Below are 72,089 nucleotides of genomic sequence, written 5' to 3'. Positions count from 1 at the left end.
TCGGTCTCACCGAGATGGGATTGCAAACTCTCTGTTTCCCTTTCTTAACTTTTCGGTCTCACCGAAAGAGCGAATTGGTCCCACCGAGATTGCAATGTAAACTCAGTGTTTCCCCTTTGTAACTTTTCGGTCTCACCGAGTTCCACTCGGTCTCACCGAAAGAGCAAATCGGTCCCACCGAGTTTGCCTGACCAACTCTCTGGTTAGCTAATTACCAAATTCGGTCTCACCGAGTTTGTGTAATCGGTCTCACCGAGATTACGTTATGCCCAAACCCTAACCATATCGGTCCTACCGAGTTACATGTCAGTCCCATTGAAAATCACTAACGGTCACTAGGTTTACATTTTCGGTCCGACTGAGCTTATTGATTCGGTCCCACCGAGATTGGAAAACTGTGTAACAGTTGGATTTTGTGTGGAGGCTATATATACCCCTCCACCTCCTTCTCATTCTGAGAGAGAGCCATCAGAACACACACACCATTCCAACTCATATGTTCTGAGAGAGAACCACCTACTCGTGTGTTGAGACCAAGATATTCCATTCCTACCATATGAATCTTGATCTCTAGCCTTCCCAAGTTGCTTTCCACTCAAATCTTCTTTCCACAAAATCCAAATCCTATGAGAGAGAGTTGAGTGTTGGGGAGACTATCATTTGAAGCACAAGAGCAAGGAGTTCATTACCTACACATCATTTGTTACTTCTTGGAGAGTGGTGGCTCCTAGATTGGCTAGGTGTCACTTGGGAGCCTCCAACAAGATTGTGGAGTTGAACCAAGGAGTTTGTAAGGGCAAGGAGATCGCCTACTTCGTGAAGATCTACCGCTAGTGAGGCAAGTCCTGTGTGGGCGATGGCCATGGTGGGATAGACAAGGTTGCTTCTTCGTGGACCCTTTGTGGGTGGTTGCTTCTTCGTGGACCGTTCGTGGGTGGAGCCCTGTGTGGACTCGCGCAACCGTTACCCTTGGGTGGAGCCCTGTGTGGACTCGCGCAACCGTTACCCTTCGTGGGTTGAAGTCTCCATCAACGTGGATGTAGGATAGCACCACCTATCCGAACCACGGGAAAAACATCCGTGTCTCCAATTGCGTTTGAATTCTCCAAACCCTTCCCTTTACATTCTTGCAAGTTGCATGCTTTACTTTCCGCTGCCTCTTTGCATGCTTGCTTGAATTATGTGATGATTGCTTGACTTGTCCTAAATTAGCTAAAAACTGCCAAGAACTAAAATTGGGAAAAGGTTAAGTTTTATTTGGTCAAGTAGTCTAATCACCCCCCTTTAGACATACTTTCGATCCTACAAGTGGTATCAGATCTTTGGTCTCCATTTGCTTTGATCTCCATAGCTTTTGGTGATCATAGCCTTGGTTTCACAACCTAGGAGAGTATGGCATCTAGCGAGGGAAATTATCACCGTAGAGGTCCCTACTTTGATGGTACTAATTTTGCTAGTTGGAAGCATAAAATGAAAATGCATATTCTTGGACATAACCCCGCCGTTTGGGCTATTGTGTGTTGGCTTGCAAGGTGACTTCTTTGATGGGAGAGAACCAAACCGTGAAGCTACCGCGGATGAGTTGAAGATGTTGCAATACAATGCTCAAGCTTGTGATATTCTCTTCAACGGATTGTTCCCCGGAGAATTCAACAAAATCAGCCGTCTTGAGAATGCAAAGGAAATTTGGGACACTTTGATTGATATGCACGAAGGTACCGACTCCGTCAAGGAATCCAAGTTGGATGTGCTTCAAAGCCAACTTGACAAGTTCAAGATGAAGGATGGTGAAGGTGTCGCTGAAATGTACTCTAGGCTTGCTCTCATCACAAATGAGATTGCCGGCTTAGGAAGTGAAGAGATGACCGACAGATTCATCATCAAGAAGATTCTAAGAGCCTTGGATGGAAAATATGATACCGTCTGCACATTGATCCAAATGATGCCAAATTACAAAGATCTCAAGCCAACGAAGGTGATTGGAAGAATTGTTGCTCATGAGATGTCACTTAAGGATAAAGAGGAACTTCACAACAAATCAAGTCGTGCCTATAAAGCCTCATGTGAAGCCCCTACATCATCAAGTGAGAAACAAGACTTCAATGAATAATTGAGCTTAATGGTGAAGAACTTCAACAAGTTCTACAAGAGTAGAAGCAAAGATAGAAGCTTCAAGTCAAGGTCCTACAATGACAAAAGATCTTCTAGTCGAGAGCGAAACTGCTACAATTGTGGAAGACCCGGACACTATTCCAACGAGTGTACGGTTCCCTACAAGAGAAGAGAAGATTCTCCAAAAAGAAGAAGCAAAGAATCACCACCAAGAGAGAGAAGGAGTAGAGATGACCGTTATGAACGAAGATACTCACGGAGAAGCAAGGATTCGGAAAGGAAGGAAAAATCATCAAGGAGCTACACAAGACGAAGACATCAAGCTCATGTTGGTGAATGGGTATCCGGCTCCGACTCCGATAGCCACTCCGAGAGAAGTTATCACTCCGACCCTGAAGATACTCAAGATGAAGGTGTTGCCGGTCTAGCACTTGTGTCAACAAACTCCTACGACATATTTGACTCACCAAATGAAGGAATTGGAAGATGCTTCATGGCCAAAGGTCCTAAGGTAACACACCCCAAGTATGTTGATTTCAATAGTGATGAAGATGACTTGTTAGGTGATGATTTGCTTGTTGACAACTCTAGTGATGAATACTATGATGAAACGTCAATTAAACATACTAATCAAGATAAAACGAATAACAATGATAAGGAGAAGATTGAGGCTCTTACTAAAGAACTAAAAACTCTTAAGTTAGCTCATGACACTATCTTCGAAGATCATCGAGAACTTTTAAGAGCTCATGAGAAATTACGCTTTGAAAAGCTCAATCTTGAGCAAGAGCATGAGTTCTTAAAGGCAATCAATGATGATCTCCGCAAAGCGTTTACTCTTATCCACTTACATGCCTCAAGTCAAGTCTAGTAACAAGAACAAGAAAGATTCTTCCTCTAGCAGTAACAATGATCATGTTAAATCCAATATTGTTGCTTCTAGTAGTTCTCTTGATTCCACTAATGATTCTCTTAGCCAAGTTACACTTGAGCAAGAAAATAGCTTATTGAAGGGAATTATAGAGAAAGGAGCGTACAAAAGCCTTGCCGGGAGTAAGCAATTCGAGGAAATTGTGCGCAAGCAAGGAATGCACCGGAAGAATCAAGGTGTTGGTTTTGAACGAAAGTTCAATGCCAATGGAGTTGAGTGGGAAGAAGATCAATACCCCAAGACAAAGTTTGTTCCTCAACAAGAGAAGTATAATACTTCTTTCAAGGGGACACAAGCTCAAGATGATCTTCCACCACAAGACTACAAGCAAAAAGGCAAGGACAAGCTTCAAGAGGAAATTGATGCATTTGAAGAAGCTCCTAAGACCTTAGTCAAGTGGATTCCCAAGACTACTTCAAGTTCCACTTCATCAAGTATGACTACAACTCCAAGGATTCCCATCAAGATGATGTGGATCCAAAAGAAGAAGAACTAGAGAGTTCTTGAGGGTGACTCCGCCAACATACTTCACTCTTATCATTTTGGCAAGAACAAGTGCAATCAAATTCCACATCTTGCACTAGTTCAAGGAGTCACAAACCCTCTTGTTGGTAAGACAAGTGACAAGGTAACCTAAAAGCTTTCATGGACATCATCTTTTGTGTGCATCACTCTATGTCTATGGATATCCTTGTTTGTCCCTTGTGGGACTAACCCATGTAGGTATTGAAAGTGCAATTCACTCAAATGGATAGCTCCAAGAGATCTACATCAACATTGAGCATCCACGTCTTCAATATCTACATGAAGTCATCATCGACAAAACCCAAGGTTAGTTCATCCCTCTTAGGGGGGATATCACATCTAGGGGGAGCTTTACTCTAAGAATTGAGCTAAAGCAACTCTAAAGATGTGAACAAAACAATGCTTTGTGTAAAAGTGGTAACCCCACTTGAGCTTAAATGATGAGTATGACCTATGATCAAGTGCTCTCACTTGACTCCTAAGTCAATATACTCATATATAGATGACCTAGTCATCGCAAATTGCTTGATATATGCTAGAATTGGTTGTGCATGCCTTGTCACATATTTCATTTGCCATCTTATTGTGTGAGCATGCCGGTTGCATATTTTACTCATTCGAGGACATCCACTTGTTGTTTTGATTGTTCGGCTTTATTTCTTTTTGCCAAGTGGATGGACAAGAATGCCTAAGAACCTCCTCTAGCTATCTATGCTTTTCTCGTCTCAAACTCTATTCATGCTGCATCATAAAATTTGATCGAGTCAGATTCGAACCACTCTGTGTGAGGAGCGCTCGGAGTCCCCGATTCGTCATAGACTTAAACTTCCAAAACCTCTTTATGATTCTCGGTCTGACCGATACTCCACTTTCGGTCCTACCGAGATCATTAAGTTGATCTAGTTTTTCGATCTCGGTGCAACCGATTTGAACCTTTCGGTCACACCGAGTTTCAGTAACTGCACGCAGTTATGAATCTCGGTGCCACCGAGTTGTTCCACTCGGTCACACCGACAGGGTCGGGCTATATATAGTCACGGGCAAAATTTTGGAAATTTCTCCGAACCCCTTCGCCCGTGCGATAGCCTGCTCTGCCAATGTGGTCTCCGGATCGTCTTCTCGCCGCCATCCGCCTCCAGTAGCTGGCCTCTGTCGCTGTCAACGGGAATTCTGCCCCGCCGTTGCCGCCGTAGCAAGTCCCCGCCGAACTAGGGTATGGACTTGATCTTTGTGCTATTCTCCAATCTGATTCCTAGCACATTGTGTTCTTCATGATTCTTGCCACGATTGAAACACTCCTATACAGTCAAAACGCCCGTAGATTAGCTTTGATTCGAAAATTTTAGGGTTAGGTTTCTGCCGAAACCATCTCGGACCCACTGAGTTGAAAAACTCGGTCCCACCGATTTGGCTTATGCCATTGCACAAGTGAGACTCGGTCTGACCGAGAATTACTTATCGGTGTGACCGATTTTGGAACTCTGTGAAACCCTAGCAGTCTCGGTGCCACCGAACTGTGACTCGGTCCAACCGAGTTCACCAGTTCAGGTGCCAAAACTGCTTCGGTATCACCGAGTTTAAAAATCGGTAGATCCGAGATGATTTTAGTGGGAAACTAAAACTAAGTTTTCGGATCATTCTTTTGCAAAAATCTCTGCATTTTGTGATGCTCATCCTTTCTACCTCATCTATAATCTGTTCACAGGGTCAGCGGTCAGAGTTTGCAGCATGTCTGATCAAAGTGATAGCCAGAATGTGTCAGAACAGCAAGTGGTGATGAGTGAGGGCACTAGTCCCTCAAGTTCTTCAGATGAGGGTAGCAGGAGCACTCCTAGCAACTTGCCAAAAGCTGCCACGAGACAGAGGAAGAAGAGGACTTCTGATTCCGAAGATGAAGATTATGTGGCAGAGGAAGAGGCCACTTCCAAGAGAATTGAGCCAGCTCAAGGCACTAAGCCAGGCCTGAAAATCAAAAGGCCAGCAGGCAGGCAGCCAATGTCAAAGGCCAGAATGTCAACTGAGAAGCCCATAGAGCCAGTTGCAGCTGAGAGCGAGAAAAGAAAGGAAAGAGTGAAGAAGATTGTGGCTAGAGTGCTTGGCAAAGCTTCCATCATGGAAGAGGAAGAAGAAGAAGAGGTAGCTGCACCAGCACCCAAGGCACCCAAGCTAATGGGAGATGCCATAAAATCAGGGGGAGCTGCTTCCAAGGCCAAGCCAGCTCCAAAGCTAAAGCCAAAGAGGAACACAAGAAGCATCCCAGCTGCTGAAAAGAACAAGGCCCCAGTGCCTGAAGCTGCAGAAGAAGAGGAAGAGAATGTCCTAAGGAAGCTAAAGCCCAAGATTCCAGACCACAACGATGCTCATCCTGTGGCTGAGGATATGAAGCTCAGGAGAGATTCAGGGCTAAGGAAGTGGAGAGAAGCAGACCCGTATGCTTCAAGGAGAAGGACAGCAGTTGACTACAGGTTTCACACCAAGGAGCAGCAGGATTTTTATGAGACAGTGCTGCTAGATAAGAAGCCCATTGTCTGTGATATGCGATGGGTTGATTGGACATACATCAAGGACAATGAGGAGCACTATCCTGGAGTGCAAGACAGCTTCATAGCTTGTGGAGTAGCTGACTTTGTTGGGCAGAAGCTCACAAAGTGGAACGAGGAACTCATCATGCAGTTCTACTCCACAACTCACTTTTATCCAGATGGGAGGATCACATGGATGTCTGAGGGTACAAGGTACCAATCCACAGTTGCTGAGTGGGCACAGATCATTAATGCCCCAGAGGAGCAAGATGATGACTTGGATATCTATGCCAAGAAGAAGATGGACCACAACTCAATGTCAAATATGTACAAGGAGATCCCAAATGAAGCACTTGATACCTTCAAGTTTGGCTCAGTACATTACCTTCTGTCAGGGCTCCCGACTATCAATTGGATCTTGAGGCACACCTTATTGCCCAAGTCAGGTGATCACAAGATGATCAGAGGCCATGCTATCAACTTGCTACATGTATTTGATGTACCTCAGAAGTTCAAAGTGATGAGCCTCATAGTGGAAACAATCAAGAGGACTGCAGCAGACCAGAAGAGGAGTTGCGGATATGCCCCTCAGATTCAGGAGCTCATCAACTCCAAGATGGGCACGGGCATATATTTATTGGACAAGGAACATTTGCCCATCCGTCCAGATTTTGATAACAATGAAGTTGTGATGACTGAGAACGAGCCATCGTCTGCACAAGCTTACGCAAAGAAGGAGAAGGCGAGGAAGGAGAAAGCTGCCAAGATGCCAACTCAGGAGGAGGCATCTGAGTATTTCTTGAAGACTAAACAAGAGCAGCTTGGTTACCTAATTGCATCCACCCTGCGGATTGAGAAAGGACTAGCCACCCTAACTCAAAACCAGGCAAGTCTAGAGAGAATCATGGAACAAAAGTTCTATGACTTGGATGTCAAGGTAACAGAGATTCAGTCTGCAGTGCAGCAGCTTCAAGATGATATGCAGGAGAGGAGAGGCAGGACTACTACTCATGCCTTTGCCAGAGTGCCAAGAGGTCCGAGGTCGTCTGCCGTGCCAGTTGCTGACACAAGAGCCACCACCTCAGCACCAGCCACAGCCTCAGTTCCACCAGCTCCAGCATCTACTTCAGCTCCAACTCCAGCGTCTACTTCAGCATCTACCGAAGCCTTCGTCCTTGGAGTGATCCGGACTCCACCACCACCTGAAGATCAAGCCCGAGCGTCGATCTAGTGCTATGCATTTTCTAGGAACTTTTTGGTAACTTGTTGCCAAAGGGGGAGAAGATGTATAGATCATAGGCTTCGAGAGAGAGAGAGAGTGTTGCTTTTCTCTCTTGCTTTATTTGGTGGTTTTTCGAACTCGTTTGCTTTTGAGTGCTTGAGATACTATGCTTGTGAGACATTGATGATCATGTGTTTGATCATAAGCTACACTTAATGCTTGCTTAATGCTATTATCTTATCTATCTTATGTGATCATTCATTATTCTTGGTGATGAGTGCATGTATTTCATTCTTATCATTTTAAGCGCTCCACCAAGATGTATGTGACATGGAAGAGTAACCCTTAACTCTAACTCCTTGTGCATTTGCAGTCCAAAGCAAATTTTTTAATATGCACAAATTTAGGGGGAGCTCTTACTTATCACATACTTCTCAAAGCGACGATATATTTCATGCTTATTATCATTTGTCGAAGCTTTGATCTATATGTTGTCATCAATTACCAAAAAGGGGGAGATTGAAAGTGCAACTATCCCTAGGTGGTTTTGGTAATTCATAACAACATATAGCTCATTGAGCTAATGCTATTCCAAGATGATTATTTCAGGAAAGCTCAATGATTGGCATGGCATGGATGTGAAAGTGGAACCCTCAAAATGCTAAGGACAAAGGATTGGCTCAAGCTCAAAAGCTCAAGACTCTTCATTTTATATTTTAGTGATCCAAGATCACATTGAGTCTTTAGGAAAAGCCAATACTATCAAGGAGGGATGAGGTGTTGCTTAATGAGCCTCTTGCTTCATGTGCTTAGTGATATGCTCCAAAACCCTCAACTACTTTCCCATATCCACATATGTCCTAAACCCTAAGCCAAACTCGGTCCTACCGATTCTTCCTATCCGGCGCCACCGAGTTTTCATTTGTCATAAGCCACTGCCAAACCCTAGCAATTCGGTTCTACCGATAAGGACCTCGGTCTCACCGAGATGGGATTGCAAACTCTCTGTTTCCCTTTCATAACTTTTCGGTCTCACCGAAAGAGCGAATCGGTCCCACCGAGATTGCAATGTAAACTCAGTGTTTCCCCTTTGTAACTTTTCGGTCTCACCGAGTTCCACTCGGTCTCAGCGAAAGAGCAAATCAGTCCCACCGAGTTTGCCTGACCAACTCTCTGGTTAGCTAATTACCAAATTCGGTCTCACCGAGTTTGTGTAATCGGTCTCACCGAGATTACGTTATGCCCAAACCCTAACCATATCGGTCCTACCGAGTTGCATGTCAGTCCCATCGAAAATCACTAACGGTCACTAGGTTTACATTTTCGGTCCGACCGAGCTTATTGATTCGGTCCCACCGAGATTGGAAAACTGTGAAACGGTTGGATTTTGTGTGGAGGCTATATATACCCCTCCACCTCCTTCTCATTCTGAGAGAGAGCCATCAGAACACACACACCATTCCAACTCATATGTTCTGAGAGAGAACCACCTACTCATGTGTTGAGACCAAGATATTCCATTCCTACCATATGAATCTTGATCTCTAGCCTTCCCAAGTTGCTTTCCACTCAAATCTTCTTTCCACCAAATCCAAATCCTATGAGAGAGAGTTGAGTGTTGGGGAGACTATCATTTGAAGCACAAGAGCAAGGAGTTCATTACCTACACACCATTTGTTACTTCTTGGAGAGTGGTGACTCCTAGATTGGCTAGGTGTCACTTGGGAGCCTCTGACAAGATTGTGGAGTTGAACCAAGGAGTTTGTAAGGGCAAGGAGATCGCCTACTTCGTGAAGATCTACCGCTAGTGAGGCAAGTCCTGTGTGGGCGATGGCCATGGTGGGATAGACAAGGTTGCTTCTTCGTGGACCCTTTGTGGGTGGTTGCTTCTTCGTGGACCCTTCGTGGGTGGAGCCCTGTGTGGACTCGCGCAACCGTTACCCTTGGGTGGAGCCCTGTGTGGACTCGCGCAACCGTTACCCTTCGTGGGTTGAAGTCTCCATCAACGTGGATGTAGGATAGCACCACCTATCCGAACCACGGGAAAAACATCCGTGTCTCCAATTGCGTTTGAATTCTCCAAACCCTTCCCTTTACATTCTTGCAAGTTGCATGCTTTACTTTCCGCTACCTATATACTCTTTGCATGCTTGCTTGAATTATGTGATGATTGCTTGACTTGTCCTAAATTAGCTAAAAACTGCCAAGAACTAAAATTGGGAAAAGGTTAAGTTTTATTTGGTCAAGTAGTCTAATCACCCCCCCTCTAGACATACTTTAGATCCTACAAAGGCTTTAGGAGAAACATGATACAAGATAACTCCAACGAAGAGATTGATGAATTTAAAATACCTCATTCTTGATAGCTTGAGAAACATGAAGTACGAAGGAAAATTATCAAGAATGACATAATACCACCTCCAATGGTACGGAAGAAAGAATTGCACTCCGGATTACAAGATGAAGAAAAACTTGAGCTCCTCTAAAAAGAATCTCGATGAACACTTCGAGAAGGAATTAAATCCTTGATGAACCATCATGTAGAACCTCCATGAAGAACTCCGGTAAACAAAGGAATGATCAAAAGAAATGAAAGAGAAGTTGAAAACACAAGGTGAAGACTTGCAATGATTTAGATGAAGCTTTGCGACGAGATAGAGTGGAAACTTGGAACTCCGGAAAAGAAAGATGAGCAAAAGAAAACAAGAATTTTGATGAACCTCCGGGATAAGGGATTAATCACTTGGATGAAACAAGAATTAGAATTACATTATGATTATCCTTCACCAATTAAATTGATGACGAGAAAATGGATTGCATACAACTTATCCTCGAAGAAAGGATTAGGATAGATATGGCGCCAACTTGAGAAGGTCTTCAACGAACCACCGGTAGAATTGAAACCACGAATGAATTGATACGGAAGAGAAATCTTGAATGAACCACCGTAAGAATTAAAAATGAACAAAGAAAAGATAAGGAAGACACCGGGAAGAATTTAGTAAATGAACGAAGATGCTTGAGAGAATTTAGATACATGAGAACGAAGGGATCACGAACTGATTAGAGAACACTTGGTGCACCGGTAAGATTGGAGAATGACAACTGGAAGCTGAGAATGAATACACCTGAATTGATGGACTCCGGATAATCAAACTGAGAAGACTCTTGAATTGCTCCGGATAGGTGAAAAGAATTCTCACAATCGAAAACAACCGAGAGGATGGCAACAAGCTAGAACCACGAATCTTGAAGAGAATGGAGCAAGAAATGGAGGAAAAAACTCTTCTTCGGTCTTCAAATGCAGAGAATGACGATGAGAAACACCACCAAGAATTATTGAGGTACTCCGGAATTAAAATTGGAAAGGTTGAACCAATGATGAAAATAATTTGGAAGATCTTGGAGAAAGACATTTGACTGATGATAAATCATTCTTACGTCAAACTTCGAAAAGAAATTTGAGGATAGCTCCGGGAAAATAAGAAGAGTCAGGTAAGATCCTGGGAAAAGACCTGTGGGTTAGGGCCCACTCAAAAGATACACAGTAGAACGATTCAAAAGAGAGAAAGCACTGGTTGAATTAAATGACTTGAATGAGGGAACATCCTCGAAAGATCTTGAACGAATGCAAAGTGGAAACATGAATCTTCGAGATATTTTGAGCACTCCGAAACAATTGAAAAGCGAGAAATGAATGAATATGAGGAGCATCGGTATGAGAAGGCATTTGAAGCAAGGAAAAGAATATGGTCAACATAGAAAAAAAACTAGAATTGAAACCACCAGAGAAGAAAAGAATTAAGGAAGATGACCTTGAGGCTCCTTTAAAGTCTTCATGAGAATCACCGGATAAGAACATTAACGGAAAAGGGAATGGAGAGGCTTCCCATCAATAGAAGGATACTTGAATAAGAAATCTGAGTCCTTGAAGAAAAGGGGTGGTAAGGCAGGAAAAACAAAAACTACTTGGGGACGGATGAAACAGACAATGTTGGGAAAAAATGAGAGGTGATCTTGCGATGTTAAAATGATTGGATCCACTTGAAGAAAAGCACACCAGTTGAAAAGGATTAACATGACAATCTCGATTATCATGAAGGGTTAGTATTCACATAGAAATATGAGAACACCGCTTAGAAAAGGGATGGAATCCACATTTGTCTTCGAAGCAACTCGAATACCACAAACCAAAAGAAAAACAAAGGATTGGCTTGCAAAATAAGCCGGAACAAACATATGATAGAGATTTCGTCCGAAGTTTTCGTGGTGGGGCCTACACGGGCTCGATCGTACAGCACCATCATGTACAAGGCAATGCACATGACATATGAAGCGTCCCCGAGTCGGCATAGCCAAGGAGACTTTAAGACACAATGAGACCACTGTAAAACCAACCGTGGATAGGCGGACCACTAGACGTCGAACCCCAATTTCATATCATATATCCATCAGAAAGATATCCTAAGAGCTACTTGAATTCCCACTTATAAACTCCTGAAATTTTCCCAGTTATGCAATCAGGTGTTGGGGATACAGGGGAAGCATAATATCTCACCCAAAACTAGCAAATCCTACATCCAGCTGTATCCATCCTTCAACACATAACCAATAAACCTTCGGAAATCATCTACCTCAACCTTCGAAAAGCATCCGTTATACGAGTTATGGCAATACTCCTGAACTCCCGCCCCAGTACTGGGTGGCGTCGAGGTTATCTCACCAACAACTGCATAAAAGAAATTTTCGATGTCGGCGAAACTAAACTCAGGTATTCCAGAACTGCAACGATAAAATTGTGACGACAACACCTCGGAGCTCAACTCCCCGGGACACTACCACAACCCCTAAATGACAGGAGGCACCAAGAACAATGTTCTCGTCACAAAACCATAGAAACGATTCCAAGATACCCGCGTGATCCTAAAAAAATTTAGTGAAATTTGAGAAGAGAAGAGTCAAAACTCTACGTCAGGATGCCTTACCAGAGCGATGAGGAGACTGGGGAGTAAAAAGAATTCCTAAACTCTCCGATATATAATTCCTAAATGACTCAAAACATTTTTTTCTAGACTCAACAACGGCTGCTAAATACGATCAAGCAGTGGGGGCTCCTAAGGTCGGGGAAGGCTCTGATACCAACTTGTAACGCCCTCGATGCGGCTATAGCTCCCACGTGTCGAAGCACGACTTAGAGGCATAACCGCATTGAAAGCAATGTCGCAAGTGAGGTAATCTTCACACAACCCATGTAATACATAAGGGAAAGAGATACATAGTTGGCTTACAATCGCCACTTCACACAAATAGATGAATAAAGCATTACATCATCCAGATACAATCAAGGTCCGACTACGGAACCAAAATAAAAGAAGACTACCCCAAATGCTACACAGATCCACGATCGACCCCAACTGGGCTCCACTACTGATCAACTAGTACGAAACAACATAAAGGACAAGATCTTCAACGAGCTCCTCCTTGAGCTTGGTTGCGTCATCTGCACAGTATCATCGGCACCTGCAAACTGGTTTTGGAAGTATATGTGAGTCATGGGGACTCAGCAATCTTACACCCTCGCGATCAAGACTATTTAAGCTTATAGGTAAGGCAAAGGTATGAGGTGGAGCTGCAGCAAGCGACTACCATATATGGTGGCTAACATACGCAAATGAGAGCGAGAAGAGAAAGCAAAGCACGTTCGAGAAAGTCTGATCAAGAAGTGATCCTAAAACAACCTACGTCAAGCATAACTCCAACACCGTGTTCACTTCTCGGACTCCGCCGGAAAGAGACCATCACGGTTACACATGCGGTTGATGTATTTAAATTAAGGTCAACTTCAGGTTTTCTACAACCGGACGTTAACAAATTCCCATCTGCCCATAACCGCGGGCACGGCTTTCGAAAGTTCAAATCCCTGCTGGGGTGTCACAACTTAGCCCATGACAAGCTCTCACAGTCAACGAAGGATATACCTTCTCCCGAGACATTCCGATCAGACTCAGTATCCCGGTTCTACAAGACAACTTCGACAAGTTAAAACAAATCCAGCAACACCGCTCGAATGTGCCGACAAATCCCGATAGGAGCTGCACATATCTCGTTCTTAGGGCACACTCAGATGAGCGCTCCATACAACTAAAACCAAACCTCGAGTTTCCCCGAGGGGGCGCTGCACAGGACTCTAGTTTGGACCAACACTCAGAGGAGCACTGGCCCGGGGGTTTAAAATAAGATGACCCTTGGGCTGGCCGACCCAAGGGAAAGAAAAGGCTAGGTGGCAAATGGTAAAACCAATGTTGGGCATTGCTGGAGGAGTTTTATCCAAGGCGAACTGTCAAGGGGTTCCCATAATAGCCCAACCGCGTAAGGAACGCAAAATCCGGGAACATAACACCGATATGACGGAAACTAGGGCGGCAAGAGTGGAACAAAACACCAGGCATAAGGCCGAGCCTTCCACCCTTTACCAAGTATATAGATGCATTAATTAAATAAGAAATATTGTGATATCCCAACAAGGAACAACATCTCCATGTTCCAACAAGGAACAAACTTCAATCTTCACCTGCAACTAACAACGCTATAAGAGGGGCTGAGCAAAGCGGTAACATAGCCAAACAACGGTTTGCTAGGACAAGGTGGGTTAGAGGCTTGGTTTAACGATATGGGAGGCATGATAAGCAAGTGGTCGGTATCGCAGCATAGGCATAGCAAAAGAGCGAGCAACTAGCAAGCAAAGATAGAAGTGATTTCGAGGGTATGGTCATCTTGCCTGAAATCCCGCAAGGAAGAAGAATGAGTCCATGAAGAAGACAAACGGACGTAGCCAACGGATCCTCACAAACACAACGTTACCGGATTACCGAGAAGAAGTACACCGGAAAGAAAGCAAACAACATAGTAAACAACCATCACATAGACATGGCATGATGCACAAACAATTATGATGCATGTCCGGTTTAATGAAGCATGGCATGGCAAAGTGCACAAACAACACTACAAGTTAAGTGGAGCTCAATATGCAACGAGTTGCATATTGACGGAACACCACATGCCTTATTTAGTTCTCTCTCGTTTATGTACTCAACAAGATTAAATGTTGTTAGCATGGCAAGAGGTGAAACATGATGAAACTATCTAATCTAGGCAAGTTTAAATGAGGCCGGAACAACAAAACAACAAGTCCGGAAACTCCTCATATGCATATATTAGATTTGGTACTGTTCTGCTGTAAACATAATTTTTAGAGTTATTAAACATGCAAAGCAATGTCACCATGTTAAACTAGGCATTTTTCCACCCCATTTACATATAAAGTTTATTAAATTCGGAGCTACGGTTATTTAGTTATGAAATAAAGCATTTTAGCAAGTTATTTAAACAAATTTAAACAAACAGCATTTTAAACATTTTAAACATGGATGAAAGTTGCATATTATTAAACTAGACAAAATTCTAAGCAACTTTCATATATTAAGTTTTTTACATATGAAGCATTATTCATAAGTTATTATATGCATGAAGACTAGGGGTTTTTCTGTAAAACCATAAACTCTGGAATATTGGCAAAATTCGCAGGGCCAGGGAAAAAATATAGCGGGCCGAAACAGAGGCTGGCCCAACATGAGGAAAAAAACAAGAGGGCGCCGGAGCTGGCCTCACCATGGGCCAAGGCCCGTGAAGGCTGGCAGGCTCACAGCGGGAGCTGGGTCGGAGGAGCCTGGGAGTAGCTGGGCCGCAGCGGGAAAGGAGGTCGGCCCACGCAGCTGGCCGTCTCGGTCAACAAAGGCGCGTGCGCGAGGGAGAGCGTATCGATGGAGAGGAGGCGTAGGCAGGCAGTGACGCAGAGATGCAGAGGAAGCAGGGGCTTGGCGCAGGGCAGAGGAGGACTCGGGGCTCCAACGGGTGGAACTTGAAGCGCAGGGCACGAGGAGGCGCGGCTTCGACGAGCGTGGGTTCGGAGACCGGGGCGGGCTCCTTCGGTGGCCATCCATGGCGCTGCTGGTTCAAAGAAAGAGAGAGGGAGATGTAAGAGAGAGAGAGAGGACAAGGAGCAGGGACATGGCCTGGCTGGGGCACGACGGCCTGTGGCTCACCGACGCACATCTGCTGGATCCGCCGATGACGAGGGAGCGAGGGCGACACGGTGGCTGGCGACGGACTTGGCGCAACTCTGGCGAAAGGGATGAAACGGGGAGGTCGCGGAGGGAAAACGCAAGACGTCGGGTCAGGGCAGATCCGGCCATCTCCGGACGCGGTGGCCCACGGTCTTGGCGACGGAGCTGCAGAGGGTGGCATCCATGGCTCCATGGCTGGGTCTGCGGCGGTGTCATGGGGTCCCTGAAGACAAGAGAGAGGTGAGGGAATTGGGGAAAAAGAGAGGCCATGGGAGAAAGGAGGAAAAGGAAAGAGAGGGTTCCTGAAGGAGTCACCGACAGGAGGGCTCGTCGGAGCTGCAGAAGCTGCTCCCTGCTCATCGCCGACGGGGAGGGTTGGCTCGTTCCGCTCGGTTTTTGAGCTCCCGCGGGGCTCACGCATGGGAGGCTGCTCGGGGCCGCTGCGGGACAGCTGGATCCAAGGCCTCGGTGGGATGAACTGGGACGACGAGGGCCATTCGATTTGGATCGGAAGGTCCAGAACGACGGTGGGGAGCTGCACGGGTTGGTTGGCTGGAAATGACTGCGCGAGAGGATTGGGCAGATGGATCGGGATGGATCCCGAGGTGAAAGAGGACTGGCGGCGGCGGCTGGGAGGATGGGACAAGGGCCCTCGGTTTTAGGGTTTTGTCCAAATAGCACTAGGAGTATATATATATATAAAGAAAGAGGTAGACATTTAGGGGCTAAACCGTCCCTCCAAATAAATCGAGCAGTCGAGAAAAATAGGGTAGGAAGTCCAATTAACAAAATAGAGACATTTTGTAGATGTTTGGGGATGATCCGGACACAACGGTGGCGACAGTCCGGGTCGGGTCCGGGACAGCTTTTCGGACACGCGCGCGAGAGGTCGGTTGGAACTCGTGGGCTGTGCAGAAGGGTGTTGGGGAACGTTGCAGAAAACAAAAATTTTCCTACGGTTTCACCAAGATCCATCTAGGAGTTCATCTAGCAACGAGTGATCGGATTGCATCTACATACCTTTGTAGATCACGCGCGGAAGCGTTCAAAGAACGGGGATGAGGAAGTCGTACACAACGTGATCCAAATCACTGGAGATCCTAGCGCCGAACGGACGGCACCTCCGCGTTCAACACACGTACGGTCAGCTTGACGTCTCCTCCTTCTTGATCCAGCAAGGGGAAAGGAGAGGTTGATGAAGATCCAGCAGCACGACGGCGTGGTGGTGGAAGCAGGGCGTCACAGCAGCAGGGCTTCGCCGTATACTGCGAGAGAGAGAGGTGTAGCAGGGGAGAGGGAGGCGCCAAAGGCTCAAGGGCGTGGCTGCCCCCTCCCCCTCCCCCTCATATATATAGGCTCCCCTAGGGGGGCGCCGGCCCTAGGAGATGAGATCTCCTAGGGGGGGCGGCGGCCAGGGCTAGAGTGGCCCCCAAGGCAAGGTGGGGCGCCCCCCACCCCTAGGGTTTCAACCCTAGGCGCATGGGGTGGGCCTAGGGGGGCGCACCAGCCCACTATGGGCTGGTTCCCCTCCCCACTTTGGCCCATGGGGCCCTCCGGGATGGGTGACCCCCCCCCCCACCGGTGGACCCCCGAGACCCTTCCGGTGGTCCCGGTACAATACCGGTGACCCCGAAACTTGTCCCGATGGCCGAAATAGCACTTCCTATATATAATTCTTTACCTCCGGACTATTCCAAAACTCCTCGTGACGTCCGGGATCTCATCCGGGACTCCGAACAACATTCGGGTTACTGCATATACATATCTTCACAACCCTAGCGTCACCGAACCTTAAGTGTGTAGACCCTACGGGTTCGGGAGACATGCAGACATGACCGAGACGACTCTCCGGTCAATAACCAACAGCGGGATCTGGATACCCATGTTGTCTCCCACATGCTCCACGATGATCTCATCGGATGAACCACGATGTCGAGGATTCAAGCAACCCCGTATTCAATTCCCTTTGCCAGTCGGTATGTTACTTGCCCGAGATTCGATCGTCGGTATCCCAATACCTCGTTCAATCTCGTTACCGGCAAGTCACTTTACTCGTACCGTAATGCATGATCCCGTGACCAGACACTTGGTCACTTTGAGCTCATAATGATGATGCATTACCGAGTGGGCCCAGTGATACCTCTCCGTCATACGGAGTGACAAATCCCAGTCTTGATCCGTGTCAACCCAACAGACACTTTCAGAGATACCCGTAGTATACCTTTATAGTCACCCAGTTACGTTGTGACGTTTGGCACACCCAAAGCACTCCTATGGTATCCGGGAGTTACACGATCTCATGGTCTAAGGAAAAGATACTTGATATTGGAAAAACTCTAGCAAACGAACTATACGATCTTGTGCTATGTTTAGGATTGGGTCTTGTCCATCACATCATTCTCCCAATGATGTGATCTCATTATCAATGACATCCAATGTCCATAGTCAGGAAACCATGACTATCTGTTGATCAACGGGCTAGTCAACTAGAGGCTTACTAGGGACATGTTGGTGTCTGTTATTCACACATGTATTACGATTTCCGGATAACACAATTATAGCATGAATAAAGACAATTATCATGAACAAGGAAACATAATAATAATGCTTTTATTATTGCCTCTAGGGCATATTTCCAACAGTCTCCCACTTGCACTAGAGTCAATAATCTAGTTACATTGTGATGAATCGAACACCCATGGAATTCTGGTGTTGATCATGTTTTGCTCTAGGGAGAGGTTTAGTCAACGGATCTGCTACATTCAGGTCCGTATGTACTTTACAAATATCTATGTCTCCATCTTGAACATTTTCACGAATGGAGTTGAAGCGACGCTTGATGTGCCTGGTCTTCTTGTGAAACCTGGGCTCCTTGGCAAGTTCAATAGCTCCAGTGTTGTCACAGAAGAGTTTGATTGGCCCCGACGCATTGGGTATGACTCCTAGGTCGGTGATGAACTCCTTCACCCAAATTGCTTCATGCGCTGCCTCCGAGGCTGCCATGTACTCCGCTTCACATGTAGATCCCGCCACGACGCTCTGCTTGCAACTGCACCAGCTTACTGCCCCACCATTCAAAATATACACGTATCCGGTTTGTGACTTTGAGTCATCCAGATCTGTGTCAAAGCTAGCGTCGACGTAACCCTTTACGACGAGCTCTTCGTCACCTCCATAAACGAGAAACATTTCCTTAGTCCTTTTCAGGTACTTCAGGATATTCTTGACCGCTATCCAGTGTTCCTTGCCGGGATTACTTTGGTACCTTCCTATCAAACTTACGGCAAGGTTTACATCAGGTCTGGTACACAGCATGGCATACATAATAGAACCTATGGCTGAGGCATAGGGGATGACACTCATCTCTTCTATATCTTCTGCCGTGGTCGGACATTGAGCTGAGCTCAATTTCATACCTTGTAACACAGGTAAGAACCCCTTCTTAGACTGGTCCATATTGAACTTCTTCAATATCTTATCAAGGTATGTGCTTTGTGAAAGACCTATGAGGCGTCTCGATCTATCTCTATAGATCTTGATGCCTAATATATAAGCAGCTTCTCCAAGGTCCTTCATTGAAAAACTCTTATTCAAGTAGGCCTTAATGATGTCCAAGAGTTCTATATCATTTCCCATCAAAAGTATGTCATCTACATATAATATGAGAAATGCTACAGAGCTCCCACTCACTTTCTTGTAAACGCAGGCTTCTCCGTAAGTCTGCGTAAACCCAAACGCTTTGATCATCTCATCAAAGCGAATGTTCCAAGTCCGAGATGCTTGCACCAGCCCATAAATCGAGCGTTGGAGCTTGCACACCTTGTTAGCATTCTTAGGATCGACAAAACCTTCTGGCTGCATCATATACAATTCTTCCTTAAGGAAACCATTAAGGAATGCCGTTTTGACGTCCATTTGCCATATCTCATAATCATAGAATGCGGCAATTGCTAACATGATTCGGACGGACTTCAGCTTCGCTACTGGTGAGAAAGTCTCATCGTAGTCAACACCTTGAACTTGTCGATAACCCTTAGCGACAAGCCGAGCTTTATAGATGGTCACATTACCATCCGCGTCTGTCTTCTTCTTAAACATCCATTTATTTTCTATGGCTCACCGCTCAACGGGCAAGTCAGTCAAAGTCCATACTTCGTTTTTATACATGGATCCTATCTCGGATTTCATGGCTTCTAGCCATTTGTCGGAATCTGGGCCCGCCATCGCTTCTTCATAGTTTGAAGGTTCACCGTTGTCTAACAACATGATTTCCAAGACAGGGTTGCCGTACCACTCTGGTGCGGAACGTGTCCTTGTGGACCTACGAATTTCAGTAGGAGCTTGATCAGAAGTATCTTGATCATCATCATTAACTTCCTCTCTAGTCGGTGCAGGCACCTCAGGAACATTTTCTTGAGTTGCGCCCTTTTCCGGTTCAAGAGGTAGTACTTCATCAAGTTCTACTTTCCTCCCACTCACTTCTTTCGAGAGAAAGTCCTTCTCTAGAAAGTATCCATTCTTGGCAACAAAGATCTTGCCTTCGGACCTGAGGTAGAAGGTATACCCAATAGTTTCTTTAGGGTATCCTATGAAGACGCATTTTTCCGATTTGGGTTTGAGCTTTTCAGGTTGAAGTTTCTTGACATAAGCATCGCATCCCCAAACTTTTAGAAACGACAGCTTAGGTTTCTTCCCAAACCATAATTCATACGGTGTCGTCTCAACGGATTTCGACGGAGCCCTATTTAAAGTGAATGCGGCAGTCTCTAAAGCATAGCCCCAAAAAGATAGCGGTAAATCGGTAAGAGACATCATAGATCGCACCATATCTAATAGAGTGCGATTACGACGTTCGGACACACCATTACGCTGAGGTGTTCCAGGCGGCGTGAGTTGTGAAACTATTCCACATTTTCTTAAGTGTGCGCCAAACTCGTGACTCAAGTATTCTCCTCCACGATCTGATCGTAGGAACTTGATTTTCCTGTCACGTTGATTTTCAACCTCACTCTGAAATTCCTTGAACTTTTCAAAGGTTTCAGACTTGTGTTTCATTAAGTAGATATACCCATATCTACTCAAGTCATAAGTGAGGGTGAGAACATAACGATAGCCACTGCGAGCCTCAACACTCATTGGACCGCACACATCAGTATGTATGATTTCCAATAAGTTGGTTGCTCGCTCCATTGTTCCTGAGAACGGAGTCTTGGTCATTTTACCCATGAGGCATGGTTCGCACGTGTCAAATGATTCATAATCAAGAGACTCTAAAAGTCCATCAGCATGGAGCTTCTTCATGCGTTTGACACCTATGTGACCAAGGCAGCAGTGCCACAAGTATGTGGGACTATCATTATCAATCTTACATCTTTTGGTACTCACACTATGAACATGTGTAGCATTACGCTCGAGATTCATTAAGAATAAACCATTCACCATCGGAGCATGACCATAAAACATATCTCTCATATAAATAGAACAACCATTATTCTCGGATTTAAATGAGTAGCCATCTCGAATTAAACGAGATCCTGATACAATGTTCATGCTCAAACTTGGCACTAAATAACAATTATTGAGGTTTAAAACTAATCCCGTAGGTAAATGAAGAGGCAGCGTGCCGACGGCAATCACATCGACCTTGGAACCATTCCCGACGCGCATCGTCACCTCGTCCTTCGCCAGTCTCCGCTTATTCCGCAGCTCCTGTTTTGAGTTACAAATGTGAGCAACCGCACCGGTATCAAATACCCAGGAGCTACTACGAGTACTGGTAAGGTACACATCAATTACATGTATATCACATATACCTTTCGTTTTGCCGGCCTTCTTGTCCGCTAAGTATTTGGGGCAGTTCCGCTTCCAGTGACCACTCTCCTTGCAATAAAAGCACTCAGTCTCGGGCTTGGGTCCATTCTTTGGCTTCTTCTCGGCAGCTTGCTTGCCGGGTGCGGCAACTCCCTTGCCGTCCTTCTTGAAGGTTTTCTTACCCTTGCCTTTCTTGTACTTAGTGGTTTTATTCACCATCAACACTTGATGTTCCTTTTTGACTTCTACCTCTGCTGATTTCAGCATTGCAAATACTTCAGGAATGGTCTTTTCCATCCCCTGCATATTGAAGTTCATCATAAAGCTCTTGTAGCTTGGTGGAAGCGACTGAAGGATTCTGTCAATGACCGCGTCATCCGGGAGATTAACTCCCAGCTGAGTCAAGCGGTTATGTAACCCAGACATAGTGAGTATGTGCTCACTGACAGAACTGTTTTCCTCCATCTTACAGCTGAAGAACTTGTCGGAGACTTGATATCTCTCGACCCGGGCATGAGCTTGGAAAACCATTTTCAGCTCTTCGAACATCTCATATGCTCCGTGTCTCTCAAAACGCTTTTGGAGCCCCGGCTCTAAGCTGTAAAGCATGCCGCACTGAACAAGGGACTAGTCATCGGTACGTGCCTGCCAAGCGTTCATAACGTCTTGTTCTGCAGGGAGAACATGTGCATCACCCAGTGGTGCTTGTAGGACATAATCTTTCTTGGCAGCTATGAGGATGATCCCCAGGTTCCGGACCCAGTCCGTGTAGTTGCTGCCATCGTCTTTCAGCTTGGTTTTCTCTAGGAACGCGTTGAAGTTGAGGACTACGTTGGCCATTTGATCTACAAGACATATTGTAAATATTTTAGACTAAGTTCATGATAATTAAGTTCATCTAATCAAATTATTCAATGAACTCCCACTTAGATAGACATCCCTCCAGTCATCTAAGTATAACATGATCCGAGTTAACTAGGCCGTGTCCGATCATCACGTGAGACGGACTAGTCAACGTCGGTGAACATCTTCATGTTGATCGTATCTTCTATACGACTCATGCTCGACCTTTCGGTCTTCTGTGTTCCGAGGCCATGTCTGTACATGCTAGGCTCGTCAAGTCAACCTAAGTGTTTTGCATGTGTAAATCTGTCTTACACCCGTTGTATGTGAACGTTAGAATCTATCACACCCGATCATCACGTGGTGCTTCGAAACAACGAACTGTCGTAACGGTGCACAGTTAGGGGGAACACTTTCTTGAAATTATTATGAGGGATCATCTTATTTACTACTGCCGTTCTAAGTAAACAAGATGCAAAAACATGATAAACATCACATGCAATCAAATAATAAAAGTGACATGATATGGCCAATATCACATAGCTCCTTATCCATCTTGGGGCTCCATGATCATCTTGTCACCGGCATGACACCATGATCTCCATCATTGTGTCTCCATGAAGTTTCTCCCCAACTATTAATTCTACTACTATGGCTAACGCGTTTAGCAATAAAGTAAAGTAATTTACATGGCGTTTCTCAATGACACGCAGGTCATACAAAAAATAAAGACAACTCCTATGGCTCCTGCCGGTTGTCATACTCATCGACATGCAAGTCGTGATTCCTATTACAATAGCATGAACATCTCATACATCACATATAGATCATTCATCATTCATCACAACTTTGGCCATATCATATCACAAAGCACTTGCTGCAAAAACAAGTTAGACGTCCTCTAATTGTTGTTGCAAGTTTTACGTGGCTGAAATAGGATTCTAGCAAGAACGTTTTCTTACCTACGTGAAAGCCACAACATGATTTGTCAACTTCTATTTACCCTTCATAAGGACCCTTTTCATCGAATCCGCTCCAACTAAAGTGGGAGAGACAGACACCCGCCAGCCACCTTATGCAACTAGTGCATGTTAGTCGGTGGAACCGGTCTCACGTAATCGTACGTGTAAGGTTGGTCCGGGCCGCTTCATCCCACAATACCGTTGAAGCAAGATAAGACTAGTAGCAGCAAGAAAGTTGACAACATCAACGCCCACAACAAATTGTGTTCTACTCGTGCAAGAGAACTACGCATAGACCTAGCTCATGATGCCACTGTTGGGGAACGTTGCAGAAAACAAAAAATTTCCTACGGTTTCACCAAGATCCATCTAGGAGTTCATCTAGCAACGAGTGATCGGATTGCATCTACATACCTTTGTAGATCACACGCGGAAGCGTTCAAAGAACGGGGATGAGGAAGTCGTACACAACATGATCCAAATCACCGGAGATCCTAGCGCCGAACGTACGGCACCTCCGCGTTCAACACACGTACGGTCAGTGTGACGTCTCCTCCTTCTTGACCCTGCAAGGGGAAAGGAGAGGTTGATGAAGATCCAGCAGCACGACGGCGTGGTGGTGGATGCAGGGCGTCACAGCAGTAGGGCTTCGCCGTATACTGCGAGAGAGAGAGGTGTAGCAGGGGAGAGGGAGGCGCCAAAGGCTCAAGGGTGCGGCTGCCCCTTCCCCCCCCCTCATATATATAGGCTCCCCTAGGGGGGCGCCGGCCCTAGGGGATGAGATCTCCTAGGGGGGCGGCGGCCAGGGCTGGAGTGGCCCCCAAGGCAAGGTGGGGCGCCCCCCACCCCTAGGGTTTCAACCCTAGGCGCATGGGGTGGGCCTAGGGGGGCGCACCAGCCCACTATGGGCTGGTTCCCCTCCCCACTTTGGCCCATGGGGCCCTCCGGGATGGGTGGCCCCACCTGGTGGACCCCCGGGACCCTTCCGGTGGTCCCGGTACAATACCGGTGACCCCGAAACTTGTCACGATGGCCGAAACAGCACTTCCTATATATAATTCTTTACCTCTGGACTATTCCGAAACTCCTCGTGACGTCCGGGATCTCATCCGGGACTCCGAAAAACATTCGGGTTACTGCATATACATATCTTCACAACCCTAGCGTCACCGAACCTTAAGTGTGTAGACCCTACGGGTTCGGGAGACATGCAGACATGACCGAGACGACTCTCCGGTCAATAACCAACAGCGGGATCTGGATACCCATGTTGTCTCCCACATGCTCCACGATGATCTCATCGGATGAACCACGATGTCAAGGATTCAAGCAACCCCGTATTCAATTCCCTTTGCCAGTCGGTATGTTACTTGCCCGAGATTCGATCGTCGGTATCCCAATACCTCGTTCAATCTCGTTACCGGCAAGTCACTTTACTCGTACCGTAATGCATGATCCCGTGACCAGACACTTGGTCACTTTGAGCTCATAATGATGATGCATTACCGAGTGGGCCCAGTGATACCTCTCCGTCATACGGAGTGACAAATCCCAGTCTTGATCCGTGTCAACCCAACAGACACTTTCGGAGATACCCGTGGTATACCTTTATAGTCACCCAGTTACGTTGTGACGTTTGGCACACCCAAAGCACTCCTATGGTATCCAGGAGTTACACGATCTCATGGTCTAAGGAAAAGATACTTGATATTGGAAAAACTCTAGCAAACGAACTATACGATCTTGTGCTATGTTTAGGATTGGGTCTTGTCCATCACATCATTCTCCCAATGATGTGATCTCGTTATCAATGACATCCAATGTCCATAGTCAGGAAACCATGACTATCTGTTGATCAATGGGCTAGTCAACTAGAGGCTTACTAGGGACATGTTGGTGTCTGTTATTCACACATGTATTACGATTTCCGGATAACACAATTATAGCATGAATAAAGACAATTATCATGAACAAGGAAATATAATAATAATGCTTTTATTATTGCCTCTAGGGCATATTTCCAACAAAGTGCTCGAGCTGAGAGAAGAGAAGAGAGAGAGAGACCCGGCGACTGTTTTGGAGACCGAAACGTCCGACGATAGACCGGCTATACTGCTGCTATAGTTATCCATTGGGCTATCAAACAAACTCCAAATGCGATGAAACTTGACAGGCGGTCTATCTACACTAAAATAAGCCCGCACGTCAACTTTCATCCCATTCCGAGAACATTTTCCGGCCACTTGTAAAATAATATTTCGGACATGCCGCGGGCGCGTGCAAGTGTGTCTGGGCTCAGAACGGACAACGGACGAACTGGGGAACCCGGATGGATGCAAGTTTTAAAACATGATGATGCAATGCACATGATGACATGACAAGATGCAACACGCAAGCAAATGACATGGCAATGACGGCGAATAACTGGAAGACACCTGGCAGATCGGTCTCGGGGCGTCACACTCCTGGTCGAAAAACTCTTCTGCAACATGAGACGTTGCAGCCGTGTAGGTCAGCATTTAGAATATGCCGGCAAGTCATAGAGATAACAACAATAATAATGCTAACAATATATGCAATTTGGCTGTGGGGCTCTGAGTTTTATGTTTTTGCGAAAAAGCCAGTTTTTCCCTACAACAAAGGACTTGCTTACAATTACTACAAAATGTTGGTAGTTTTTGAGATGGTTCTGCCAACCAATGTCTCATTCCCAATTATTAATTAACCCCTCAATTAATTTATTTGTTCGGTGTTGAGATTTTTGAAATACTCCAATTTCCAGAGGTTCCTTTGTCCGTAACCGGGGACACGGCTAATCGATTAGGTTGTTACTCTGCAGAGTCTTGTGCACTTTACCCACAAGAATCGTTCCCTCCTTTATGTCCTCGCACTTCCTGGTGTTTGAAGACGGGATGAACGAAACAGGGTCTTCCGTAGAGTTTCTCTGAGCACTGCCGGTACCCATCCATGTCCTACCGTTCTTCTACATCTGCTGGCACCGTCCGTCCAGAGTCACGCCTAAGGTCAACCCAGCCAGAGCCCATAATGGCTTGCGGCTGCACAGGTAAGCTTTCGGTCAAAGGGTATCCATCCGTCTCTTCGTGGCTAGGTGAAGCTTTCCGCAAGATGTCATGGCGCTTCTCCATGCATCCCGACCATCCGCTGGTTCCTCCAGGGTGCCCGTCACCCGTCCTCCACCCAGTAGTGAATTTGAAGTCCATCTTGAGCTTGAAGTCATGGGGTTGTCATCATCTTGACTCTCACATCTCCCTTATGAATCTCTCAACCAACCCCGTCTACAAGCATAGCAAGATAAACTACATCGTCCCGGGCAATAGTAGCAAGGGGGATTGGGTTCATCCTACCTCATGATACTACTCAAGACATAACTTAAAATTCTCCTACTGCATGCATGGTGGGGAGGAATATTTCTAATGCAACAAAATCATAGGTATTGTAAAACATGATCAAATGGCTTGCCTGGCTGACGGTCTTCAAACGCTAGTGACTCGAGATAGCAAGCTTCGCACTCCAGAAATTCTATCGAGTCAAACAATAGCACAAATAAGTATTTCACTAACTAACATAACAGCAAGCTAAAGGAAAACACACAAGCACTCAAACCAAAACCAAAGAAAACTCGAGGAAAACAAAATCAAGGTTTTCAACACTTCAAGAAACAACAAAGAAATAGTTTTATCCCACTAACACTTTTATTAGCAGAACCAAAACAAGGGTTTTGCTAACTAACATAAAGGAAAACAACAAATAAAGTAGATGCAAAAGGAATCACATCAATATCTATTATAGAACTCCTGTTATACCTAAACAAAACTAATAAGAAAATAAAATAAAACTTTTTATTTTGCTGCAAATAAATGTTCACCCTCTGTAACTACAGAAACTAATCTAAAATAAAGTATAGCAGGGGTAAACTAACATCCTATAATAACTAGAACAGCAGGAAGCAGCAGCAAGCTAAATAAAACTAGAAAAGCTTGATTTTGACTAAAACTAATTTTAATACAATCTACAAATACCCCAACAAGTTCCTACTGCTAGGCTAGGTCAAAACTAAGCAGTGGCAAAAAGAATCACCTAAAAATAATAATCCTAGCTCAATTTATAGCAGAAATACTAATCTGACTAAAACTAATATAAAACTATTTTTATAAGCTTAAACATGGCCGAATCTAATTTCTACAGAAGCTACAAGAAATTTGTAAACTAATAAAAAAAGAATCAACTAAAAATAATAAATAACCTATAAGATACAGATTTTACAAGAGCAGAACTATTCTGTTTAAAAAAACAGAAACAAAGAATAAAACTAAAACAACTATGGCGCTGACGGGCCGAAACAGTGAACGCTCTAAAACTATCTAACGCGTGAGCGATTAATAAACCACTGCCTCCATGGGCTAACAGAAATAATCCGATCGGCCGGTCTAACTAAACCGCAACTAAATAAACCGATCTAAACCAAAACTAAAACCGATCTATATGAAATAAACCTAACCCTTCACGGATCTAATCTAAGCCGTAGGTTTCATGTCGAACGGCGAGGGGAGGTGGCGGCTTACTGCGGTGGTGGTCGACAGCGACAGAGGGTGGCGGAGGTCGGCGTCGAGCGGCATGGGGTCTCCGGCGATCGACGAAGGTGGCAAAGACGCCGGGCGGATGCGGCGGAGCGAGGCGGAGGTGGTGGTGGAGTTGTTGGGGCTCAGGGACGACGGAAACGGCCAGGGCGATGACGATGGCTCCCTGGTGAGCTGCAGCTCCGGCGATCGGCGGTCGAGCTCGGGGTCGTCGCTGCTGTGGGTAAGAGGGAGGCAGACCATGTCAAAACGATGCACAACATCGGGGAAAGCTCAAAGGTGGAAGGGGGAGTCGTGTTGTTGCTCACAGGAGATGGAGGCGGCGATGAACTGAGGCGGCTGCGGTGAGATCCAAAGGAGGAGGGCGCGAGCTGCGGTGGGTTTTGGGCTAGGGTTTTAGGAGGGTCGGGGGAAGGGAGCTAGGGCTATTTATAGGGCACCTTCGTGGAGCAGGGGGCGGCTCGGGATCGTGATCCCGTGGAATTCGAACGTGGCGGCGGCGTCGAACGCGCTCTGGCGCGGCATAGCGTGGGCAAGGGAAAAGAGATGAGGTGGGGCCGGCGCGTCGGTGAGAGAGGGAGAGGAGGGTTCAGTCGGGCGACCGAAGCGAGGGGATTCGGGTGCGGGCGCGGCTGGGCTGCGGCTGTGGCCCGCTGTTGGGCCGCGCCGGGTGGCTGGCTGGGCCGGTTGGCCTGGCCAGCTCGGGGATTCTTTCCTTTTTTTGAATAAGGCAGAGAGAAAAACTAACTAAGAGTAAACTATAATATTTTTATATAGGACATATATATATCAAAATTCTTAGGGGAAATAATCCTACAACGTGGACATTTTTCCAGAGGCAAAACACAAACTAAAAAAAAAATTCTGCAACTCCAAATAAAATTCAAATTTGAATTCAAACCTTTTGGCAATATTTTCTTCTGACATTTTTGGAGTGTCATGTTAGCTCCTCTCATACTTTTTCTCAAGTATTTGTCAGGGATATTGAAGTAGATTTTCAAATGCCAAGTTTGAATCCAAATTCAACCAAACTCAAATGCCTCTGAAAATTTCCAAAAGTCACTCAATTCAAACAAAATGCATAGATGCTTAACTAATATTTGTAAAACATTGCAAATTGAAAATTTGGGATGTTACACCAATGAAAGGTACTCGTTGCTTCGGTATCAAAGGGAAGCTTGCCCCTAGATACGTGGGTCCTTTCAAGATCATTGGCAAAAGATGCGACCTCGCCTATCAACTTGAGCTTCCATCCAACTTTGCAAACGTGCACGACGTGTTTCACGTGTCTCAACTCCGCAAGTGTTTCAAGACTCCTGACCGCACCATCAACTTTGAAGAGATTGATCTCCAAGAAGACATGTCTTATCATGAGCACCCCGTTGCTATTCTTGAAGAAACTGAGCGCAAGACTCGCAACAAGTCTATCAAATTCCTGAAAGTCAAGTGGTCACATCATTCCGACTGTGAAGCCACCTGGGAACGCGAGGATCACCTCCGTTCTGATTACCCGGAGTTTTTCCAGTCCTAGATCTCGGGACGAGATCCTTTCGTAGTGGTGGAGTGTTGTAACACCCCGTATGTAACTTGCCATATTTGTATTCCAACGCTTGCCTTTTTCGGCACTAAGTTATGTTATTTCCTTGTTGTCGGGTTTTTGTCTTCGTGTTGTTTTGCCTTTGTCATGCATCTCATATCATGTCATCATGTGCATTGCATTTGCATACGTGTTCGTCTCATGCATCCGAGCATTTTCCCCGTTGTCCGTTTTGCATTCCGGCGCTCCTATGTCCTCCGGTGTCCATTTCTACCTCTTTTCGTGTGCGGGTGTTAAACGTTTTCGGATTGGACCGAGACTTGCCAAGCGGCCTTGGTTTACTACCGGTAGACCACCTGTCAAGTTTCGTGCCATTTGGACTTCGTTTGATACTCCAACGGTTAACCGAGGAACCGAAAAGGCCTCGTGTGTGTTGCAGCCCAACACCCCTCCAAAGTGGCCCAAAACCCACCAAAACCCCCTCCATCATCTAGGTCGTTCGATCACGATCGCGTGGCCGAAAACCATGCTCAATTTGGAGCCTCCTAGCTCCTCCTACCTATAAAAAGGCCCTCCCCTTCCAAAGCCCGGGTCTTTTCGCACCCTAACCCTAAAATTCTGCATCTCCGCCGCCGGACACCCCGCACAGCTGCCCCACGCCAGTCACGGGCCGCCACGTGGCACCCCGCTGCCCGCCGCCGCACCGGCCCGCTCGGCCCGCAGGAGGCCCCCGGAGCCCGTCACCGCGCCCCGCCGCCTGGGAGTTTCCCCGCCGCCCGGTTCCCTCGTCGCCGCCGCCCGACCTCGCTCCGGCCGCCACCAACGCATCCGGCCTCGCCCGACGACCCGCCGGTGCCCCGCCGCCTCGTACCTCGCCGCCCCACCGCAGCCACCTCGTCGCCCGACGCCGGCGAGCTCCGGCCGGCGAGCCCCTCCTCTCCGTCGTCCCCGACTCCGGCCTCCTCCTCTCCGGCGACTCCCGCTCCGGCCACCGTGTTGAACAACTCCGGCGACGAACCTCAAAACACGTGTCGATCTGGATCTGGATCTGAGGGTTGACTTTTGCCCTAACCCTAGCATTTTTATGCATTTTTCATCATGCTATATCTCTGCATTCATGGCTCCGTTTTGGGCGTGTAGCATATCAAATTGTTCGTCTCGACGAGTACTTCATTTCATCTCATAGCATCATGTTCATTTTATCTCATCTTGATGCCCTAAATATTGTTGCAAGAATGCTAGTTCATATTAGTTTCAGACTCTTATCAGTAATTGCACTTTTGTCATTTTTGCCATGATTGTTGTGTGCCTTCTATGAACTTGAGCCCTACATGAGTTTTAAAGTATGACAGGCCATCTTTACAGGGGTGTATGCCATGTATTTTTGTGATCTTTGTGGTGACTAGCACAAGCATGCAAAGTAGCTCTTGTAATGTTGCTGATTTCAGGGACTTAGAAATATTCTAAGTCTTTGTCCTGTCAATATTTTTATGCCATGTATCCTTGTTGCTACAGAGTGATCCATGCCTCTTTTGAGCATGATCAGTAAGGATGTTTTGTAGATATTGTTGTTCTCTTTCCATCCATGTCTTTGTTTGCAATTATGGAGCACCCTAGCTTGACTCAATCGAGCTCTAGTTTTACTATAAAATGTTCCTGGCAGAATGTTTACGTGTTAAGCATTTTTGCCGAGGTTGTTGTAGTTGATCCATGCATGCTATGTTGTTGTTCTTTCCATGTTTAGCTTCTATGCCATGTCTACTTGCTGGGTGTATGCTTAGTTTGTCATGCAATGCCTTGTGGTGAGTGCATCGAGCTCGTAAACATGCCTACTTAATATCTGTTTTGCCATGTTCCAGTTTTCTACTAAGTCTGAATCTGTTAAGATAATTGCTATGTTCACATGGTTGCCATTGTATTTTCTGATCCCTTTTGGCTTATGGTCAGTAAGGGACTTTTGTTGTATGCTTTGAGTAGCTTCATGCCATGTATTTCTTTGCCATGATATGTTCCTGTAGCATGTTGTTATCATGCTCTAAACATTGCTTCCTGATGTTAAATTCCTGACATGTTGTTATTTTCACTAAGTCTGTAACCTGTTATCTTTTGCACTTTTGCCATGCTTGTTTGAACCTGCTATTGAGTGAATTAGCCGTAGCTCAGTGTTCATCTTTTGTCAAGCATCTTGAGTGAATCCCATCCATGTATTTTTTTTGTCATGTTAGAGTGTTTTAGCTTATTTTTCTTGATGCATTTAGATGGCCTCGTGCTGTTAATCGCAAACCGGTGCCATATTTGTTTTGCTTGCCATTTGCAAACCGTGCATCCGATTCCAGTGATCTTTATATCGATTTCGACCGAAATCAACCCCTCTTTCCAGTGGCACTCTTGGTTTTCCAAGTTGATGCTAGGTTCAATCATTCCTTTCCGAAACATGCATATGCATTGCATATCACGTCCCGCATCTCATGCCATGTTTTGCATCATGTTGCTTGTGCATTTCACGTGGTTGATTGTGTATCCCTTTGCCTGTTGTTATGGCTTGGGTAGAGCATGGAGACGAGTACGTGATCAAGGATCCCGTTGAGTACGCTTACGAGGATCAAGCTAACGTCAACTCGAAGAACTTTGCAGGCAAGATGACCATACCCTCGAAATCACTTCTATCTTTGCTTGCTATATGCTCGCTCTTTTGCTATGCCTATGCTACGATACCTACCACTTGCTTATCATGCCTCCCATATTGCCATGTCAAACCTCTAACCCACCTTGTCCTAGCAAACCATTGTTTGGCTATGTTACCGCTTTGCTCAGCCCCTCTTATAGCGTTGCTAGTTGCAGGTGAAGATTGGAGTTTGTTCCTTGTTGGAACATGTTTATTGTTGGGATATCATTATTATATCTTGTCTATTTTAATGCATCTATATACTTGGTAAAGGGTGGAAGGCTCGGCCTTATGCCTGGTGTTTTGTTCCACTCTTGCTGCCCTAGTTTCCGTCAGACCGGTGTTATGTTCCTTGATTTTGCGTTCCTTACACGGTTGGGTTATAATGGGAACCCCTTGATAGTTCGCCTTAAATAAAACTCCTCCAGCATGGCCCAACCTTGGTTTTACCTTTTTCCACCTAGCCTCTTTTCCCTTGGGTTTCCGGAGCCCGAGGGTCATCTTTATTTTAAACCCCCCGGGCCAGTGCTCCTCTGAGTGTTGGTCCAAACTGGGCGATGTCCGGTGCCACCAGGGGCAACTCTGGGCTGGCCTACCCGACGTCTGGCTCATCCGAGTGTGCCCTGAGAACGAGATATGTGCAGCTCCTATCGGGATTTGTCGGCACATTCGGGCGGCTTTGCTGGTTTAGTTTTACCATTGTCGAGATGTCTTGTAACCGGGATTCCGAGTCTAATCAGATTGTCTTGGGAGAAGGAATATCCTTCATTGACCGTGAGAGCTTGTGATGGGCTAAGTTGGGACACCCCTGCAGGGATTTGAGCTTCCGAAGTCGTGCCCGCGGTTATGGGCAGATGGGAATTTGTTAATGTCTGGTTGTAGATAACCTTATACTTAACTTAATTAAAATGAATCAACAGAGTGTGTGGCCGTGATGGTCTCTTTTTGGTGGAGTCCGGGAAGAGAACACGGTCTCGAGTTATGCTTGAACGTAGGTTGTTCTAGGATCACTTCTTGATCATAGTTCATCGATCGTGCCTTTGCCTTCTCTTCTCGCTCTCATTTGCGTATGTTAGCCACCATATATGCTAGTGCTTGCTGCAGCTCCACCTCATACCTTTTCCCTACCTATAAGCTTAAATAGTCTTGATCGCGAGGGTGTGAGATTGTTGAGTCCCCGTGACTCACGGATTACTTCCAAAACCAGATGCAGGGACCGATGATAGCGCTCCAGGAGATTCGACTGATCTCAAGTGGGAGTTCGATGAGGACTCAGGGCGATACTACGTTTCCTTTCCAGACGATCAGTAGTGGTGCCCAGTTGGGGCAATCGGGGACTTTGTTGCATTTGGGGTTGTTCTTTATTTTGGTTCCGTAGTCGGACCTTGATTGTATCTGGATGAATGTAATGATATTTATGCTATTGTGTGACATGGCGAGTGTAAGCCAACTATGTATCTCTTTTCCTTATTCATTACATGGGTTGTGTGAAGATTACCCCACTTGCGACATTGCTTACAATGCGTTTATGCCTCTAAGTCATGCTTCGACACGTGGGAGATATAGCCGCATCGTGGGCGTTACAGGACACCCGAGGGCCCCTTAATACAGGACTCCCTCAATGCTTGGAAGCATCGACTGCATGCATTGGAAATGGAAAAACTGTCTATTTGCTTGACAGGGGATGTACAAGGTGCCAAAGGCGGTTGCAGTGTGGTACTTGAGGCAGTGGCCACACAGGACCTCTGGATTTGGCACTCCTTTGGTATGCCAGGAATTCACAATGACATCAACGTATTGTAGTGCTCCCCTGTCTTTGCCAAGCTTGTTGAAGGTCATTCTCCTCCGGTGAACTTCGAGGTCAATGGGTGGCATTACAACAAGGGATACTACCTAGCAGATGGCATCAATCTAAGATGGTCTACATTTGTGAAGACTATCTCTAACCTTATGCCAGGAGGCAAGAACTCCCACTTTGCAAAGGTTCAGGAGGCTTGCAGGAAGGATGTCGAGCGGGCATTTGGTGTGCTCCAATCTCGATTTGCTGTTGTCCGGTACCCGCTCAGACCTGGTCGAAAGATCAAATGTGAGAGATCATGACTTGTTGTGTCATCTTGTACAACATGATCATTGAGAGCAAGCGGGAAGAGACAGTGTTTGATACTGAACCATATTATAGGCAGGGTCCTCTTGCCCAAGTTGATCACCAGCTACCGGCAACCTGGACTGCCTTCCTCAATATGCGTTAGGAGATCCGAGACACACAGGTGCATCAACAACTGCAGCAGGATCGTGGAGCACCTATGGAGGCTCAAGGACAATGCCTAGCTCGACATGTGTGATGAAATATGAGTTTTTATTTGTTAAACTATATAATTTGTATTGAACTATTTGATTTTTGTTGATTTTCTATGATGAATTATGTGATAAAAAATAGTTTCTGTTGAATTTATGTCGAGGCACACCGAATCACGTCGAATACGGGCCGAAATTGGTCAATTTGCGCTCACAGTGGGCCATTTTGCGTCAAAAATGGACTGGAAAGTGGGCCATTTACGTCAAAAGTGGGCTGAAATCGACGTCTGGGGGCGGCGTCTGGGAACGCGATCACCACCAAGTGAAATTTCCACCAGAATGCCCCCAGGGCAGCGTTATTTCTAGCCCCTGGCGGCCGAACGAGTGGAGATGCTCTTACAAGCATGCATAGCAAAACTAGTAAGTTAACAACAGAAGTACACTAGATAACAGAATAACTACGCGGGAGTAGAGCTAGAATAAGTTTAACGTGCAAACAGATGTACAGTTGAGAGAAGAGAGACTAAGTACGAAGCTAAACATGAAGCAAAGCAGCGGGATATAAAGTACCCCCTCCGTAAAGAAATATAAGAGGTGATCTGAACGCTCTTATATTGCTTTACAGAGAGCATTCACAAATAAAAGTATGATAGGGAAGTTCTTCAAAACAAAGATGAAGTACATAAAACAAAGCAGTGCGATGAAATAGAACCCATTGCTCGACAAAGACACAACGATGTGTTTACCCCAGTTCAATGGCATAGACAAGACCCAGGCAGCAAGGTCGCGTCCTAGGTCGGGTCATATCTTTGTTGACTAGCAATTTTGACAGTGCTTAGCACTTTAGCGCGTGTTCAGCCTGGAGCTTGCCAGAGGCCCGGCTCGATCTGACTACGCCAATGCCCCAGCTACATCTGGGTTGGAGAGCCTAAGCCACAGCTCGCCTTGTTCTTCTTGTGCTAAGTTCATCGAAACTTGCTCAATCACTCATTAGATCTTGTGTTGATCTCCGGACCATTACAAATTTGTTCATCGACGACATTGGATTCTCTTTGAACGATTCCTAACCATCAGAAGGATGCACAATCCTCAAGAGTAACAAGTCTAAGTTAGCATTCAATCAAATTCTCGGTGATATTCAATCATTTGACGCTTACCAGTAAATGCACGCGTGCAACGCACGTGTAATCTTAAGATTTGTTTTTGTTTAGTATGATCATGAATATGGGTGATCGATCAAGCAATGCAAAATGACATTAATAGTGAAGCTTAAATTCTGAATTAATGTATGCATTGAAATCACTGATCGAAGAGTTTTCTAATCTCTGTTAAGAAGCTTGATTTGTCTTCAGATTTATCAAGTGTATAAGGGTTGCTTTCCGATTTTATCCTGTTTAGAAACCGTAGCAAAATGAGGTAAGTGAAACAGTTTATCAGCCACTGGAGAAATATCCCTACAGCACACTGATTGGATGCACATAAATCAATATATCATATATGACAAAACAGTTAGAGCATTTCCAGCCGTTGGCCCCCAGGAGGCATATTTTTTGTCGCTTGGGGGGCCTCCGGCGTAATTTTTGCCCTGGGGGCGAAAAATTTCCCACTAGTTGTGCCCCCCACGAGCCTTGTCGCTCGTCCACGACGACCTCCCCTGCATGGACGACGACGACCTCCGGCGCGGCCGCCCCAGCAACCACCCCCTCGTCTCGGTCGCGAAGCCAAGAAAGCTACCGCTCCTCGGCACTCCCCAGTCTCCGCTCACGGCTCTTTCCACGCCGACGCGGCTGCCATGTGGGAGCACTTCCCTCCCCGGGCCTCCTCCGGGAGCCGCAGCCCCGCGCCACGACCAGCAGCATGTCACGCCGCCCGACTACCAGCACCAGAGGAATGGCCAGCCGGAGCAGCGACCAGGCGGGCGCGCTTCGTCTCGGGAGGAGCGAGGTCCGACGCGGTGCCCGTGGACGCCCGAGCAGCTCGCGCCAGCGGCTCGAGCCTGGCGAGGCGAGGGCGGCGGTGTTCCGTGGCCATGCAGAGGCGGACGCGGGCGAGCTCCGCCCCGGCCACGCAGCGGCCTCGTACTCGTCTAGAGCGCGTGGCAGCGGTGGCGTCTTCCCCTCCCTCCCGAGTGCAGCGAGGCAGGTGGGGCCTTGGACAGCGAGTGCAGTGAGGCAGGCGCGCGGCGAGGAGAGGAGCAAGGCGGCGAGGCAGGCACGCGTCTAGGAGAAGAGCAAGGCGGCGAGGCAGGCGCGCGTGGAGGTGAGAAGGAAAAGAGAGAGTGCATGTGGGTGGGGCCCGGAGAACAAGGGTGAAGAGAGGCTGACTGTGGACCAAAAGACATGCAAAGCCTTCTCTCTCCTCTCCCAAGAGCCCCCCGGTAGGTTGGGTTTCGCCTGCGCGCGCCGGCGCTAATTTTGGCTAAATCCGGCGAAAACTGTGGTCTTGGGGTCCCGGCTGGGAGAAAAATTAGGCGCCGGCGTCCAAAAAGTGCTAGTGGGGGCATCCTGGGGGGGCGGCTGGAGATTCTCTTAGCACACTTAATCAATCTACCAAATCTGAAGCAACATGTCACTGAAAAAAAGGTGAACGAAAGGAAGCAAAGATGAGAGACCCCCGGGCCAGCGTCCGCATGTGGCGCGCGCGTACCCTAACAGTGCGAGATGACGGAGACATGTGAACTGATGGCAGTTTAGGAGGCGTCCTCGTCGAACAGCCAGGCGGCTTAGGCGACATCCCCGATGGCCTGATGGTGTAGGAGGCGTCCCCGGCGGCCGCCCGGGGGGTGTAGGAGGTGGCGTCCCCGACGGCCGGCCAGGCGGTGTAGGGGGTGGTGGCCGCCAAGGCCAGGCCAGGCGATGGGTTGGATGGCACAAAGATATGAGGGGACGCATCCTTGAAGGTGCGGTGGGTGGAGGAGATGGAGGCGGCGACGTCGGCCAAGGCTAGGCAAGGCGATGAGTGGGGCGGGATGGAGATATAAGGGGCAGCGTCCTTGAAGGTGCGGCGAGTGGAGGCGATGGGGGCGGTGTCCTGAAGGTGCGGCGGCTCGGTGCAATGGGGGTGGTGTCCTGAATATGCGGCGGCTCGAGGCGATTGGGGCGGCGGCAAGGCGGAGTTGACGGTTCCTTGCTAGTTTCCTTTCGTACGAAAGGAGGGGGTCGTTGGAAAGGAAAGGAATCAAGGAAGGGGTTGTGGGAAAGAAAGTGGTCGTGGTCATGGCCTATGGGAAAGGAAGGGGATTGATTAGCACTAAACATATTTAGTCGCTCACCATTAGGACAATAATGATTGTTGGATTAACGTGAATGGATGGCCAAGATCTACTGGATCAGTCTATTTGGGTCTTTTTATATTGGTACTAGCAATTTCGACAGTGTTTAGCACTGCAACGCGTGTTCGGCCTGGAGCTTGCCAGAGGCCCAGCTCGATCTGGCTACGCCAGTGCCCCAGCTACATCTGGGTTGGAGAGCCTAAGCCACAGCTCGCCTTGTTCTTCTTGTGCTAAGTTCATCGAAACTCGCTCAATCACTCATTAGATCTTGTGGTGATCTCCGGACCATTACAAATTTGTTCATCGACGATTCCTTACGCTGGATTCTCTTTGAACTATTCCTAACCATTAGAAGGATGCACAATCCTCAAGAGTAACAAGTCTAAGTTAGCATTCAATCAAATTCTCGGTGATACTCAATCATTCGATGCTTACCAGTAAATGCGCGCGTGCAACGCACGTGTAATCTTAAGATTTGTTTTTGTTTAGTATGATCATGAATATGGGTGATTGATCAAGCAATGCAAAAATGACATTAATAGTGAAGCTTAACTTCTGAATCTATGCATTGAAATCACCGATCGAAGAGTTTTCTAATCTCTGTTAAGAAGCTTGATTTGTCTTTAGATTTATCAAGTGTATAAGGGCTGCTTTCCGATTTTATCTGTTTAGAAACCGTGACAAACTGAGGTAAGTGAAACAGTTTATCAGCCACTGCAGAAATATCCCTATTAGCGCACTGATTAGATGCACATTAATCAATATATCATATACTCCCTCCATTCTACAATGTAGTGCTTCCTCTATCCCCGTGCTTCAACTTTGACCGTAAATTTAACTATCAAGACCGATTGCGACGGGAGCAAAAGTTATATCAGTGAATTCGTATTCGAAAGAAGTTTTTAATTATGTAACCTTTTTTTCCCGTCGCAGTCGGTCTCGTTCGTTAAATTTATGGTCAAAGTTCGACCTCGGAAAGCGCGAGCGCATTATATTTTGAAACGGAGGGAGTATGCCAAAACAGTTAGCACACTTAATCAATCTACCAAATCTGAAGCAGCATGTCACTGAAAAAAAGGTGAACGAAAGGAAGCAAAGATGAGAGACCCCCGGGCCAGCGTCCGCATGTGGCGCGCGCGTACCCTGACAGTGTGAGATGACGGGAACATGTGAACTGATGGCGGTTTAGGAGGCGTCCTCGTCGAACGGCCAGGCGGCTTAGGCGACATCCCCGATGGCCCGATGGTGTAGGAGGTGTCCCGACGGCCGCCCGAGCGGTGTAGGAGGTGGCGTCCCCTACGGCCGGCCAGGCGATGTAGGAGGCGGCGGCGGCCGAGGCTAGGCGAGGCGATGGGTTGGACGGCACGGAGATGTGAGGGGAGGCATCCTTGAAGGTGCGGTGGGTGGAGGAAATGGAGGCGGCGGCGTTGGCCAAGGCTAGGCAAGGCGATGAGTCGGGGCGGCATGGAGATATAAGGGGCAGCGTCCTTGAAGGTGTGGCGGGTGGAGGCGGTGAGGGTGGTGTCCTGAAGGTGCGGCGGCTCGGTGCAAATGGGGGCGGTGTCCTGAATATGCGGCGGCTCGAGGCGATTGGTGCGGCGGCGAGGCGGAGTTGACGGTTACTTGCTAGTTTCCTTTTGTGCCGTGGGAAAGGAAGGGGTCGTGGCCGTGGCCTCTGGGAAAGGAAGGGGATTGATTAGCGCTAAACATGTTTAGTTGCTCACCACTAGAACAATAATGATTGTTGGATTGACGTGAATGGATGGCCTAGATCTGTTGGATCAGTTTTTTTGGGTCTTTTTATATTGGTATAGATAGATAGGCTCTGCACTTTTTGTTGCTTAGGATTCTCTTAAATCTTGTTGCGGGAGTAAAGGTCGCTCTGACAACTCTTGTCTCAGTTTCAACTTGGTCGTTAATCTCTGGATTGGATTTTGCATGCTAATATTTTCTTTTTGTAAACTTGGTCAAGCATAGATAAGTTTGATTTTTTTCATAAAACCTAATATGCACTACATTGTGGAAACGGGAAGTATATCTTAACACTGTTTTGGTACATTTTGTAAGCATTCTCCACCGATCTCCCCAGCTTCATTTTGTGTACAAAAGAGAGATCACTAACTACCTCACAAATTCAATCCCAAAAAGATAACGATGAAATGCAAATCGTTGGAGCATCTTGCCAAGAAATTTAACTCTTGCAGAAACTTTTAACCCTCTACAGAAATTTAACTCTTGCAGAAACTTTTAACCCACTACAGAAATTTATGTTATGATGAATCAGACAGTACTATAAAGAGGTAACAATGTATTTCCTGATTTGGTCAGCGTCCAACAGATTGCCGTCACTATTAGAAAAGGTTAACCTGGGAAGACATCAACTGAATTATAGCTTACACCACACCAGCCTCTCGAAAGCTTCCGTGACATGGATGTTTATGGTACTGCAACCATTGTACAAATTTTAATATACCTCACAGCGAGGTATATTAAGAACCCATGAATGCTCCTGCAACCTAATTTGAACCTCATATCCCACCTTGAACTTGCAAGGTAAGGAAACATATCATGCACACGATCCTCTTACGATTAATGTGAATCACCTGCTATAAGAGTCACCACCAAACATAGTCTTGGTCGTTCCTTTGACGCTTTTGCCTCGGAGGACCTTCGGATGCACCTTCACCCCCATCTTGTCCATCACCTCGAGCACCATCAGCAGCCTCACCTCTTGCAATGATATTGTTTCTATTACCGCGATCCGCATCCTCACTGCCCCCACAAGTGTCTGGGCAATTGGCTATTTGCTCTTCAGCAGCGAGTAGCGCATAAGCCTTTTCAATATCAAGGAGCGTCATGTAGTCATGAAGAGTATCTTCTCCACGGGCATCTCCTGCCTCTTTCAGGTTATTGACCTTGGTCTGGGCATACTTGAGGAGGGCCTGACGGTTTGTCTCTTGGCTGCAAAATTCAAATAGGTGACGCTGTATGACCTCTGGCCCATACTTCTCGACGATGTTTGAGGCCTTCGCGTTCAGATCCTTCGCCTCCTTCCGACATTGGGCGAGATACATGGTCCAGCACTGCGCGCGGAGTTCATTGCTATCCAGAGCGACATAGGAGGCGGACACAGGGTAGTGCTGCTTTGCAGCTTGAATGCTGACCTCGAAGGACTTGCGGGCCTCATCAATTTTCGCCATATAGTGGGCAATTTTCGCATCCCTTTCTCCCTGGAGTTTGTTCATCTTAACTGAATATTCATCATTCTCAGCCTGATAAAGGTGGAGGAGGGCTATCTGCTCGGGCTCTAAGACAGCCTTCCCAGAATTGACCAGCTTGGCACGCTGCTGGACGCACCGCAGATTATGCTGGCCCGTGGTGGTTGTCAGCCAACGCGTGAATCTGAACAGGTCCTTGATGGTCAGCACCTGAGCTGACACGACGCCTCCAGAATTGTGGGCCCTGGACCACAGGTCACCAAAAATGCCCTGCTGAAGATGGGGTGTAACAGCCTTCACTGCCTCTTCCAGACCCGACATGGTACCGTTGGAGTTGATGAGATCATCATAGGTGCAGCTTTTAAGCACCAGGTGACAATCCCCAAAAGCTAACAACAGATCAGCCAGCCTGCCTGCCTCAGCATTGCTGTGTGTATCGTCCTGCTCAGGGTACCTCAGGGGCTCAACCGGCATATTCGGGGAACCAACCGTGGTTGAGGCTAAGCCCATACAGTTGAATGTCGTCTCCTCCCCCGTATGGTTTTCTGGTCTTTCTCCAGATGCAGCTGCTGTCTCCATGGTCTTCCTAGCATCGTCAACAGCTTGCTCACGGATAACTTCCCCACACAGTGTCCTGATCGAACGCTTATTGAAAGGGACATTCTCCATTCGCCCAAAAAAAGAAGCAATCGTATCGTACACGCCTAAATTAACATTATTGTGCCTTAACTGACGAACCAAATCCCTGGTGTACTTATCTAGATGCTTATGAGATGGCCAATGAACCTTGTTTCCATATGTAGTGGAAAAAGCATGGTTATGCACTTTCCTATGCTGGGTGACATACCATCCATTGTCATCAGTTCTGAGTAGCCTAATTAGTGCTGTGCACTCGCACCTGCGCGATTTCCCGCCCATATTTGGTTTACCCTGAAAGCAACATAATCACTGCATAATGTTTCGGGACCAACTGCAATTGAGGAACTGATGACTAGTAAAATACACGCATTCTTACCGCATTAACGCAAGTAATTTCCTGCATGCATTTACCTCCCTTTGTATTCCGCCTGCTCTTGCCGTACCTTATACCGAACCCCATTTCCCAGGAATAGAGGTTATAAAAATCATATGCCTCTGTAATCGAATCGAAGCAGGTCCCCACTGTTGGATTAACAACAACATCAGTCTGCCTCTCTGCAAAGCCAGTCAATGCCTTCTCTAGCGCACTTACTCGCTGGGCATCCGGTTCCCGTTCATCTGGGATACGGCCTCGCCTAACCCTGAGTCCAATAAGAAGCAAGAGTTATGGCTGTGTTGCATGTTGATACAGCACTAAGCACTTTCTCATTGCAATGCCATAGAATCCTACATCAGTGTGCATCATCGAATTTTCTAAAAAGAATTCAAGCCACTAGGGATGGGGGCAACCAAGTGGGCCTGTTGATATTTGTTGAGCAGCAATTCGTCAGATAGATACGGAACAAATAGGATACAATAGTATTCCTGGCTTCATATGCATCAAGGTTTGTGGCAACCAATCAACTTTGCTACTTACAAACATAAACAGTAATACCGAAGAATACAGAACAGAGACCTTCCACAAGTAGTTCCACAACGAGTAACAACGAACAATATATCCAGTGGACATGGAATGTGCAGCGGGCTCAAGGTCAACCTTGGCATACCTGCGGTTCCAGCCCCCGCCGGCTTCAGCGCCTACGTCTGCAGGTGCGGGAGGCCCGCCGGCTTCAGCGCCTACGTCTGCAGGTGCGGGAGGCCCGCCGGCTTCAGTGCCTACGTCTGCAGGTGCGGGAGGGGCATCGCAGCGCTGACCGGCTTGCTCCACTTCCTGAGATCTCAACTGCATTTCTGAGGCAGAGGGATCCTGTTGCGCGCAGCTCTTCCCAGCGTTCTCCACCTGCTCCAAATCCATAGGCTTTTCCGATGTACATGCTCCACTGATACCACAGGCAGAGGAATCTTGTTGGCTGCGCTCCGCCGGATTCCGCCGACCGAAAGCTCGGTTCACCACATCAATAGCAAAATCCTGACCCGGGAAAGCTCTCCTTACCGCCTCCATGGCGTCCTCCCCGAGCCCGAGTGTCAGGGGCGCGCCCGACCTGTGCCAAAATGAAATAAGCAACATGGGGAATAAAGGCAAAGGAATCACTCATGCCATGTCATGTGCTAACCTCGGTTCCTCCTCGACGGAGAACTCCATTGCCCTAATTCGCTCTCAGTGCAGATGGATGGAGACAAGGACGAAGGGGGTATGTGGTGCAAAGAGAAGTTACAGCGGCCGGCGAGGGTTTGGGAGTGCGTCCTCGGTAGGGGGGCGCCGGGTTGGAGCAGAACGCCTTCTGCGCTGCAGTCAGCACGGCCACTGGCGGCGCTGCCTTAGGAGGCGAACCCGAGGCGGAAGCTAACGCCGACAGCGGGCCAAGACGCCGGCGGCGAAGTGGTTCGCCTCGTCGGCGGGCGGAGAACAGTCGACGAGGGTTTGCGGGTGTCCAGCCGGGGGTGGGTCGCTGCGGGAGAAAACGACCGACGCTCGTGGCTGGGTCCGGTCCGGTAGCTTAGATGGGCCGATGCCCGTCTTATTCAGAGCATTTCCAGTATTGAAATTTGTGTGCACTTTGTTTTCAAAATTAACCATATCATCACCAAATGGATGCCTTCCGTGATGCACTCGATACTTGTGGCTTAGCGGACATTGGATATCATGGAAATCCTTGGACGTTTGAAAATAGAGTCACGGGGGGCACTTTTACCCATATAAGGTTGGATCGGTGTGTAGCATCACCTGCCTGGTCTTTAGCATTTCCATCAGCAAAACTAGAGCACAAAAATACTGCCAGCTCGGATCATGCAGCTATTCTCCTAACATTGGCGGATGACAATGCCTTTGCAGTGCGACCACGATCGTTCAAGTATGAACTTATGTGGGAGTGACACCTGGATTTCTTGGATTTCGTGAATGAAAATTGGAATAAATCTTCCGCTGTCACAGTAGGGGAGCTGCATGCGAAACTCAAAAACCTCTCTAAAGGCTTGACCGCATGGGACCGGACAGAGTTTGGCTCAGTTTTGGCAGAGATAAAGAAGCTGAAATCGGACCTAGATACCTTGCGCTCACAACCAGGTAGATCCGGGCCAACACATCTAGAGACAAAGGTAATGGACAGATTGGTGGAACTTTACCATCGAGAAGAGATTTTGTGGCGCTAGCGGGCTAGGACTGAATGGCTATCGCTCGGGGACAAACACTTATTTCTTCCATCTTAGAGCTAGCAGAAGGAGGAGGAAGAATAAGATTAAAGCCCTACTTCGGCCTGATGGCAGTATAACAGAGGAAACGGGGGAGATGAAGGACATGGTAAATGCTTTTTATAAAAACTTATACATATCTGAGGGAGTACAGGACATGGAGAGAGTGATTGGCACGGTGCCCAGGAAGGTAACGGAGGATATGAATGCCCACTTGAATGCTCCATATTCACAGCAAGAGGTCAAGGACGCCCTGTTTCAGATGTTCCTCATGAAATCTCCGGGTCCTGATGGCTTCCCCACACATTTCTTCCAGAGGCATTGGGGGGGGTGTGGGGAAGAGGTCACAAAAATGGTGTTGAGCATAGTTGAAGGCAATGAGTCAACAGAAGGCATCAACGAGACCTTGTTAGTTTTGATACCCAAGGTAAAAGATCCAAACCAGCTAACTCAATTCCGCCCTATTAGTCTTTGCAATGTCCTATATAAAATTGCTTCGAAAGTGATCTCGAATAGGCTTAAGGTGGTACTCCCTGATATTATATCTCCGGAGCAGTCTGCTTTTGTTCCGGGGAGGCTGATCACCGATAACATAATTGCGGCCTATGAATGCTTACACTTCATGAGGAGAAATAAGGCCAAAAAGAATCAGCATTGTGCTCTGAAATTGGACATGATGAAAGCATACGATAGGGTGGAGTGGGAATATCTCCGTGATATCATGATTAAACTTGGCTTCACACAGAGGTGGGTGGATATTGTTATGGGCATGGTCACATCAATGAAATTTTCGGTAATGTTTAATTGTAAGAAATTGGAGCAGTTTATTCCTTCACGAGGCATCAGACAGGGGGACCCAATCTCCCCATACTTGTTTTTGTTAGTAGCAGAGGGCCTTTCGTGCCTGTTAAAATCTCGAGATGGGTCATCAAATCTTGCTGGAATACAAGTGGCAGCCATGGCGCCGCATGTAAACCATCTTCTTTTTGCAGATGACAGCCTGTTGTTTTTCAAAGCAAATAGTGGGGGAGCAGATGAGGTTAACCATGTCTTGGACATCTACTGTCAGGCCACCGGACAGCGTATCAATTATGGTAAATCATCAATATTTTTCAGTAAGGGTGTTCCGGAAAGTGTTCGAGGTGAGATAAAGCAGATCCTCCAAGTTCCAAATGAAACTCTAAATGAGAAATCTTTGGGCATGCCTTCTGATGTGGGATCTTCAAAGAACGGAGCTTTTAAGTTTTTGAAAGATAGATTATGGAGCAAGATACAAGGGTGGATTGAAAAGACACTCTCTACAGCAGGCAAGGAAGTATTGGTAAAATCAGTTGCTCAAGCTATACCTATGTTTTCCATGTCTTGCTTCAAGCTTCCGCGAGGGCTTTGTGAACATCTTAATATGATAATTAGGAAGTTTTGGTGGGGCAGCAAAGATGGTCACCGGAAGCCGAGTTGGGTATCGTGGGAGGCGATGACTCAACCAAAGGCCATGAATGGTTTGGGCTTCAAGGACTTTGAACTTTTTAACCTTGCAATGCTTGCTAAGCAGGGTTGGAGGATTCTGCAACAGCCAAACTCTTTGAGCGCCCGGATTCTAAAAAGTTTGTATTTCCCACAATCAACGATTTTGCAAGCAGATTTGGGTTCCCGTCTGAGTCAAATTTGGAGAGCTATCAAAGGAGTGGATATACTGAAGCTAGGCCTGATTAAGCGCATTGGTAATGGGAACTCCACGGATGTATGGTTGGATAACTGGATACCTAGGGACGAGATGCTCCGGTCATATGGAAGCAAAATTGCTAACCCACCAAGGCTAGCATCTGATTATTTCAACTTAGCTACGGCGTCATGGGACATGCGGAAAGTTGAGAAAACTTTTATGCCTATGGATATTGAAGCAATCCTAGCGATCCCAATTTGCACACGCAACTTTGACGATTACTGGGCTTGGCACTTTGAGAGGAACGGCCAGTTTTCAGTACGCTCAATGTACAGAATGATGGTGGCGACACGGAACCACAGGGGAGCATGGCTTTCAGGAGCAGTAGGAACCTCAAATGCGCATTCTGATGAAAAGTCGTGGAAGCAACTCTGGCATGTTCAGGTACCAGGAAAAATCAGAATGTTTTTATGGCGTTTAGCAAGACAATCGCTCCCCACAGAAGACGTACGAGCTCACCGCAATATGTCTACCACCGCCTCTTGTTGCTTCTGTGGCTCGAGTGACTCATGGAGACACTCACTGCTCGAGTGTTCGGTGGCTAGATGCGTTTGGGCGCTAGAATATGGTGAGACGGTGGACCAATTGATTGCCGCAACGGAACCAAATGCGAAACAATGGATCTTCACTCTAATGGCGTCTTTGAATCATAGCAGTTTCACTCGGGTGGCGGGCACATTGTGGTCTATCTGGACGGCCAGGCGAAAGTACATTCATGAAGGATTAACACAAAGCCCACAGGCTACCTCTCTTTTCGTGAACAGGTTCATCAAAGAATTAGAGCTCATCCATGCAAAACCCCCCAGCAATTTGCAGGAAGCCCCTCGGGTGCACAGAGCAACAAATGCAAGGCCAAAAGCACCACCCGCTGGATTCTCGAAGATACATGTTGATGGCGCGGTCTTCCACAGCCGACGTGGAGCAGTGGCGGCAGTTTGTCGGGACCAAGTGGGTAACTATCTGGGGAGTTCGGCTTTGGTTTTGCCAGGAATCACCGACCCGGCTACTTTGGAGGCAATAGCATGCAGAGAAGGCCTTGCTTTGGCTGAAGATCTTCTCCAGGGCAACATAATGGTCGCGTCCGATTGCAAGCAGGTTGTTGATGACATCAAGCTTGGGAACCAGGGAGTCTATGGTTCAGTGATAACATAAATTAAACTTAGATCTTTGGATTTTACTCGTAATTTCGTTTTTGAAAACTGTTCTTCAAACGGTGAAGCTCATAGCTTAGCTAAGCATGCACTCTTTCTCGGTGTGGGGCGCCATGTATGGTTGGCCAACCCTCACAATCCGACTTGTATCCCACTTCATGTGGATTATGATCAATAAAGCTTAGCTTAGTCCTAAAAAAACCATATCATCACCCACATTGATGTAAAAAAACATATCATCACTCAACAATCAATAAGTTTTTTTGGCGAGAATAGAAAACCATGTGGCAGATGTGATGAGCAATCCTCAAATCATTACAAAAATGTTTGTATCTTAAAGCTTGCGGTTACCGATGTGTCCAACTCTCGATGTATCTTTAAAAGATAAAGCTTGTGCAAGGTCCTGTTTGTTTGGGCTTAAACAAATAGGGCCTTAGTTGCACACATACTAAGGGCATGTACAATGGGGCATCACTATACAGACGCCCGAGTTTTCACATAGAAATTTTGGACTGAAACCACCGTATGAGATGAGAATGACCCAACGCTGCAGCCTCCCTAGGTCCACTTCTTCACATCATCTCTCTCTCCCCTCCCTAAACGCATGCGAGCTAAAGCGAGGAAGGTTGTTGGGGCATTGGCCAGAAGAGAGTTGAAGCTGTTTTTGATAGGGAAGAGGATGCCTCCTCTGCAGGCGCTCATTTCACTCTGCAAGCAAACATCTTTATGTAGGCTGGACCATTAAATCCGACTTGGAGGGCCGGGGCACCTGTTCAGCGTGGAGCATTGGCCATGCCCTAATAGTGTTATCTCTCGACATTGTATTATCACATCATCACATATTCTTTATGACAAACTTTACTAACACTTACTATATTGAGATGCTCTCATCATGGATCCATTGTTATACGCATCATATTGTACCCAAGGTATTAGACCTTTTCACTTGAGCATGAATGATTTATTGCAATGCCGATTGTCAATGGAGTTCTAGGCAGAGTCGGTAACCAGATGATGGGATGGAATGAGTTGCTAGTGAAAATGGCATGCCAATGGAAATGGAAAGGAGTGTAAAAACCTTGTCAGAGTGGTAAAAAGCAAAAGGAATGGTTGACAAAGCCGAGAGAGAAAACAACACAGAAGCAGTCAGGAATTAGGGTTGAAAATGGTTAAGAATGTGAGTTCATCATCCATTGAAAGGCTTGATTCAACAACAACAGCCTTCTTGGTACGATTAAGCTGAATTACAAAATCTTCGGTGCTTCTAATTTAATGCAAATAATAAAATGAAAACATGTGTAAAAAAATATTTAGCTGAAGCATTTGACGTACATAGTAGATCCAATAGAAAAATAGTTTCAAAAAGTTCAACCAAAACAAATCAATATTAAGTCTAGTTTCCCGGCGACAACAAATACATCAATGTTTTTTATAATTTTTATACACTAGCAAAATTACCGTAATTTACAGTTTTGCTCTAAAAGAAAAATAAATTACTTGTATTGCGTCCATCCCCATGTGGAAACACTCAATGCTTCTTCGGGTACGTAGACACGTGCATGTCGCTCAAGATCTGCCATGGGTGCCATTAGAGCAGACACCCTCTTTCTAGCATTCTCCATATATATTCTCCCCTGATGAGCATGGAGGTAAACCAACAAGTGTCACTATCATAATGAGTGACAGTTGGGTGGATCGAGCGGAGTGTAGGGTGAGGGAGCACTCTTTAGTTTTTGGCCTAGGGGCATATTGTTGGTAATATGACCTAGAGCAATAATAATGCCCATTTCCCATGTTCATGATTAAATTTATATTATATGCTCGCATTGGGTTAGTTCGTGAATGCGAGATTCAGAGAAAACCTAATTGCATATGTGGAATAATAAACATCAGAAACATTTCTAGTCAGGCCTCGAGACTAGCTCATAGTATATTGTTGATGGTATTGTTTTCTTGATCACAGACATTGTTAATGTGACAAGGATGCCAACAATAATGGGAGCATATTGTTGGGATAACAATGGTGTAGGATAGACCCTATGTTTTTAACACAATACAGACGCAAGCGCTCAATATACACGCATACACTCACCACTATGAACGCATATACGCACAAACTACCCCTATGAGCACCTCCGAGAGACTGAGCCAGCATTTATTACAACAAAAGCAATGTCACTTTCCATGTTAATGAAAATGAGCATACCGTATATTTTTCGAAGAAGACAAATAAAGTAAATAGTCTCAAATCTATTGAAAAAGTCATGACAATCACTATTGGAAGTTTTGAGTTTCCTCTCACGCTTCCAGTAAAGAAATATCAAACCTTATTGTTGGGACAATGCATATCCTAATTGAGGTAACCTAGTGCTATAAAAAAATTCTTCGGTTTCATGTCACTCAAAAATAGTTTGTTAATAAGACCAGATCAACCTTATTAATGGATTCTTTTTTAGGGGCATGTGGTCGATGAATTCGGTAAGCACAACCTTCTATAACTTTGGTTTACTCTGCTATTTATAGTTTAATAAAGTAAAATGTCATGTTATTCATGTTTTCTGAATTATCCATGCAATAAAAAATGACCTAGAAATAAAAGTACTTAGAATGTCATAAAATTTCAACATGATTTTTATGAATATTTTTAAAAAATTGGCACTGGACTGGACACACCCTAGGGGGGTGCACCTGCTGTCCACAAGACAACAAAGACAGCAGGGCGCACCCACCCCTTGGGCGCGCCATGGTGTCTTGTGAGGCCCACAGGACCCCACTCACTTAGTGCACCTTCCCACTGCTTCTTCTTCCTCTAGAAAAATCATGGTAGCTCTTGTTCTCGTGCTCTTGCCCCAAAAACTGAGATTTTCGATCTCTTTGTTCAGAGCTCCATTTCTGAAACTATTTTGGGGGATTGCTCCTTTGTATGTGACTCCTCCATTGGTCCAACTAGTTTTTTGTTCTAGTGGTTTTTTGTATTTTTCTTATTTTGCTACTACTGATGACCATGAAAATGAGCTTAAATGTTGAATTCATTTGGTTCTAAGTATTTTGAATGCTTGATATAGCCTCTGGACACTTATAGGAGTTGTTGCTATCAATTTTGTTAAGTTCTATTGGCCTCTTAATTGTGGCCAAAAATTTCATAATTTTTTCAAGAAGATGAACTTGTTTAGGAGGGGCTCTTCGAGCCGAGGCTCCAAGGGAGTTTAGGGAGGAGCACCCGGTCTCAACCTCCCTCGTAGGGCGGAGGTACGGCCGTGTGAGTGACCATGCAACACTTTCATGAGGGAAGCCGGTTTTCGACATGAGTTCGAGCAATTCGTGGCAAATGCCGGATTGAACAACTTCGTCATAGATAAGTGTGATCAATATCTACTTCTCTCCAACACTTTCTTGCAACACTTCCATTTCATGTCTAGACTGGAAATTCTTATGGTGTGCTTTCATTTATAAGAATAAGACTTCGAGATACCATTTGTAGACTTTTGTGAGATGTGCATGCTACCTTCTGAGGGAGAGTTGGAGGATCCTCGACTTGATGAATTCGAGGATTTCATCCTTACTTTAACCGTGGGAGAATCTAGGGGAGTTTCTAAGGCTAGAGTCACTAGTCTGCATTTTCCTGATATGCATTACTTTTGTTTATTCATAGGAAAATGTTTGACTGCTAGATAGGAGGGGGGGTATGCTTAGTGCCCCTGACCTCGCCATTTTATGTTGTGCACTTTTTGGTAATAGAACTTATAGCTTGGGAGGTCTAGAGGGGGTGATTAGACTACTTGACCAAATAAAAATCTTTCATTTTCCCAATTTTATTTGCGGATAGATTTTAGCGATTATGACAAGTCAAGCAATCAACCTACACATGCAATTCTAAGGGTATAGCAACGGAATGTAAACCAATGCATATGAAGGTAAAGGGAAGGGTTTGGAGAAGGCAAACACAATGGAGACACGAAGATTTTTGGCGTGGTTTCGATAGGTGGTGCTATTGTACGTCCATGTTGATGGAGACTTCAACCCACGAAGCGTAGCAGATGCGTGAGTCCACAGAGGACTCCACCCACGAAGGGGCCATAAAGAAGCAACCTTGTCTATCCCACCATGGCCATCGCCCACGAAGAACTTGCCTCACTCGGGTAGATCTTCACGAAGTAGGTGATCTCCTTGCCCTCACAAACTTCTCGGTTCAACTTCACATCATGTCGGAGGCTCCCAAGCGGCACCTAACCAACCTAGAAGACACCACTCTCCAAAAGGTAATGGACGGTGTGTTGATGATGAACTCCTTGCTCTTGTGCTTCAAATGATAGTCTCCCCAACACTCAACTCTCTCACACAAATTTGGCTATCGTGGAAGAAGGATTTGAGTGGAAAGCAACTTGGGGAAGGCTAGAAATCAAGGTTCAAATGGTAGGAATGGAATCTCTTGATCTCAACACACGAGTAGGTGGCTCTCTCTCAGAAAATGAATGGTGGGACCGAGATCCATATCGGTGTGACCGAATTGTTAGAGTTTTGGCAGTGGCTAAGTCCAGATGAACTCGATGGCTCCGGATGAGAAATATCGGTGAGGCCGAGTTGGGAATTAGGTTTTGGACATATGTCGGGGGTTTGGTGTGACATATGCCAACGGATGGCTTATCATGGTGGGGGCGAGTAGAACGTCGCCGGTGCCTGGAAATGGGATGAGGCAAAGACATGCACGCCGGCGAATCTTACCTAGCTTCGGGGCTCTCCGGGGAGATAATACCCCTACTGCTGCTCTGCGGGGTCTCCGCATGATCACTATAGTCAAGGATTTACACGGTTGCTCCTTGAGCTGCGTATGGTGGTAGGAGAGGGCAAGGCTAGCTTTCTCCCTCTATCTGGTGAGGTATAGAACTACTGGGATCCAACCCTTTGCATGGGTTCCCTGGGGGGTTTATATAGGCCTACCCCCCAGGGGTACAATGGTAATGTGACTGGGCGCGGGCCCAGCCGTCAGTGTCTCCGACCTCCGACTTCTCCGCCGACTGCTGGGGCCCACCGACTGGTGGGCCCCGCCGACTGGTCTGGTACGGAGCCGACAGGCCGCGTCCACCGCGGGCGAGTCTTGTCGGCTACTGATCACTGTAGCCGTGCTCCTGATGATGCAAGCTTGGTCATGGGGTCATGGCAACAGCCCCGCCGCCTGGCGGGCGATCACTGAGGCCACTCCCTATCTCTTCTGGATTAATGGCGCGTGGGCCCCGAGGGAGGGCTCGACCGACTCCCTCGGGCCGACTCCCGTTGGGTCCGACTGGCGGTGCTCCCGCCGTCTCCCGAGGTCTCGCTGGCTGGTGGGCCCTGCTGCCTCCAGGCCGTACAGACAAGCCGTCGTGGGCACAGGACCAGGTAAAGTGGTGCTAATGTCAAGGCCGGCTGGGCAACAGTGCCACGCCGCGGGGAGATCCTCCCAAGTACGGCGCGCTGTAGCCATGTCTGCCCTTGGTAAGGGGCGGGGAGTGGGCTTCATTGTAGCCACACCCCTGCCCCGCCCCCCTTGATGAGGTCACGGTTTGTTGGAGTCGCCGGCCGACTCCCCAAAGCCGGCTTCTCTGGAAGTCGTCCATGGGACTCGGCCGTGAGCGGGTAGTCGGCCGCCTTGCCGTAGACTCCCCAGGAGGTGGCTCTTCGCCCTGTGGTCTTGAGGGGCGCAGCCTGCTCCGATGTCTTGAAAGGTCATGGGGCTCGGGTTGGCCTACCCGTGGCCCATTACTCCGGCACCTGGGACGGCTTTGAGGTCCACGAAGACCATATCGAGTTCCTCCGCCGGACCCGTCGGCTTCCCGGTGAGGATCGCGTGCAGGTGCGTCTCGCGCCGGAGGGGGAGATTTCCCCCGCCCCGCGGGAGGGCGAGCGGGTCATCTTCCGCTCGCACTGCCTGCGCGGGCTGGGGCTGCCGACGAGCAGCTTCCTCCGGTCGTTCATGGAGTTCTACAAACTCCAGCCGCACCACCTCACCCCCAACACAGTGGTGCTGCTGTCCGCCTTCGTGGCTCTGTGTGAGGGCTTCCTGGGAGTCCTCCCCACCCTTGAGCTCTGGGGGGAGTTCTTCTTCTCCAAGCTCGGCACCCAGGCCGCGGGCGTGCCGGCTCAGTGCGGCGCCTTCATCGCCGTGCGAAGGACAGGAGCCGACAACCACTTCCCCTCCATCGCGCTGCTGAAGTCGGTGAAGATGTGGCAGCGGTCCTACTTCTATGTCAGGAACGTCGCCACGCGGGGCGACTGGGTCAATCCACCGGCTTTCGAAGCCGGCCCGCCGGCTGGCAGACTGCCCAACTGGTCGTACCGGGCCAAGTCGCTGACGCCTGCGGGAGCTGGCGCCATCACGCGACTCCGAGTGCTGACGCAGTCGGAGGGTCTGACTGGCCTGGATCTGCTGGCCGCCTTCGTCTTGCGCCAAGTTCTCCCACTCCAAGGCCGCCCTCACCTGATATGCCAGATGAGCGGGGGCCGCGACCCGAGTCGGATGTGCACCAAGGACATGCCTCACGAAGAGGTGGCCCTGATGGTGAACTATCTCTCGGGCAGCAGGCTCCCGGAGGACTGGCAATTTGGCAAGGAGCCATACTCCTGCGCCAACCCCCCGCCCGTGGTGAGTCGCCTTTCTTTTCTTCAGATTGTCTTCTTCTTGCCGAGTCTTGTTCTAATCAGTCTGCTTTTTGGTTAGAATCCCCTTCTTCACCCACCAGCCGGCACCTCGGGGCCGGCACGTGAGTTCGCCGCCGACCGGGCGGAGAGCGACGTCGACGACCCCGATCTGGGGGCAGCGGCTCTAGAAGACGACGCTGAGGGAGGAGGAGGGACGACAGGTGACTTCAGGCCCTCGGCCACCTTTGCCGACTGGCCTGAAGACGACGCCGAGGAAGGAGTCGCCCCTCGCCATCGGCCAGGAGCCAGCCAGCCGGGCACGGGCTCTTCTGCCGCGTCGGGCGCTCCAGGCGGCGGGAAGAAGCACCGGGCTGTGCCAACTTTGTTCGGCAGCCGGCCGAAGAAGCCCAAGGCTCGGCTACGGCGACCCGGCGGGACAAGGCGGCCGCGAAGGCCATCCGCTTCCGTAAGGAAGTGAAGAAGCCGCCGTTGGTCTCTGCGTAAGTATTCTGTCTTCAAAGTTCGTTCTTTCTTCGTGCTTTGTCTGAGTCTCTGCTCGCCCCTCTTTCTTCAGGGCTCCCCTCTCTCTTGAGTGGGTCGCCGCCGCCTCCGTCATGGGGTCAGCGGAGACGCCCGCCACCACTCGGCGGATAGACCCCGCTGCCGACCTCCGGGAGGCGACGGAGCGGAATGCGCAGGAGAAGCGCAATGAAGAAGAAGCCCTCCGCCTGGAGAAGGCGGAGGCCGACAGGGCGGAGGCCTCTGTTAAGAAAAAACTAGCAGAGGCCGAAGCCGTCGCCGCGGCGAAGCAGCGGGCTGAGGAAGCCGCACGCCGCCAGGCAGCCTTGCTTGTTACCCCGCTGAACTCTGCGCCGCCGCCACCGGAGTTCACGGGGCAGACTGGAGGAGCCGGCGGGGAGAACCTCGTCAAGGAGAGGGAAGGCGGCGAGTCCTCTACTCCGGGCGTGAACGTTCCGCCGCCGCCTCCGCCGCCGTCTGAAGGCGTGCAAGGCGAGCAGCCAGCAGACCCTCCGGTGCCGTCGACCGAAGAAGAGGCCATGGCGAGGCTACTCCTCCAGGTCGGCTCGCCAGCGCGCTGTTGTCTGGAGAAGACGACTTCGGCCCCCCGCCCCTGGGTGGGTGCGAGAAGGCGGCACAGGGCCGCTGAACCGGGCGCTCCTGGACGTCCAGGCGAAGCTCCGCGCTGAGGGCGACGCCCTCCAGAGCTGCACCAAGGCGTTCCTGGCGTCACGGGCGGCCGTCCGGGTATGTCTTTTCTTTGGGCCGTTGTTTTTTCTTGTTTCTCTCTGTGGGGGCGCGCCAGCGCACCCACTGGGTGTAGTGCCCCGAGTTTCGGGTCGGCTGCTGAGCAGGCAGCCCGGAACTCCAATTTGATGAGCTTCTGGGTACTAACTTTGTCTGAAACGCTTGTTGCAGGACTACCACAACCTCCGCGTCACCATCTTCAACCATAATGTTGAAGAGTTGGACAAGCGGACCGCTGACTTGGCGGAGAGCCGGAGTAAGTCCTCCTCCTTTTTCTCTTCTCTGCAGGGGCGCGCTAGCGCGCACGCGGGCTGTAGTCCCCGAGATTCGGGCCGACTGCTGAGCAGTCGGGCCGGATCTCCCCGGCGACCTAATTTATTGATGACTGCTGTCTTTCTTTCTTTCCTTCAGGGGCCAACGCTGCTCTTCAACAGCAGCTGAGCGAAGCCAACTCTGCCCTGCTCGCCAAAGGGGAGGAGTGCAGCAAGCTCTCCGCGGAGCGCGATCTGCTGACCGCTCAGTTGGCAGAGCAGAAGGGGCTGCTCGCGAAGTCGCAGAGGGATGCGGAGGAGACGGAGGCCGCCCTCCTGGCCGAGTTCGCGAGTGAGCGCTCTTCCTGGTCTGACAAGGAGGCGATGCTGTCCTCCGGCTTCCACGAGATCGAAGACATCGTTGATGGTGAGTCTCTTTGTTTTCTTTCTTTGAGCCGCCGACCTAGGTCGTGCCGACTCCTGGTTTTTGACTCGCTTTTTTGTTTCTTCGTGTCTTTTGTAGACTTCTTCCCTGGGCAGTCTCAGGCCGCTATCCAAGCCATCGAGGCCGATCGTGCAAGTCGGAGGGCGGAGGGCGCAGAGATCGCCGCCGATGCCTCCCGAACTCTTGATGAGCACATCTTGAGTATCGAGGCTTGCCTCTGGCCGGCTCACCGGATGTTGCGCCGGCTTCAGCGCGTCGGTGCCCAGGCGATCTCCGCCCTTTGGCCGGATATGCAGGCTCCGCGCACTCCCAGCCTGACGGCCAACTGGTTGGAGGTCGCGACTGGTTGCCTCGAGGCCTGGAAGGGCTCTTCGGCCCGGGCTGGAGCGCGCCGGGCCTTGGAGTTCGTCAAGGTGTGGTACCCGGGGCTGGATCTAGACCGGTTGGCCACGCTTTGGTCGGAGGCCCAGTCGGAGCTGGCGGCTGCGGAAGACGCCATCGTCAAGCATGCTGCGGCGATCGCCGAGTACACCGACACGAGCATCTTTGTTCCCGAGTGGTCTGAAGACGGCGAGGAGGTCCCGCCGGAGTGGTTTGGGATGAACCCAGACTACGGCGAAGACTCGGCGGAGGTGATCGGCTCCAGCGTCGAGGAGGAGGACGAGGCGGAGGGTGAGGGCGAGGCGGAGGCACCAGAAGACGGAGCAGACGGCCAACCTCAGCCCGACCGCGCCTCCAGCAACGAGCCGTGTGCGACCGATCCGACTGCTGCCGGAGGCGATCAAGCCGAGACTAGCCGGCCGACCGCCCCGACGACTGACGCTGGCGCCTCCTCCGACCCCCTGACTCCGTCTGCCGCCTCCTAAGCTGCCGCAGTGTCTTTTGTTTTATCTGCTTTAGTAGTCTTTTGAGGAACTTGTTAATTCGCACAATTCCACCCGCGGGTGTATTTTGAACCTCTGCTTGACAATTCGGCCAAGGGCCTATGTTATATATATATATGTCTATCTTTTCTTGCTCATTGTTCTATTTGGATATTTTCCTTTGCCGCTTTCTCCTAGTTGCCTGCCTTGCCAATCGGACAGCCGCTCTGCAGACTGTTGCTGGAACAAGTGCTAGGCTACTTTGGGAAAGCAAGTACTTAGCCGATTTCAAGATTGTTTGAGCAAGTTGGATAGAAAACGACAATCCGACTGTCCGAGAGTCAGTTTGCGAGAAGGTCTTGGAAGCCGTCTTGAGCTATGTTTTATGGTTTGGGTCCTTAGCCATTTTTCATGCGAATGCCCATTCTACCTTACTGCTGCCCACCGTACAGTCGCTCTGCGAGCTGCGGCTTCTGGCAGGAGACGGCTTAGGCGTTTACACACTACTTGTTCGACTGCAGGAAGCATTTCATAGTGCAAGGAGGTAAGTCCCCGAGCCGACTTGTCGAGCCCGGTGCCAAGCGGCATGATAAAGAGTAACATACTTGTAGGCATAATTTTTATCATACAGACAAAAGAGGGCAGTCCCCGAGCTCGTCTCGGGGGGCCCGAAGTCTTGGTATTTTAATACAAAAGGTAGCGTGGTACATACTGCATCAACTGTAAAATCTTTGGAGAAGATTTGCGTTCCATGGCCGCTCTGTCTCCTTGCCGGAGTCGTCCCTCTTGCGTGCTCGGGGCTTCTAAGCGTCGATCAGGTAGTAGGAGTCATTGCCTAGTACTTTGCTGATGATGAAAGGGCCTTCCCAAGGCGGCGACAGCTTGTGCTGGCCGGCTGTTCGCTGGATCAGCCGGAGTACAAGGTCGCCTTCTTGGAAAGATCTTGGCCTGACCTTCCTGTTGTGGTATCGGCGCAGGCTCTGCTGGTAGATGCTGGACTGGCTAAGTGCCAACAGCCGGCCCTCTTCCAGCAGATCGATGTCGTCTTGTCGTGCTTCTTCTGCTTCCTCCTCGGTGTACATGGTAACTCGCGGGGAGTCGAACTCTATGTCCGTTGGGATGACGGCTTCGGCACCGTAGACGAGGAAGAAGGGCGTGAAGCCGGTTGACTTGTTTGGAGTCGTGCACAGACTCCAGAGAACAGCTGGCAGCTCGCCGAGCCAGCAGCCAGCCGAGTGCTCCAGAGGCTCGATTAACCGAGGCTTGATGCCGGACAGGATGAGGCCGTTTGCTCGCTCCACTTGGCCGTTTGACTAAGGGTGGGCAACGGATGCTAGGTCCAGTCGGATGCCCTGTGTTGCACAGAAACGGGCCAAGGCACCTTTGGCAAAATTTGTGTCGTTGTCGGTGATGATGCTGTGTGGTATGCCGTACCGAATTGTGATATCGGTGATGAAGGTCACGGCAGTCGGACCGTCCAGTTTCTTAATTGGCTTCACTTCCACCCACTTGGTGAACTTGTCCACTGCGACAAGTAGGTGAGTTAGACCACCTCGTGCTGTTTTGAATGGTCCCACCATGTCTAGACCCCAAACTGCGAAAGGCCAAGCAATGGGGATGGTCTTGAGCGCGGAAGCCGGCTGGTGCGGCTTGGAGCTGAACTTCTGGCACCCTTTGCATTTTTGGACCAACTCCTTGGCCTCTTCCAAGGCAGTCGGCCAAAAGAAACCGTGCCGAAAAGCTTTGGCGATGAGTGCTCTTGAAGCCGCATGGTGGCCACATTCGCCTTGATGGATGTCTTTGAGGATCGCCTGGCCTTACTCTGGCTCTACGCAGCGCTGGTAGACACCAGTGACGCTGCGCCTGACCAGCTCTCTGTCGATTATGGTATAGGCTGCTGCCCGGCGTTGTACTTGCCGAGCTGAGATCTCATCAGTTGGTAGCTCTTTGTTCACCAGAAATTTGAGGATGGGTTGGGCCCATGAGGGTGTTGCTATTTCGTCGACTATCAGGATTGCGACTTGGATGAGGGCGGCTGGGCTGGGAGGCGGCGGGCTGGAGTCAACAACCGCTTGTTGGGCTGATGAAGTCCCCAGGCCGACTGGCTCGGTCCTTGGGCCGAGTTCTAGAATCTTCGAGTCCGTCACCGCAGTCCCCGGGCCGGGCTCGACTGAAGCAGCTTTGGAGTCGCCTGCCAAAGTCCAGAGCCCTGGAGTCGGATCCGCCGTCTTCGGGAGGAGCCGGCACAAAGATGGAGTCTGATTCTGGTGAAGGCTTGACAAACGGCTTGAGGAGGCGTTGAAGGGCGACGCCAGATGGAATTGCTTGGCGGGTAGAGACGATTCGTGCCAAGGCGTCTGCTTGGTCATTGTCGTTTCTTGGCACATGGAGGAACTCGCACCCTTCGAAATACCCGCTGAGTTTCTGCACGAGGAAACGGTAGCTCGCCATGTTTGCGTCTTTTGTGTCCCAGTCGCCAGACGACTGCTGGACCACTAAGTTCGAGTCGCCATAACACAAGATCCGGCGGATGCCAAGTTCTTTGGCAAGCCGGAGCCCGTGGATGAGCGCCTCGTACTCGGCCACGTTATTGGAGGCGGCGAAGTGGATTTGCAGTGCATATTTGAGCTTGTCGCCTTTGGGAGAGGTGAGGACGACGCCGGCTCCCAAGCCGGTGCGCATCTTGGAGCCGTCGAAGTGCATTCGCCAATGGGTGGAGTCAGGTGCTGGAGGCAGGTACTGGGTCTCGGCCCAGTCGACGAGGAAGTCGGCCAGTGCTTGTGACTTGATAGCGGTGCGGGGCTGGTAGTAGATGGTGTAAGGAGCCAGCTCTATGGCCCACTTCGCCACTCGACCAGAGGCATCGCGGCTGCCGATGATCTCGGCAAGTGGAGCCGTGCAGACCACCGTGATTGGATGTTCTTGAAAGTAAGGCTTCAATTTCTTGGTGGCAAAGTGCACGCCATAGCACATCTTCTGGTAGTGGGGGTAGTTCTGCTTGGAGGTCGACAGTACCTCGCTCAGGTAATATACTGGTCTCTGGACAGGTAGCGCCTTGCCTTCCTCCTTGCGCTCTACTACGATGACTGTGCTGACTACTCGGCTGGTGGCGGCGATGTACAGAAGCATAGGTTCCTTGGGAGTCGAAGCCGCCAGGACGGGTGGAATAGTCAGCATCTTCTTCAACTGGTGGAAAGCTTCGTCCGCCTTATGGTTCCACTCAAAAAAAGTGGTCTTCTTCATGAGTTGGTATAAGGGGAGAGCTTTCTCGCCCAGCCGACTGATGAATCGGCGGATGGATGCCAAGCAGCCGGTGAACTTCTGCACATCCAGCAGTCGGCTAGGTACCTTCATTCTCTCGATGGCCTTGATTTTTACTGGGTTGCATTCTATGCCGCGCTCAGAGACTAGGAAACCTAGCAGCTGGCCGGCTGGTACTCCGAAGACACACTTCTCGGGGTTGAGCTTGATCTGGAATTGGCGCAGGTTCTCAAAGGTCTCCTTGAGGTCTTCCAGCAATGTTCCTCGCTTTTCTGTCTTCACCACTACGTCGTCCATGTAAACGTGGGCGTTCCTACCGAGCTGCTTGAGGAGGCACTTCTGCATGCAACGCTGAAAGGTGGCGCCGGCATTCCTCAGGCCGAACATCATGGTGAGGTAGCAGAATGTTCCAAATGGCGTGATGAAGGCGGTCTTCAATCTATCAGCCGGATTCAGCTTGATCTGGTGATATCCTGAGTACGCATCCAAGAAACTCAACAGCTCGCATCCGGCTGTGGAGTCTATCACCTGATCAATTCTCGGCAGAGCAAACGGGTCCTTGGGGCAAGCCTTGTTGAGGCTCGTGTAGTCAATAAACATTCGCCATTGCTTGTTCTTCTTTAGCACCAGGACCGGATTTGTCAGCCACTCCGGGAAGAAAACTTCCATAATGAAGCCGGCTGCTAGGACTCGGGCTATCTCTTCTCCGAAAACTCTTCTCTTCTCTTCTGTAAGCGGCGCAGGGGCTGCCTAACCGGCTTTGCATCAGATCGGACGTGTAACTTGTGCTCGGCGAATTCCGTCGGCACACCTGGCATGTCTTTGGGAGACCACGCGAAGATGTCCCGATTCTCACGGAGGAAATCGACGAGCTCGCCTTCCTATTTGCTGTCGAGGTTTGCACGTACGACGACGTACCTCTCTGGGTGCTCCGGATCCAAGGGTATCTTCTTTGTCTCTTTGACCGGCTTGAACGAACCTTCAGCTTCCGACTCCTTCGGGTCGGGCGATATCCCCGGCTGCTTGCCGGCCATCGCCACAGCTCACTCAAGGAGTCGCTTCTCGGCCGCAATCACCAGGGACTCGGCCAGCCGACTGCTCTTGGCCGCGCAAGCGGACGACTTCCGGTAGTCGCCGGCCACAGTCAGAATTCCCCTGGAACTGGGCATCTTCATCTTGAGGTAGGCGTAGTGGGGGACCGCCATGAACTTGGCCAAGGCGGGCCGGCCAAGTAGCGCATGGTACGGGCTCTCGAGGTCCACCACCTCAAACCAAACAGACTCTCTTCGGAAGTGATCTTTGTCCCCAAAGAGGACGTCAATCAGGATCTTGCCGATTGGTGAACAGGAAAGCCCAGGAACAATGCCGTGGAACACAGTCCGGCTGTTCTGAAGCTGTCTCTGCTTGATTCCTAACTTCTCCATGGTGTCCTTGTACAGGATGTTGATGCTGCTGCCCCCATCTATCAGAACTCGCGAAGAACGCGTGGCCCGTTTGTCCGTGGCAAAGGTGGCGTCCAGGACCAAGGCGTAGGAGCCCGGACTCGGCATCACTTCTGGGTGGCCAGCCCTGTTCCAGCTGATGGGCCTCTCTGACCAGTGCATGAACTCTGGCGTCTCAGAGGATACCGCGTTCACCTCTTGTCACTGCAGCCGCCTGCTGCGTCGATCGTCAGCCACACTAGTGAACACCACATAGGCTCCGTGCTCTTCAGGGTACTCGTCTTGTACTGCGCCGACTGGCCTGACTGCCGGCTGCTGGGGCGGAGGCGGAGGCGGCTGCCCAGCAGGCGGGGGTGGTAGGAGGCCATCTCCCTTGGCGATCCTGGTGAGCCAGTGGCACTTCCGGGTGGTGTGATTTGATGGCTTCGCGCCGCTGTGGAACTTGCAAGGTCCGTCCAAGGTCTTCTCATAGGAGAAGGCCGGCAACCAGTTCGGCTTGCCGCCTTTCCGTCTCTTGGGCGGAGGCTACTCTTCTGGCTGCTGGGCTTCGATGGTCGCGACCTGCCGGCTGCTGGAAGCCGGCTGCGGGGCCTTGCGCTTGTGGTCGCCCTGCTGTTGTCGCCGGCCGACATCCGCTGCCGGAGTTCTTGGAGCCTGAGGGGCTACCTTGCTAGTCATGCTGATTTGAATTTCCGTCTTCATGGAGGAGTCAGCCGTAGCGTACTTGTCCGCTATGATCAGCAACTCGTCGAGGGTTTCTGGCTCGTCGCAGAGGAGCTTGTGCTTGAGGAGGGTGCCTTCTCGGCACCCGGCTGTAAAGTACTCGATGGCCTGCACCTCGTGCACGCCCTCGCAGGAGTTTCGGAGCTCAGCCCAACGCGTGAGGTAGTCGCGAGTCGACTCATCAGGACCTTGCACGCATAGGGAGAGCTGGCGAGGCTTGGGAGGACGCTTGTACGTGCTGGTGAAGTTGCGAACGAATGCTTCGGTGAAGTCGACCCAGCTGTTGATGCTGCGGGGTTTTAGGCTGTTCAGCCATGTCCGGGCCGTGCCCTGAAGCATGAGCGGAACGTACTTTATGGCAACACGCTTGTTGCCGTTTGCTATGCTGACAGCCGTAGAGTAGTCGACTAGCCAGTCTTCCGGCTTCACGGAGCCGGTATACTTGGGCGTGTCTCTTGGGAGCGTGAACCCTCTGGGAAAGGGCTCATACCGAATGCGGGGCCCGAAACAAGGCGGACCCAGCTCGTCTTCTTCTTCCAGCGCCAGGGACCAGTGAAGTCGGTCGATCCGGTGGCGGGCGTCATTCTCCCCAACTCCCTCTCGGCGGCCAAGGCGGTCACCGAGAGTCGGATGGTCAATAGGTGGCGGGGAGACTCGCCTCTCATTGCGGGGAGGGGGAGGCGGACAGTCGTCCCGTCGTTCCACTGCTCTCGGGCGGTTGTCTTGGTCGCGCTCTATGGTAATCCGAGTCCGACTGTGGTTGACAACCGGCTCCTTGTCCTTACTTCCTTGGGTACCGCCAGTCGGCGTCCGAGACGTCGCGCCTTGATCTCGGTGCGGGTCGTTGTTTGGCCGCTGCGGTGCCTCCGTGCGGCGGCCGGCCTCATTCTGCGCGGCGGCTGCGTCGAGGAGCCGCTGGACTCGCTCCATCATGAGGCGGCGCTCTTCGCCCTCGAAATTGTCCAGCTCATCCGCCGCTGCCTGGGCGGCTCGGATGTTCTCTGCTGGCGTGGCATACACGGGGCGGCTAGCCCCAAACAGGCTGGCGATGGCTACGTCGCGCTGCTGAACCGCGCCAAGGCGGCTGGGCCCTGCCGGAGCCGACGAGCCGCCAACAGCGCGATCCATCTCCCGCTGGTAAGCTTCTGACAAGCGTCTCATGCTGGCTAGCTTCTTCGCGCTTTCAACAAGCTGAAGGCGGCACGCTTCTAACATCTCTGCGTCAGCATCTTCCGGAATGGGTGCAGCTAGGTCTTGCAGCGCCGCGCCGAGTGAGTCGGGCACCCTTCCACCGGGGAACTCGTCATGACTGATGACCAGCACCTCAGTGACGGTGCTCCCGTCGCTCTCCGCGTGGGGGAGAGGTTCGTCGTAGACCACCACGTTGGAGGGGAACGCATCGACCGACGCGGTGTCGGAGTCGACCAGCATCGGGTCGGTGGAGCCTACAGACTCCAAGTCTACGACAGGCTCGCCGGAAACGTGGAGTTGATCGAGGAGGCCCGCGAGGAGGTTTTCGGGGCCGCCTACGCCTGCGTCAGACGCAGGTTCGTCGGAGAGGCGGACCTCGCCGACAAGTTCGGCCAAGGAGCTGGCTGCGTAGGCGATCTCCACGCCGCGCAGCGCGTCGACGCAAACTTCGTCTGGCGTGCCTGGCTGGCTGCGCTCGCCAGGGAGGAAAAGGGTTCCCGTCCAGAATAGATCTCCGGACGGCGGTGCACCATGCCCCACGGTGGGCGCCAAATGTCGGGGGTTTGGTGTGACATATGCCAATGGATGGCTTATCATGGTGGGGGCGAGTAGAACATCGCCGGTGCCTGGAAACAGGATGAGGCGAAGACATGCACGCCGGTGAATCTTACCCAGCTTCGGGGCTCTCCGGGGAGATAATACCCCTACTGCTGCTCTGCGGGGTCTCCGCATGATCACTATAGTCAATGATTTACACGGTTGCTCCTTGAGCTGTGTATGGTGGTAGGAGAGGGCAAGGCTAGCTCTCTCCCTCTATCTGGTGAGGTATAGAACTACTGGGATCCAACCCTTTGCATGGGTTCCCTGGGGGGTTTATATAGGCCTACCCCCCCAGGGGTACAATGGTAATGTGACTGGGCGCGGGCCCAGCCATCAGTGTCTCCGACCTCCGACTTCTCCGCCGACTGCTGGGCCCCGCCGACTGGTGGGCCCCGCCGACTGGTCTGGTACGGAGCCGACAGGCCGCGTCCGCCGCGGGCGGGTCTTGCCGGCTGCTGATCACTGTGGACGTGCTCCTAATGATGCAAGCTTGGTCATGGGGTCATGGCAACAGCCCCGCCGCCTGGCAGGCGATCACTGTGGCCACTCCCCATCTCTTCTGGATTAATGGCGCGTGGGCCCCAGGGGAGGGCTCGGCCGACTCCCCCGGACCGACTCCCGTTGGGTCCGACTGGCGGTGCTCCCGCCGTCTCCCGAGGTCTCGCTGGCTGGTGGGCCCTGCTGCCTCCAGGCCGTACAGACAAGCCGTCGTGGGCGTAGGACCAGGTACAGTGGTGCTGATGTCAGGGCCGGCTGGGCAACAGTGCCACGCCGCGGGGAGATCCTCCCAAGTACGGCGCGCTGTAGCCATGCCTACCCTTGGTAAGGGGCGGGGAGTGGGCTTCATTGTAGCCACGCCCCTGCCCCGTCCCCCTTGATGAGGTCACGGTTTGTTGGAGTCGCCGGCCGACTCCCCAAAGCCGGCTTCTCTGGAAGTCGTCCCTGGGACTCGACCATGAGCGGGCAGTCGGCCGCCTTGCCGTAGACTCCCCAGGAGGCGGCTCTTCGCCCTGTGGTCTTGAGGGGCGCAGCCTGCCCCGATGTCTTGAAAGGTCATGGGGCTCGGGTTGGCCTACCCGTGGCCCATTACGCCGACAACATATTTGGATAGAGAAAGTTGTTGGGAAACGTAGCATGGAAAACAAAAAAAATTCTATGCACACGCAATGATCTATCCATGGAGATGCATAGCAACGAGGGGGAGAGTATGTCTACGTACCCCTCGTAGACGTAAGCAGAAGCATTTAACAACGCGGTTGATGTAGTCGAACTTCTTTGTGCTCCAACCGATCAAGTACCAAATGTACGGCACCTCCGCGTTCTGCACACGTTCAGCTCGATGACGTCCTTCGCCTTCTTGATCCAACAAGACGGCGAGGTAGTAGATGAGTTCCGGCAGCACGACGGCGTGGTGACGGTGATGGTGAAGTGATCTCCGCAGGGCTTCGCCTAAGCACTACGAAAATATGACCGGGGGTGTAAACGGTGGAGGGGGGCGCCGCACACGGGTAGGTAATTGTCTGTTGTGTGCTAGGCGCCCCCTCCCACATATATATATAGGTGGGAGGGAGGAGCAGCCAAAGGAGGCGCCCAAGCAGGAGGAATCCTACTTGGGGTCCCTCCCAAGCCGCGCCCCTTTCCTTATTTGGAGTGAGGGGAAAGGCAGGGGAGGGTGCCCCCCTTTCCTTTCTCCCATGAGAGGGAAAGGCAGGAGGGGCTAGCCCTCCCCCTTTTCCTTCCCCAGGGCTAGCCAAACAAGGGAGGGGGCACACCAGCCCCCTTGTGGGCTGTTCTGTCCCCTCCTTTGGCCCATAAGGCCCATAACTTGTCGGGGGGTGCCCGGAACCCCTTCCGGCGACCCGATTCCTTCCCGGTACGTCCTGAAGCACTCCCGGTGTCCAAATACCATCGTCCTATATATCAATATTTACCTGTCGACCATTTCGAGACTCCTCGTTATGTCTGTGATCTCATCCGGGACTCCGAACAACATTCGATCACCAAAACATATAACTCATATAACACTATATCGTCAACGAAGGTTAAGCGTGCGGACCCTACGGGTTCGAGAACTATGTAGACATGACCGAGACACCTCTCTGGTCAATAACCAATAGCGGAACCTAGATGCCCACATTGGCTCCTACATATTCTATGAAGACCTTTATCGGTCGAACCGTTATGACAACATACGTAATTCCCTTCGTCCATCGGTATGTTACTTGCCCGAGATTCGATCGTCGGTATCTTCATACCTAGTTCAATCTCATTACTAGCAAGTCTCTTTACTCGTTCCATAATACATCACCTTGTGACTAACTCCTTAGTCATTTTGCTCGCAAGCTTATGATGTGTATTACCAAGAGGGCCCAGAGATACCTCTCCGATAGTGGGAGTGACAAATCCGAATCTCGATCTATGCCAACTCAACAAACACCTTTGGAGATACATGTAGAGCATCTTTATGATCGGCCAGTTACGTTGTGACATTTGATAGAACACAAGGTATTCCTCCGATATCCGAGAGTTGCATAATCTCATAGTCGAAGGAATAAGTACTTGACATGAAGAAAGCAATAGCAATAAAACTGAACGATCATTATGCTATAAGCTAATGGATGGGTCTTGTCCATCACATCATTCTCCTAATGACGTGATCACGTTATCAAATGACAACACATGTCTATGGTTAGGAAACCTTAACCATCTTTGATCAATGAGCTAGTCTAGTAGAGGCTTACTAGGGACACAATATTTGTTTATGTATTCACACAAGTATTTAAGTTTCCGATCAATACAATTCTAGCATGAATAATAAACCTTTATAATGAATAAGGAAATATAGTATAAAATAACAACTTTATTATTGCCTCTAGGGCATATTTCCTTAAAAAGTGGCTAAGAGTTTTGGAGCAATATCACTAAGCACTTTGAGCAAGTAGGTCATTAAGCAACACCTCATCCCCTTTTAATAGTATTGGCTTTCCTATGGACTCAATGTGATCTTGGATCACTTAAACAAAAGTGTAGAGTCTTGAGCTTTTGCCAATCCTTATCCTTAGCATTTTGAGGGGGTGCACATCTCTATTTCATGCCATGCCAATCATTGAACATCCTGAAATATTTATATTGAATGTATATTAGTTCAATGAGATATATGTTGTTATGAATTACCAAAACCACTCGGGGATTAGTTGCACTTTCAATCTCCCCATTTTTGGTAATTGATGACAACATATAGATCAAAGCTTTTACAAATGATTAAATGAATGAAATAGATCGTCGCTTTGAGAAGTATGTGATAAGCAAGAGCTCCCTCTAAATTTGTGCATTATTAAAAATTTGCGTTTGAATGCAAATGCACAATCGATTAGGATCATGGGTCACTCTTCCGTGTCACATACATCTTGATGGAGCACACAAAATGATATGAGTGAAGTAATAAGCACACATCACCAAAAACACAAGTGAATGATCATACACAAGTAATGATAGAGATAAGCATTAAGCAGACATGAAGCATAGTATGATCAATCACACAAGACAAACATAGTATCTCACAAGCACAACAACCAAATTAGCACAAATCAAACGGACAAAGTAGTAAGAACTCGAGAACAACCAATGAGCAAAAGCGAGACACACTCTCTCAAAGCCTAATGATCTATACAATTTCTCCCCCTTTGGCAACAGATACCAAAAAGTTCAAAAAGGTATAGAGCTATGCATCTCTCTAGGCATGATCCTCGGGAGCTCCTGAAGGTGACTTCTGGCTGGTGGCTCCGGTGTGCGTAGATGGCATTGAGATGAGTGCGTCCGCAAATGCTTCAGCTGATGTCTACTGGGCTGGTCGAGTAGATACTGGAGGTGGCACTAGAGCAGTAGCAGCAGGTGCAGAGTGAGTGGTCCTCGTTGAGGGAGTCCAGGATTATGGGGTCCTCGGACGTTCGGGCTATGTGATATGGGCCGGACTAATGGGCCGTGGAGATACAAGACGGAAGACTTTCCCCGTGTCCGGATGGGACTCTCCTTGGCATGGAAGGCAAGCTTAGCGCGTGGATATGAAGATTCCTTTCGCTGTAAACCGACTCTGTACAAACCCTAGCCCCCTCCGGTGTCTATATAAACCGGAGGGTTTAGTCCGTAGAGGCAATCATAATCATATAGGCTAGACATCTAGGGTTTAGCCATTACGATCTCATGGTAGATCAACTCTTATAGCCCCTATACTCATCAAAGTCAATCAAGCAGGACGTAGGGTATTACCTCCATCAAGAGGGCCCAAACCTGGGTAAACATCGTGTCCCCTATCTCCTGTTACCATCGACCCTTAGACGCACGGTTCAGGACTCCCTACCCGAGATCTGCCGGTTTTGACACTGACATTGGTGCTTTCACTGAGAGTTCCACTGTGCCGTCGTCAAAAGGCTCGATGGATCCATCAATCATCTACAACAATGCTGCCACAGAGGAGATTTTTGTCCCCGGCCAGATCTTCGTATTCGGCGGCTTCGCACTACGGGCCAACTTGGTTGGTCATCTAGAGCAGATCGACAGCTACGCCCCTGGTCACCAGATCAGTTTTGGAGATCTGAACTATATCGCGGATATCCGAGGAGATTTGATCTTCCAAGGGTTCACGGCCTCAACCACTGCTCCGGCCTTAGATCCAGAGCGCGCCACCAGGTCCGAAGACGGGAGTTCAGAGCCCGCTAGACTCTCTGTAGCTATAGAGATCAATACTGGAAATCCGGAGAGAATAGCGCCACCGGCAGTCATCACAAAGCCGAGCTCTCCTCCGGACATTAGTTCCGAACCCTCGAAATCCGCGTCACATGAGTTCGGCCAAGAAACTTTGGTCCCCATCCAGATCTCGCTTTTAAACGATGCTTTGGACCTAATGCGATCCCTCGTCATCAGAGAGGAACCACTTCTGAATCACGCCCAGCCCAGACTAGGGGCTGGAAATAGGGAATTTTACTTCCCACCCACCACCCACTTCATAGCCACTGTCGAGGAGTTAACCGACACGCTTGATTACGCCTCCAAAGACATCGACGGTATGGAACGACAATGCCGGAGAGGAACAAGCCCAAAACCCGCCGGTCACTGGACGTTGGACGGCCACCTCATTGTATGACGTATACATGGTGGATACACCTAAAAACGGCGACGCCGATGATGAGAAAAAACCCAGTTGAGGACGAACCTCCTGAGATACCGCCGAAACGTCGATGCCAGTGGCGCCGCTCTAAATCGCGTCGCAGTAAGAACAGCAATACCGGCACCGAAGACAATGATACTTCGGAGAACGCCGAAGACCAAGAAGACCCCATCGAGCCAACATCCGAACAGGACGATCGGGAGGACGGGCAAATTGATCCCGATGAGCAAGCAGGGAACAAAGACTCGGAGGACAGCAACTATCTACCACTCTCTGAGGTCGACGTGAGCCTCGGCGACGAAGACTTTATTGTGCCAGAGGAACCCCTCGAGCAAAAGCGCTTCAAACGCCAGCTAATAGCAACGGCCAGAAGCCTAAAAAAGAAGCAGCAACAACTTCAAGCTGACCAAGATCTGCTCAACGATAGATGGAGTAATGTCCTGGCAGCCTAAGAGTATGGCCTCGAATGCCCAACAAAGAGTTACCCGAAGCGCAAGCTGCTACCTCAATTCAATGATGAGGCGCTGGAGCCCATACCGCCTGCACATAACGCGGCTGACGGACCCAACCGACCACCACGTGGCCAGGGTAAAACAACAACTCAAGCCGACACCAGCCCGCTCCACCTCGCCGTAAAAGCAGAGAAACAATAGCTCGAGGATATATATATGACCTGCGACAGGACCTGGAAAATAGAGCAGGTCAGACCAGATCAATCTATGGATCGCGGGGACACACCCCGCGTGAGAGGATGGTTACCAACCCCGGGGCGGCAAGTACAACCACGCCCTGGCCGAAAACCACATACAGACTTCATCGGAACTGCGCCGTGACATGGCCCGATATAGGGGCGCCGCACACCCCCTATGCTTCACCGATGAGGTAATGGAGCACCAGTTCCCTGAAGGGTTCAAACCCATGAACATCGAATCATACGACGACACAACAGATCCCGCGGTATGGATTGAAGACTTTCTTCTCCACATTCACATGGCTTGCGGTGACGATCTACACGCCATCAAATACCTTCCCCTCAAGATTAAGGGACCAACACGACACTGGCTGAACAGTCTACCAGAAAATTCTATTGGTAGCTGGGAGGACCCGGAGGATGCATTTCAGAGACAACTTCCAAGGTACCTATGTTCGGCCCCCAGATGCCAATGACCTTAGCCACATAATCCAGCAACCCGGGGAATCGACTTGACAGCTTTGGACAAGGTTCCTAATAAAAAAGAACCTGATTGTGGATTGTTCGGACGTAGAAGCCCTTGCGGCCTTCAAACATAGCTTTCGATATGAGTGGATCGCCCGACACCTCGGCCAAGAAAAGCCGAAGTCCTTGGCAGCCCTCACCACACTTATGACCCGTTTTTGCACGGGAGAAGACGGCTGGCTTACTCGTAGAAGCAATAGCACCAGCAACCCCGGTACCTCCGAAACCAGGGACGACAATGGCAAGCCACGATGCGACAATCATAAGCATCGAAACAACAATGAAGGAACACAAGACACGGCAGTTAACACCGGATTCAGCGGCTCCGAACCCGGTCAACGGAAAAAGGGATTCAAGGCAAACAGAGATGGCCCATCCAGTCTAGACAGAATACTTGATCAGCCTTGCCAGATTCATGGCACCCCCAATAAACCCGCCAACCATACCAACATAAATTGTTGGGTCTTCAAACAAGCCGGCAAGCTTAATGCTGAACACAAGGGAAAAGGGTCGCCAAGGGACGACGATGACCAAGAGCCCCATCAACCGAACACATGGGGACAGAAGCAATTTCCCCCCCCCCCCGAGGAAAAAAATGAATATGATATACATCACACATATCCCTAAGAGGGGGCGCAAGCGTGCACTACAGGACGTCTACGCCATAGAGTCGGTCGCCCCAAAATTCAACCCATGGTCAGCTTGCCCGTTCATCTTCAATCGAAGGGACCACCCAACGAGTATCTATCACGGAAGTTCGGCAACCCTGGTCCTTGATCCAATCATCGACGGATTCCACCTCACTCGAGTCCTCATGGACGGCGGCAGTAGTCTCAATCTACTCTATCAAGACACTGTCCGCAAAATGGGTATTGATCCGTCAAGAATCAAGCCCACTAAAACTACCTTCAAAGGAGTAATACCTGGCAAAGAGGCCCGCTGTACGGGCTCAATCACGCTGGAAGTAGTCTTCGGCTCGCCGGACAACTTCCAAAGCAAAGACTTGATCTTCAACATCGTCCCCTTCCACAGCGGCTATCCCGCACTGCTCAGACGAACCGCTTTTGCCCGCTTCAATGCGGTCCCGCATTACGCCTATTTAAAGCTCAAGATGCCCGGTCCACGTGGCTTCATTACAATCAATGGAAACATGGAGCACTCCCTCCGTACTGAGGAGCATATAGCGGCCATTGCGGCCGAAGTACAAAGCAACCCTATCAAGCCACACACCTCCTTGGCTATTAGGCCACCAGACTTCTCCATGCAAGACCGGTCAGTCCTACATACCGGCAGTCCGACAACTTCAGGGCTAGATTAGCAGCCTAGCCTCCACCGACCGCCATGTACATCAACGAAATTTGTACCGCGTGTGCACAATTATGCACTCAAAATACCTTGGGCATCGGCGGAGGCAATATACGGACAGGTCTATACAAAGGTTCGACCTTATACGGCCTTGCCCTTTATTTAATCACCCTTTCTTTTTTACCACAGGTGAATCAAAACCTACTCATTCTTCGGACCCACGAGGACTCTTTCCGAGCCCGGTTCCGTATACATGGCCGGAGACCATTCCTTTAAAGGAATCTTTCTTATTTGGGCGAAAGCGGCGCAGACGTGCGGTAGGAAGGTGCAAAGCATTTTGCAGACGACAACTTCGCTCAAGAACCTGTATAGAGCTTTTCTCTTAGCCCTAGACCCCCGGCATGTAAAATAGCCTTGGTGATTATGGTACCTTTTGTAAGATTACGCTTTGACGTATCAATCAGATTTCAGTGAACCAAAATTCTTATTCGGTATCTTTTTTATTCCGCCTGTTAAGTGGTCTCACGTACACACCTCAACATAAAATTGCCAGGGGCTCTACAAGGCAACATATGTGTTGCCAAACAAAAGCCTGAACAGCTTTACAACACAATTCGGCATCCCGAGCTCGGCATTATATGCATCGTCTCTGGATCATGTCTTTGGTCAATAGTTGGATTACCCGGCTCCTGTGCTTGCTGCCTTACGTTCCATCTAATCGGCTAGGGTAGTAAAGGGAGAACTACTGCGATTATGTTCCTGGTTCGTCTGGTTAAGCACCTCAGTAGAGAAAGCCGAAAACTGACTGTCATGATGCGGCGAGAGCTGGTCAGCCACTCGGTGATTCACTACAATCCTTAGCGATTTTTCTGTATTACACGAAGGACCGTTTCCCGGTCACATATGTAACGCATCCGCATCAGGGTATCCGTGTACACACTAGGGGCTACCTAATAGACCCATTGTCAAAC

General features: G+C 49.2%; 1 protein-coding gene and 1 pseudogene across 1 annotated transcript; both read right to left on the bottom strand.

Moving 5' to 3' along the window:
- Positions 1-39,736: 39,736 nt before the first annotated feature.
- On the bottom strand, positions 39,737-43,216 carry LOC125508632 (uncharacterized). The gene is made up of 4 exons (XM_048673387.2): positions 42,828-43,216; positions 42,321-42,755; positions 41,651-41,915; positions 39,737-41,565 (listed from the first exon to the last, which is right to left on the bottom strand). Exons 1-4 carry the CDS (start codon positions 42,854-42,856, stop codon positions 40,033-40,035), a joined length of 2,262 nt encoding a protein of 753 aa, XP_048529344.1. The 5' UTR covers positions 42,857-43,216; the 3' UTR covers positions 39,737-40,032.
- Positions 43,217-45,843: 2,627 nt separating this feature from the next.
- LOC147971141 (uncharacterized) lies at positions 45,844-60,077 on the bottom strand (annotated as a pseudogene).
- Positions 60,078-72,089: the final 12,012 nt, after the last annotated feature.

The sequence above is a fragment of the Triticum urartu genome, chromosome 5A (assembly GCF_056163025.1).
Source record: "Triticum urartu cultivar PI428250 chromosome 5A, HENAU_Tu73, whole genome shotgun sequence".
Lineage (NCBI taxonomy): Eukaryota > Viridiplantae > Streptophyta > Magnoliopsida > Poales > Poaceae > Triticum > Triticum urartu.
This window is presented reverse-complemented; position numbering and strand designations above follow the sequence as displayed.

Coding starts and splice junctions, on each gene's coding strand:
- LOC125508632 (XM_048673387.2), bottom strand. CDS start 42,856: ATGGAGTTCTCCGTCGAGGAGGAACCGAG. Junction 42,756..42,827: donor TCCGTCGAGGAGGAACCGAG/GTTAGCACATGA, acceptor ATTTTGGCACAG/GTCGGGCGCGCCCCTGACAC. Junction 41,566..41,650: donor AAATTACTTGCGTTAATGCG/GTAAGAATGCGT, acceptor TGTTGCTTTCAG/GGTAAACCAAATATGGGCGG.